Raw genomic sequence first — 71,301 nt, forward strand, 5'->3', positions numbered from 1 at the left:
ATTCTCTGATTATTCCCCAGAAAAATCGAAACACTGTAGGCATCATATATAATAAAATTGCAATATTGAAATGGGTTTACATTGTAAAATGTCTAGTTAAAGGTAATATTTTCTATACTTTGCAATTTTCTTTTTGTCAGAATTACATTTTTAAAATAATTACTTCTTTTTGCTTTTAAAAATTCGAAAAAACTCACGTAAATTTATGTTTCCGAATGGCTCGTTGGTCTAGGGGTATGATTCTCGCTTAGGGTGCGAGAGGTACCGGGTTCAAATCCTGGACGAGCCCATGACTTATAGTCATTTTCATCTTATTGTTTTTAGTTGATTCAGTAAAGCTAGCCATTTGAAGTTAGATTTTGTGAATTTCCCAAAATAGCTCTCATAACATTGTCCAAAACAAAATCCCTATGTATTAATGGGATGATTCTTAGTTAATGTTTCAAAAAGTCTCATGTGCCAAACTGAATGAGACTATTCTTTGCAGGTACTTATGAATCTTGCCTTTATGATTTTCAAGTGAGTAAATTTAGTAAAATGTGACTCCTATGGTTAAATTTTTAATAACTTGTACATTTCTTTTCTATAGAAGACAGAAGTGTTCCAAAATAAATCTATATTAACTTAAGTTGTGAATAAATAAAGTCTTTCTTTTGAGTGTCTTTATTATTTACAGATATGATACTAATAAAGAGTAGGTACTTTGTAGGTACTGTGATTCTTGGCTTTCAAATTTTCAGATGTGAATGCTTAGAAAAATCTCAACATCAACAATATGTTATATTAATAAAAACTTACACTTTCATAAGTGCATACTTCGTAAGAAAATCAACCATATGGAACCATATCAGATAAACAAATCTCTCCAACGTAGATGACCTGGAGTGTATTTAAAGACCAGTCTCATTTTGACACAAAACACAGCTAAATCATGTTCTCTTGTGTTGCTTATTGGTCTAAAAACGTACTTCTCACATAGAGTGTGATAGATTCTCTGATTATTCCCCAGAAAAATCGAAACACTGTAGGCATCATATATAATAAAATTGCAATATTGAAATGGGTTTACATTGTAAAATGTCTAGTTAAAGGTAATATTTTCTATACTTTGCAATTTTCTTTTTGTCAGAATTACATTTTTAAAATAATTACTTCTTTTTGCTTTTAAAAATTCGAAAAAACTCACGTAAATTTATGTTTCCGAATGGCTCGTTTGTCTAGGGGTATGATTCTCGCTTAGGGTGCGAGAGTTCCCGGGTTCAAATCCTGGACGAGCCCATGACTTATAGTCATTTTCATCTTATTGTTTTTAGTTGATTCAGTAAAGCTAGCCATTTGAAGTTAGATTTTGTGAATTTCCCAAAATAGCTCTCATAACATTGTCCAAAACAAAATCCCTATGTATTAATGGGATGATTCTTAGTTAATGTTTCAAAAAGTCTCATGTGCCCAAACTGAATGAGACTATTCTTTGCAGGTACTTATGAATCTTGGCTTTATGATTTTCAAGTGAGTAAATTTAGTAAAATGTGACTCCTATGGTTAAATTTTCAATGACTTGTACATTTCTTTTCTATAGAAGACAGAAGTGTTCCAAAATAAATCTATATTAACTTAAGTTGTAAATAAATAAAGTCTTTCTTTTGAGTGTCTTTATTATTTACAGATATGATACTAATAAAGAGTAGGTACTTTGTAGGTACTGTGATTCTTGGCTTTCAAATTTTCAGATGTGAATGCTTAGAAAAATCTCAACATCAACAATATGTTATATTAATAAAAACTTACACTTTCATAAGTGCATACTTCGTAAGAAAATCAACCATATGGAACCATATCAGATAAACAAATCTCTCCAACGTAGATGACCTGGAGTGTATTTAAAGAACAGTCTCATTTTGACACAAAACACAGCTAAATCATGTTCTCTTGTGTTGCTTATTGGTCTAAAAACGTACTTCTCACATAGAGTGTGATAGATTCTCTGATTATTGCCCAGAAAAATCCAAATACTGTAGGCATCATATATAATAAAATTGCAATATTGAAATGGGTTAACATTGTAAAATGTCTAGTTAAAGGTAATATTTTCTATACTTTGCAATTTTCTTTTTGTCAGAATTAAATTTTTAAAATAATTACTTCTTTTTGCTTTTAAAAATTCGAAAAACTCACTTAAATTTATGCTTCTGAATGGCTCGTTGGTCTAGGGGTATGATTCTCGCTTAGGGTGCGAGAGGTACCGGGTTCAAATCCTGGACTGGCCCATGACTTATAGTCATTTTCATCTTATTGTTTTTAGTTGATTCAGTAAAGCTAGCCATTTGAAGTTAGATTTTGTCAATTTCCCAAAATAGCTCTCATAACATTGTCCAAAACAAAATCCCTATGTATTAATGGGATGATTCTTAGTTAATGTTTCAAAAAGTCTCATGTGCCAAAACTGAATGAGACTATTCTTTGCAGGTACTTATGAATCTTGGCTTTATGATTTTCAAGTGAGTAAATTTAGTAAAATGTGACTCCTATGGTTAAATTTTCAATGACTTGTACATTTCTTTTCTATTGAAGACAGAAGTGTTCCAAAATAAATCTATATTAACTTAAGTTGTGAATAAATAAAGTCTTTCTTTTGAGTGTCTTTATTATTTACAGATATGATACTAATAAAGAGTAGGTACTTTGTAGGTACTGTGATTCTTGGCTTTCAAATTTTCAGATGTGAATGCTTAGAAAAATCTCAACATCAACAATATGTTATATTAATAAAAACTTACACTTTCATAAGTGCATACTTCGTAAGAAAATCAACCATATGGAACCATATCAGATAAACAAATCTCTCCAACGTAGATGACCTGGAGTGTATTTAAAGAACAGTCTCATTTTGACACAAAACAAAGCTAAATCATGTTCTCTTGTGCTGCTTATTGGTCTAAAAACGTACTTCTCACATAGAGTGTGATAGATTCTCTGATTATTCCCCAGAAAAACCTAAGCACTGTAGGCATCATATATAATAAAATTGCAATATTAAAATGGGTTTACATTGTAAAGTGTCTAGTTAAAGGTAATATTTTCTATACTTTGCAATTTTCTTTTTGTCAGAATTAAATTTTTAAAATAATTACTTCTTTTTGCTTTTAAAAATTCGAAAAACTCACTTAAATTTATGCTTCTGAATGGCTCGTTGGTCTAGGGGTATGATTCTTGCTTAGGGTGCAAGAGGTCCCGGGTTCAAATCCCGGACGAGCCCATGACTACTTGTAATTTTCATCTTATTGTTTTTAGTTGATTCAGTAAAGCTAGCCATTTGAAGATAGATTTTGTCAATTTCCCAAAATAGCTCTCATAACATTGTCCAAAACAAAATCCCTATGTATTAATGGGATGATTCTTAGTTAATGTTTCAAAAAGTCTCATGTGCCCAAACTGAATGAGACTATTCTTTGCAGGTACTTATGAATCTTGGCTTTATGATTTTCAAGTGAGTAAATTTAGTAAAATGTGACTCCTATGGTTAAATTTTCAATGACTTGTACATTTCTTTTCTATAGAAGACAGAAGTGTTCCAAAATAAATCTATATTAACTTAAGTTGTGAATAAATAAAGTCTTTCTTTTGAGTGTCTTTATTATTTACAGATATGATACTAATAAAGAGTAGGTACTTTGTAGGTACTGTGATTCTTGGCTTTCAAATTTTCAGATGTGAATGCTTAGAAAAATCTCAACATCAACAATATGTTATATTAATAAAAACTTACACTTTCATAAGTGCATACTTCGTGAGAAAATCAACCCTATTGAACCATATCAGATAAACAAATCTCTCCAACGTAGATGACCTGGAGTGTATTTAAAGACCAGTCTCATTTAGACACAAAACACAGCTAAATCATGTTCTCTTGTGTTGCTTATTGGTCTAAAAACGTACTTCTCACATAGAGTGTGATAGATTCTCTGATTATTCCCCAGAAAAATCCAAACACTGTAGGCATCATATATAATAAAATTGCAATATTGAAATGGGTTTACATTGTAAAATGTCTAGTTAAAGGTAATTTTTTCTATACTTTGCAATTTTCTTTTTGTCAGAATTATATTTTTAAAATAATTACTTCTTTTTGCTTTTAAAAATTCGAAAAACTCACTTAAATTTATGTTTCTGAATGGCTCGTTGGTCTAGGGGTATGATTCTCGCTTAGGGTGCGAGAGGTCCCGGGTTCAAATCCCGGACGAGCCCATGACTTATAGTCATTTTCATCTTATTGTTTTTAGTTGATTCAGTAAAGCTAGCCATTTGAAGATAGATTTTGTGAATTTCCCAAAATAGCTCTCATAACATTGTCCAAAACAAAATCCCTATGTATTAATGGGATGATTCTTAGTTAATGTTTCAAAAAGTCTCATGTGCCCAAACTGAATGAGACTATTCTTTGAAGGTATTTATGAATCTTGGCTTTATGATTTTCAAGTGAGTAAATTTAGTAAAATGTGACTCCTATAGTTACATTTTCAATGACTTGTACATTTCTTTTCTATAGAATACAGTAGTGTTCCTAAATAAATCTATATTAACTTAAGATATGAATAAATAAAGTCTTTCATTTGAGTGTCTTTATTATTTACAGATATGATACTAATAAAGAGTAGGTACTTTGTAGGTACTGTGATTCTTGGCTTTCAAATTTTCAGATGTGAATGCTTAGAAAAATCTCAACATCAACAATATGTTATATTAATAAAAACTTACACTTTCATAAGTGCATACTTCGTGAGAAAATCAACCCTATTGAACCATATCAGATAAACAAATCTCTCCAACGTAGATGACCTGGAGTGTATTTAAAGACCAGTCTCATTTTGACACAAAACACAGCTAAATCATGTTCTCTTGTGTTGCTTATTGGTCTAAAAACATACTTCTCACATAGAGTGTGATAGATTCTCTGATTATTCCCCAGAAAAATCCAAACACTGTAGGCATCATATATAATAAAATTGCAATATTGAAATGGGTTTACATTGTAAAATGTCTAGTTAAAGGTAATATTTTCTATACTTTGCAATTTTCTTTTTGTCAGAATTATATTTTTAAAATAATTACTTCTTTTTGCTTTTAAAAATTCGAAAAACTCACTTAAATTTATGTTTCTGAATGGCTCGTTGGTCTAGGGGTATGATTCTCGCTTAGGGTGCGAGAGGTCCCGGGTTCAAATCCCGGACGAGCCCATGACTTATAGTCATTTTCATCTTATTGTTTTTAGTTGATTCAGTAAAGCTAGCCATTTGAAGATAGATTTTGTGAATTTCCCAAAATAGCTCTCATAACATTGTCCAAAACAAAATCCCTATGTATTAATGGGATGATTCTTAGTTAATGTTTCAAAAAGTCTCATGTGCCCAAACTGAATGAGACTCGTCTTTGCAGATACTTATGAATCTTGGCTTTATGATTTTCAAGTGAGTAAATTTAGTAAAATGTGACTCCTATGGTTACATTTTCAATGACTTGTACATTTCTTTTCTATAGAAGACAGTAGTGTTCCTAAATAAATCTATATTAACTTAAGTTGTGAATAAATAAAGTCTTTCTTTTGAGTGTCTTTATTATTTACAGATATGATACTAATAAAGAGTAGGTACTTTGTAGGTACTGTGATTCTTGGCTTTCAAATTTTCAGATGTGAATGCTTAGAAAAATCTCAACATCAACAACATGTTATATTAATAAAAACTTTCACTTTCATAAGTGCATACTTCGTAAGAAAATCAACCATATGTAACCATATCAGATAAACAAATCTCTCCAACGTAGATGACCTGGAGTGTATTTAAAGAACAGTCTCATTTTGACACAAAACACAGCTACATCATGTTCTCTTGTGCTGCTTATTGGTCTAAAAACGTACTTCTCACATAGAGTGTGATAGATTCTCTGATTATTCCCCAGAAAAACCCAAACACTGTAGGCATCATATATAATAAAATTGCAATATTGAAATGGGTTTACATTGTAAAATGTCTAGTTAAAGGTAATATTTTCTATACTTTACAAGTTTCTTTTTGGCAGAATTACATTTTTAAAATAATTACTTCTTTATGCTTTTAAAAATTCAAAAAACGCACTTAAATCTTTGCTTATGAATGGCTTGTTGGTCTAGGGGTATGATTCTCGCTTAGGGTGCGAGAGGTCCAGGGTTCAAATCCTGGACGAGCCCATGACTCCTTGTCCTTGTCATTTTCATCTTATTGTTTTTAGTTGATTCAGTAAAGCTAGCCATTTCAAGTTAGATTTTGTCAATTTCCGAAAATAGCTCTCATAACATTGTCCAAAACAAAATCCCTATGTATTAATGTGATGATTCTTTGTTAATGTTTCAAAAAGTCTCATGTGCCCAAACTGAATGAGACTATTCTTTGCAGGTACTTATGAATCTTGGCTTTATGATTTTCAAGTGAGTAAATTTAGTAAAATGTGACTACTATGGTTACATTTTCGATGACTTGTACATTTCTTTTCTATAGAAGACAGTAGTGTTCCTAAATAAATCTATATTAACTTAAGATATGAATAAATAAAGTCTTTCGTTTGAGTGTCTTTATTATTTACAGATATGATACTAATAAAGAGTAGGTACTTTGTAGGTACTGTGATTCTTGGCTTTCAAATTTTCAGATGTGAATGCTTAGAAAAATCTCAACATCAACAATATGTTATATTAATAAAAACTTACACTTTCATAAGTGCATACTTCGTAAGAAAATCAACCATATGGAACCATATCAGATAAACAAATCTCTCCAACGTAGATGACCTGGAGTGTATTTAAAGACCAGTCTCATTTTGACACAAAACACAGCTAAATCATGTTCTCTTGTGTTGCTTATTGGTCTAAAAACGTACTTCTCACATAGAGTGTGATAGATTCTCTGATTATTCCCCAGAAAAATCGAAACACTGTAGGCATCATATATAATAAAATTGCAATATTGAAATGGGTTTACATTGTAAAATGTCTAGTTAAAGGTAATATTTTCTATACTTTGCAATTTTCTTTTTGTCAGAATTACATTTTTAAAATAATTACTTCTTTTTGCTTTTAAAAATTCGAAAAAACTCACGTAAATTTATGTTTCCGAATGGCTCGTTGGTCTAGGGGTATGATTCTCGCTTAGGGTGCGAGAGGTACCGGGTTCAAATCCTGGACGAGCCCATGACTTATAGTCATTTTCATCTTATTGTTTTTAGTTGATTCAGTAAAGCTAGCCATTTGAAGTTAGATTTTGTGAATTTCCCAAAATAGCTCTCATAACATTGTCCAAAACAAAATCCCTATGTATTAATGGGATGATTCTTAGTTAATGTTTCAAAAAGTCTCATGTGCCAAACTGAATGAGACTATTCTTTGCAGGTACTTATGAATCTTGCCTTTATGATTTTCAAGTGAGTAAATTTAGTAAAATGTGACTCCTATGGTTAAATTTTTAATAACTTGTACATTTCTTTTCTATAGAAGACAGAAGTGTTCCAAAATAAATCTATATTAACTTAAGTTGTGAATAAATAAAGTCTTTCTTTTGAGTGTCTTTATTATTTACAGATATGATACTAATAAAGAGTAGGTACTTTGTAGGTACTGTGATTCTTGGCTTTCAAATTTTCAGATGTGAATGCTTAGAAAAATCTCAACATCAACAATATGTTATATTAATAAAAACTTACACTTTCATAAGTGCATACTTCGTAAGAAAATCAACCATATGGAACCATATCAGATAAACAAATCTCTCCAACGTAGATGACCTGGAGTGTATTTAAAGACCAGTCTCATTTTGACACAAAACACAGCTAAATCATGTTCTCTTGTGTTGCTTATTGGTCTAAAAACGTACTTCTCACATAGAGTGTGATAGATTCTCTGATTATTCCCCAGAAAAATCGAAACACTGTAGGCATCATATATAATAAAATTGCAATATTGAAATGGGTTTACATTGTAAAATGTCTAGTTAAAGGTAATATTTTCTATACTTTGCAATTTTCTTTTTGTCAGAATTACATTTTTAAAATAATTACTTCTTTTTGCTTTTAAAAATTCGAAAAAACTCACGTAAATTTATGTTTCCGAATGGCTCGTTGGTCTAGGGGTATGATTCTCGCTTAGGGTGCGAGAGTTCCCGGGTTCAAATCCTGGACGAGCCCATGACTTATAGTCATTTTCATCTTATTGTTTTTAGTTGATTCAGTAAAGCTAGCCATTTGAAGTTAGATTTTGTGAATTTCCCAAAATAGCTCTCATAACATTGTCCAAAACAAAATCCCTATGTATTAATGGGATGATTCTTAGTTAATGTTTCAAAAAGTCTCATGTGCCCAAACTGAATGAGACTATTCTTTGCAGGTACTTATGAATCTTGGCTTTATGATTTTCAAGTGAGTAAATTTAGTAAAATGTGACTCCTATGGTTAAATTTTCAATGACTTGTACATTTCTTTTCTATAGAAGACAGAAGTGTTCCAAAATAAATCTATATTAACTTAAGTTGTAAATAAATAAAGTCTTTCTTTTGAGTGTCTTTATTATTTACAGATATGATACTAATAAAGAGTAGGTACTTTGTAGGTACTGTGATTCTTGGCTTTCAAATTTTCAGATGTGAATGCTTAGAAAAATCTCAACATCAACAATATGTTATATTAATAAAAACTTACACTTTCATAAGTGCATACTTCGTAAGAAAATCAACCATATGGAACCATATCAGATAAACAAATCTCTCCAACGTAGATGACCTGGAGTGTATTTAAAGAACAGTCTCATTTTGACACAAAACACAGCTAAATCATGTTCTCTTGTGTTGCTTATTGGTCTAAAAACGTACTTCTCACATAGAGTGTGATAGATTCTCTGATTATTGCCCAGAAAAATCCAAATACTGTAGGCATCATATATAATAAAATTGCAATATTGAAATGGGTTAACATTGTAAAATGTCTAGTTAAAGGTAATATTTTCTATACTTTGCAATTTTCTTTTTGTCAGAATTAAATTTTTAAAATAATTACTTCTTTTTGCTTTTAAAAATTCGAAAAACTCACTTAAATTTATGCTTCTGAATGGCTCGTTGGTCTAGGGGTATGATTCTCGCTTAGGGTGCGAGAGGTACCGGGTTCAAATCCTGGACTGGCCCATGACTTATAATCATTTTCATCTTATTGTTTTTAGTTGATTCAGTAAAGCTAGCCATTTGAAGTTAGATTTTGTCAATTTCCCAAAATAGCTCTCATAACATTGTCCAAAACAAAATCCCTATGTATTAATGGGATGATTCTTAGTTAATGTTTCAAAAAGTCTCATGTGCCAAAACTGAATGAGACTATTCTTTGCAGGTACTTATGAATCTTGGCTTTATGATTTTCAAGTGAGTAAATTTAGTAAAATGTGACTCCTATGGTTAAATTTTCAATGACTTGTACATTTCTTTTCTATTGAAGACAGAAGTGTTCCAAAATAAATCTATATTAACTTAAGTTGTGAATAAATAAAGTCTTTCTTTTGAGTGTCTTTATTATTTACAGATATGATACTAATAAAGAGTAGGTACTTTGTAGGTACTGTGATTCTTGGCTTTCAAATTTTCAGATGTGAATGCTTAGAAAAATCTCAACATCAACAATATGTTATATTAATAAAAACTTACACTTTCATAAGTGCATACTTCGTAAGAAAATCAACCATATGGAACCATATCAGATAAACAAATCTCTCCAACGTAGATGACCTGGAGTGTATTTAAAGAACAGTCTCATTTTGACACAAAACAAAGCTAAATCATGTTCTCTTGTGCTGCTTATTGGTCTAAAAACGTACTTCTCACATAGAGTGTGATAGATTCTCTGATTATTCCCCAGAAAAACCTAAGCACTGTAGGCATCATATATAATAAAATTGCAATATTAAAATGGGTTTACATTGTAAAGTGTCTAGTTAAAGGTAATATTTTCTATACTTTGCAATTTTCTTTTTGTCAGAATTAAATTTTTAAAATAATTACTTCTTTTTGCTTTTAAAAATTCGAAAAACTCACTTAAATTTATGCTTCTGAATGGCTCGTTGGTCTAGGGGTATGATTCTTGCTTAGGGTGCAAGAGGTCCCGGGTTCAAATCCCGGACGAGCCCATGACTACTTGTAATTTTCATCTTATTGTTTTTAGTTGATTCAGTAAAGCTAGCCATTTGAAGATAGATTTTGTCAATTTCCCAAAATAGCTCTCATAACATTGTCCAAAACAAAATCCCTATGTATTAATGGGATGATTCTTAGTTAATGTTTCAAAAAGTCTCATGTGCCCAAACTGAATGAGACTATTCTTTGCAGGTACTTATGAATCTTGGCTTTATGATTTTCAAGTGAGTAAATTTAGTAAAATGTGACTCCTATGGTTAAATTTTCAATGACTTGTACATTTCTTTTCTATAGAAGACAGAAGTGTTCCAAAATAAATCTATATTAACTTAAGTTGTGAATAAATAAAGTCTTTCTTTTGAGTGTCTTTATTATTTACAGATATGATACTAATAAAGAGTAGGTACTTTGTAGGTACTGTGATTCTTGGCTTTCAAATTTTCAGATGTGAATGCTTAGAAAAATCTCAACATCAACAATATGTTATATTAATAAAAACTTACACTTTCATAAGTGCATACTTCGTGAGAAAATCAACCCTATTGAACCATATCAGATAAACAAATCTCTCCAACGTAGATGACCTGGAGTGTATTTAAAGACCAGTCTCATTTAGACACAAAACACAGCTAAATCATGTTCTCTTGTGTTGCTTATTGGTCTAAAAACGTACTTCTCACATAGAGTGTGATAGATTCTCTGATTATTCCCCAGAAAAATCCAAACACTGTAGGCATCATATATAATAAAATTGCAATATTGAAATGGGTTTACATTGTAAAATGTCTAGTTAAAGGTAATTTTTTCTATACTTTGCAATTTTCTTTTTGTCAGAATTATATTTTTAAAATAATTACTTCTTTTTGCTTTTAAAAATTCGAAAAACTCACTTAAATTTATGTTTCTGAATGGCTCGTTGGTCTAGGGGTATGATTCTCGCTTAGGGTGCGAGAGGTCCCGGGTTCAAATCCCGGACGAGCCCATGACTTATAGTCATTTTCATCTTATTGTTTTTAGTTGATTCAGTAAAGCTAGCCATTTGAAGATAGATTTTGTGAATTTCCCAAAATAGCTCTCATAACATTGTCCAAAACAAAATCCCTATGTATTAATGGGATGATTCTTAGTTAATGTTTCAAAAAGTCTCATGTGCCCAAACTGAATGAGACTATTCTTTGAAGGTATTTATGAATCTTGGCTTTATGATTTTCAAGTGAGTAAATTTAGTAAAATGTGACTCCTATAGTTACATTTTCAATGACTTGTACATTTCTTTTCTATAGAATACAGTAGTGTTCCTAAATAAATCTATATTAACTTAAGATATGAATAAATAAAGTCTTTCATTTGAGTGTCTTTATTATTTACAGATATGATACTAATAAAGAGTAGGTACTTTGTAGGTACTGTGATTCTTGGCTTTCAAATTTTCAGATGTGAATGCTTAGAAAAATCTCAACATCAACAATATGTTATATTAATAAAAACTTACACTTTCATAAGTGCATACTTCGTGAGAAAATCAACCCTATTGAACCATATCAGATAAACAAATCTCTCCAACGTAGATGACCTGGAGTGTATTTAAAGACCAGTCTCATTTTGACACAAAACACAGCTAAATCATGTTCTCTTGTGTTGCTTATTGGTCTAAAAACATACTTCTCACATAGAGTGTGATAGATTCTCTGATTATTCCCCAGAAAAATCCAAACACTGTAGGCATCATATATAATAAAATTGCAATATTGAAATGGGTTTACATTGTAAAATGTCTAGTTAAAGGTAATATTTTCTATACTTTGCAATTTTCTTTTTGTCAGAATTATATTTTTAAAATAATTACTTCTTTTTGCTTTTAAAAATTCGAAAAACTCACTTAAATTTATGTTTCTGAATGGCTCGTTGGTCTAGGGGTATGATTCTCGCTTAGGGTGCGAGAGGTCCCGGGTTCAAATCCCGGACGAGCCCATGACTTATAGTCATTTTCATCTTATTGTTTTTAGTTGATTCAGTAAAGCTAGCCATTTGAAGATAGATTTTGTGAATTTCCCAAAATAGCTCTCATAACATTGTCCAAAACAAAATCCCTATGTATTAATGGGATGATTCTTAGTTAATGTTTCAAAAAGTCTCATGTGCCCAAACTGAATGAGACTCGTCTTTGCAGATACTTATGAATCTTGGCTTTATGATTTTCAAGTGAGTAAATTTAGTAAAATGTGACTCCTATGGTTACATTTTCAATGACTTGTACATTTCTTTTCTATAGAAGACAGTAGTGTTCCTAAATAAATCTATATTAACTTAAGTTGTGAATAAATAAAGTCTTTCTTTTGAGTGTCTTTATTATTTACAGATATGATACTAATAAAGAGTAGGTACTTTGTAGGTACTGTGATTCTTGGCTTTCAAATTTTCAGATGTGAATGCTTAGAAAAATCTCAACATCAACAACATGTTATATTAATAAAAACTTTCACTTTCATAAGTGCATACTTCGTAAGAAAATCAACCCTATTGAACCATATCAGATAAACAAATCTCTCCAACGTAGATGACCTGGAGTGTATTTAAAGACCAGTCTCATTTTGACACAAAACACAGCTAAATCATGTTCTCTTGTGTTGCTTATTGGTCTAAAAATGTACTTCTCACATAGAGTGTGATAGATTCTCTGATTATTCCCCAGAAAAATCCAAACACTGTAGGCATCATATATAATAAAATTGCAATATTGAAATGGTTTTACATTGTAAAATGTCTAGTTAAAGGTAATATTTTCTATACTTTGCAATTTTCTTTTTGTCAGAATTAAATTTTTAAAATAATTACTTCTTTTTGCTTTTAAAAATTCGAAAAACTCACTTAAATTTATGTTTCCGAATGGCTCGTTGGTCTAGGGGTATGATTCTCGCTTAGGGTGCGAGAGGTCCCGGGTTCAAATCCCGGACGAGCCCATGACTACTTGTAATTTTCATCTTATTGTTTTTAGTTGATTCAGTAAAGCTAGCCATTTGAAGATAGATTTTGTCAATTTCCCAAAATAGCTCTCATAACATTGTCCAAAACAAAATCCCTATGTATTAATGGGATGATTCTTAGTTAATGTTTCAAAAAGTTTTATGTGCCCAAACTGAATGAGACTATTCTTTGCAGGTACTTATGAATCTTGGCTTTATGATTTTCAAGTGAGTAAATTTAGTATAATGTGACTCCTATGGTTAAATTTTCAATGACTCGTACATTTCTTTTCTATAGAAGACAGAAGTGTTCCAAAATAAATCTATATTAACTTAAGTTGTGAATAAATAAAGTCTTTCTTTTGAGTGTCTTTATTATTTACAGATATGAAACTAATAAAGAGTAGGTACTTTGTAGGTACTGTGATTCTTGGCTTTCAAATTTTCAGATGTGAATGCTTAGAAAAATCTCAACATCAACAATATGTTATATTAATAAAAACTTACACTTTCATAAGTGCATACTTCGTAAGAAAATCAACCATATGGAACCATATCAGATAAACAAATCTCTCCAACATAGATGACCTGGAGTGTATTTAAAGAACAGTCTCATTGTGACACAAAACACAGCTAAATCATGTTCTCTTGTGTTGCTTATTGGTCTAAAGACGTATTTCTCACATAGAGTGTGATAAATTCTCTGATTATTCCCCAGAAAAACCGAAACACTGTAGGCATCATATATAATAAAATTGCAATATTGAAATGGGTTTACATTGTAAAATGTCTAGTTAAAGGTAATATGTTCTATACATTACAATTTTCTTTTTGTCAGAATTACATTTTTAAAATAATTACTTCTTTTTGCTTTTAAAAATTCGAAAAACACACTTAAATTTATGCTTCTGCATGGCTTGTTGGTCTAGAGGTATGATTCTCGCTTAGGGTGCGAGAGGTCCTGGGTTCAAATCCCGGACAAGCCCATGACTTATAGTCATTTTCATCTTATTGTTTTTAGTTGATTCAGTAAAGCTAGCCATTTGAAGATAGATTTTGTCAATTTCCCAAAACAGCTCTCATAACATTGTCCAAAACAAAATCCCTATGTATTAATGGGATGATTCTTAGTTAATGTTTCAAAAAGTCTCATGTGCCCAAACTGAATGAGACTATTCTTTGAAGGTACTTATGAATCTTGGCTTTATGATTTTCAAGTGAGTAAATTTAGTAAAATGTGACTCCTATGGTTAAATTTTCAATGACTTGTACATTTCTTTTCTATAGAAGACAGAAGTGTTCCAAAATAAATCTATATTAACTTAAGTTGTGAATAAATAAAGTCTTTCTTTTGAGTGTCTTTATTATTTACAGATATGATACTAATAAAGATTAGGTACTTTGTAGGTACTGTGATTCTTGGCTTTCAAATTTTCAGATGTGAATGCTTAGAAAAATCTCAACATCAACAATATGTTATATTAATAAAAACTTTCACTTTCATAAGTGCATACTTCGTTAGAAAATCAACCCTATTGAACCATATCAGATAAACAAATCTCTCCAACGTAGATGACCTGGAGTGTATTTAAAGACCAGTCTCATTTTGACACAAAACACAGCTAAATCATGTTCTCTTGTGTTGCTTATTGGTCTAAAAATGTACTTCTCACATAGAGTGTGATAGATTCTCTGATTATTCCCCAGAAAAACCCAAACACTGTAGGCATCATATATAATAAAATTGCAATATTGAAATGGGTTTACATTGTAAAATGTCTAGTTAAAGGTAATATTTTCTATACTTTGCAATTTTCTTTTTGTCAGAATTACATTTTTAAAATAATTACTTCTTTTTGCTTTTAAAAATTCGAAAAACTCACTTAAATTTATGCTTCCGAATGGCTCGTTGGTCTAGGGGTATGATTCTCGCTTAGGGTGCGAGAGGTCCCGGGTTGAAATCCCGGACGAGCCCATGACTTATAGCCATTTTCATCTTATTGTTTTTAGTTGATTCAGTAAAGCTAGCCATTTGAAGATAGATTTTGTGAATTTCCCAAAATAGCTCTCATAACATTGTCCAAAACAAAATCCCTATGTATTAATGGGATGATTCTTTGTTAATGTTTCAAAAAGTCTCATGTGCCCAAACTGAATGAGACTATTCTTTGAAGGTACTTATGAATCTTGGCTTTATGATTTTCAAGTGAGTAAATTTAGTAAAATGTGACTCCTATAGTTACATTTTCAATGACTTGTACATTTCTTTTCTATAGAATACAGTAGTGTTCCTAAATAAATCTATATTAACTTAAGATATGAATAAATAAAGTCTTTCATTTGAGTGTCTTTATTATTTACAGATATGATACTAATAAAGAGTAGGTACTTTGTAGGTACTGTGATTCTTGGCTTTCAAATTTTCAGATGTGAATGCTTAGAAAAATCTCAACATCAACAATATGTTATATTAATAAAAACTTACACTTTCATAAGTGCATACTTCGTAAGAAAATAAACCATATGGAACCATATCAGATAAACAAATCTCTCCAACGTAGATGACCTGGAGTGTATTTAAAGAACAGTCTCATTGTGACACAAAACACAGCTAAATCATGTTCTCTTGTGTTGCTTATTGGTCTAAAGATGTATTTCTCACATAGAGTGTGATAGATTCTCTGATTATTCCCCAGAAAAACCTAAACACTGTAGGCATCATATATAATAAAATTGCAATATTAAAATGGGTTTACATTGTAAAATGTCTAGTTAAAGGTAATATTTTCTATACTTTACAAGTTTCTTTTTGGCAGAATAAAATTTTTTAAATAATTACTTCTTTTGCTTTTAAAAATTCGAAAAACGCACTTAAATTTTTGCTTCTGAATAGCTCGTTGGTCTAGGGGTATGATTCTCGCTTAGGGTGCGAGAGGTCCCGGGTTTAAATCACGGACGAGCCCATGACTCCTTGTAATTTTCATCTTATTGTTTTTAGTTGATTCAGTAAAGCTAGCCATTTGAATATAGATTTTGTCAATTTCCCAAAATAGCTCTCATAACATTGTCCAAAACAAAATCCCTATGTATTAATGGGATGATTCTTAGTTAATGTTTCAAAAAGTCTCATGTGCCCAAACTGAATGAGACTATTCTTTGCAGGTACTTATGAATCTTGGCTTTATGATTTTCAAGTGAGTAAATTTAGTAAAATGTGACTCCTATAGTTACATTTTCAATGACTTGTACATTTCTTTTCTATAGAATACAGTAGTGTTCCTAAATAAATCTATATTAACTTAAGATATGAATAAATAAAGTCTTTCATTTGAGTGTCTTTATTATTTACAGATATGATACTAATAAAGAGTAGGTACTTTGTAGGTACTGTGATTCTTGGCTTTCAAATTATCAGATGTGAATGCTTAGAAAAATCTCAACATCAACAATATGTTATATTAATAAAAACTTACACTTTCATAAGTGCATACTTCGTAAGAAAATCAACCATATGGAACCATATCAGATAAACAAATCTCTCCAACGTAGATGACCTGGAGTGTATTTAAAGAACAGTCTCATTGTGACACAAAACACAGCTAAATCATGTTCTCTTGTGTTGCTTATTGGTCTAAAGACGTATTTCTCACATAGAGTGTGATAAATTCTCTGATTATTACCCAGAAAAACCTAAACACTGTAGGCATCATATATAATAAAATTGCAATATTAAAATGGGTTTACATTGTAAAATGTCTAGTTAAAGGTAATATGTTCTATACATTACAATTTTCTTTTTGTCAGAATTACATTTTTAAAATAATTACTTCTTTTTGCTTTTAAAAATTCGAAAAACACACTTAAATTTATGCTTCTGCATGGCTTGTTGGTCTAGAGGTATGATTCTCGCTTAGGGTGCGAGAGGTCCTGGGTTCAAATCCCGGACAAGCCCATGACTTATAGTCATTTTCATCTTATTGTTTTTAGTTGATTCAGTAAAGCTAGCCATTTGAAGATAGATTTTGTCAATTTCCCAAAACAGCTCTCATAACATTGTCCAAAACAAAATCCCTATGTATTAATGGGATGATTCTTAGTTAATGTTTCAAAAAGTCTCATGTGCCCAAACTGAATGAGACTATTCTTTGAAGGTACTTATGAATCTTGGCTTTATGATTTTCAAGTGAGTAAATTTAGTAAAATGTGACTCCTATGGTTAAATTTTCAATGACTTGTACATTTCTTTTCTATAGAAGACAGAAGTGTTCCAAAATAAATCTATATTAACTTAAGTTGTGAATAAATAAAGTCTTTCTTTTGAGTGTCTTTATTATTTACAGATATGATACTAATAAAGATTAGGTACTTTGTAGGTACTGTGATTCTTGGCTTTCAAATTTTCAGATGTGAATGCTTAGAAAAATCTCAACATCAACAATATGTTATATTAATAAAAACTTTCACTTTCATAAGTGCATACTTCGTTAGAAAATCAACCCTATTGAACCATATCAGATAAACAAATCTCTCCAACGTAGATGACCTGGAGTGTATTTAAAGACCAGTCTCATTTTGACACAAAACACAGCTAAATCATGTTCTCTTGTGTTGCTTATTGGTCTAAAAACGTACTTCTCACATAGAGTGTGATAGATTCTCTGATTATTCCCCAGAAAAACCCAAACACTGTAGGCATCATATATAATAAAATTGCAATATTGAAATGGGTTTACATTGTAAAATGTCTAGTTAAAGGTAATATTTTCTATACTTTGCAATTTTCTTTTTGTCAGAATTACATTTTTAAAATAATTACTTCTTTTTGCTTTTAAAAATTCGAAAAACTCACTTAAATTTATGCTTCCGAATGGCTCGTTGGTCTAGGGGTATGATTCTCGCTTAGGGTGCGAGAGGTCCCGGGTTGAAATCCCGGATGAGCCCATGACTTATAGCCATTTTCATCTTATTGTTTTTAGTTGATTCAGTAAAGCTAGCCATTTGAAGATAGATTTTGTCAATTTCCCAAAATAGCTCTCATAACATTGTCCAAAACAAAATCCCTATGTATTAATGGGATGATTCTTAGTTAATGTTTCAAAAAGTCTCATGTGCCCAAACTGAATGAGACTATTCTTTGCAGGTACTTATGAATCTTGGCTTTATGATTTTCAAGTGAGTAAATTTAGTAAAATGTGACTCCTATGGTTACATTTTCAATGACTTGTACATTTCTTTTCTATAGAAGACAGTAGTGTTCCTAAATAAATCTATATTAACTTAAGATATGAATAAATAAAGTCTTTCTTTTGAGTGTCTTTATTATTTACAGATATGATACTAATAAAGGTTAGGTACTTTGTAGGTACTTTGATTCTTGGCTTTCAAATTTTCAGATGTGAATGCTTAGAAAAATCTCAACATCAACAATATGTTATATTAATAAAAACTTTCACTTTCATAAGTGCATACTTCGTAAGAAAATCAACCATATGGAACCATATCAGATAAACAAATCTCTCCAACGTAGATGACCTGGAGTATATTTAAAGAACAGTCTCATTTTGACACAAAACACAGCTAAATCATGTTCTCTTGTGTTGCTTATTGGTCTAAAAACGTACTTCTCTCATAGAGTGTGATAGATTCTCTGATTATTCCCCAGAAAAATCCAAATACTGTAGGCATCATATATAATAAAATTGCAATATTGAAATGGGTTAACATTGTAAAATGTCTAGTTAAAGTTTAATATTTTCTATACATTACAATTTTCTTTTTGTCAGAATTACATTTTTAAAATAATTACTTCTTTTTGCTTTTAAAAATTCGAAAAACACACTAAAATTTATGCTTCTGCATGGCTTGTTGGTCTAGAGGTATGATTCTCGCTTAGGGTGCGAGAGGTCCTGGGTTCAAATCCCGGACAAGCCCATGACTTATAGTCATTTTCATCTTATTGTTTTTAGTTGATTCAGTAAAGCTAGCCATTTGAAGATAGATTTTGTCAATTTCCCAAAACAGCTCTCATAACATTGTCCAAAACAAAATCCCTATGTATTAATGGGATGATTCTTAGTTAATGTTTCAAAAAGTCTCATGTGCCCAAACTGAATGAGACTATTCTTTGAAGGTACTTATGAATCTTGGCTTTATGATTTTCAAGTGAGTAAATTTAGTAAAATGTGACTCCTATGGTTAAATTTTCAATGACTTGTACATTTCTTTTCTATAGAAGACAGAAGTGTTCCAAAATAAATCTATATTAACTTAAGTTGTGAATAAATAAAGTCTTTCTTTTGAGTGTCTTTATTATTTACAGATATGATACTAATAAAGAGTAGGTACTTTGTAGGTACTGTGATTCTTGGCTTTCAAATTTTCAGATGTGAATGCTTAGAAAAATCTCAACATCAACAATATGTTATATTAATAAAAACTTACACTTTCATAAGTGCATACTTCGTAAGAAAATCAACCCTATTGAACCATATCAGATAAACAAATCTCTCCAACGTAGATGACCTGGAGTGTATTTAAAGAACAGTCTCATTGTGACACAAAACACAGCTAAATCATGTTCTCTTGTGTTGCTTATTGGTCTAAAGATGTATTTCTCACATAGAGTGTGATAAATTCTCTGATTATTCCCCAGAAAAACCCAAACACTGTAGGCATCATATATATTAATATTGAAATGGGTTTACATTGTTAAATGTCTAGTTAAAGGTAATATGTTCTATACATTACAATTTTCTTTTTGTCAAAATTAAATTTTTAAAATAATTACTTCTTTTTGCTTTTAAAAATTCGAAAAACTCACTTAAATTTATGCTTCTGAATGGCTCGTTGGTCTAGGGGTATGATTCTCTCTCAGGGTGCGAGAGGTCCCGGGTTCAAATCCCGGACGAGCCCATGACTTATAGTCATTTTCATCTTATTGTTTTTAGTTGATTCAGTAAAGCTAGCCATTTGAAGATAGATTTTGTGAATTTCCCAAAATAGCTCTCATAACATTGTCCAAAACAAAATCCCTATGTATTAATGGGATGATTCTTAGTTAATGTTTCAAAAAGTCTCATGTGCCCAAACTGAATGAGACTATTCTTTGAAGGTACTTATGAATCTTGGCTTTATGATTTTCAAGTGAGTAAATTTAGTAAAATGTGACTCCTATAGTTACATTTTCAATGACTTGTACATTTCTTTTCTATAGAATACAGTAGTGTTCCTAAATAAATCTATATTAACTTAAGATATGAATAAATAAAGTCTTTCATTTGAGTGTCTTTATTATTTACAGATATGATACTAATAAAGAGTAGGTACTTTGTAGGTACTGTGATTCTTGGCTTTCAAATTTTCAGATGTGAATGCTTAGAAAAATCTCAACATCAACAATATGTTATATTAATAAAAACTTACACTTTCATAAGTGCATACTTCGTAAGAAAATAAACCATATGGAACCATATCAGATAAACAAATCTCTCCAACGTAGATGACCTGGAGTGTATTTAAAGAACAGTCTCATTGTGACACAAAACACAGCTAAATCATGTTCTCTTGTGTTGCTTATTGGTCTAAAGATGTATTTCTCACATAGAGTGTGATAGATTCTCTGATTATTCCCCAGAAAAACCTAAACACTGTAGGCATCATATATAATAAAATTGCAATATTAAAATGGGTTTACATTGTAAAATGTCTAGTTAAAGGTAATATTTTCTATACTTTACAAGTTTCTTTTTGGCAGAATAAAATTTTTTAAATAATTACTTCTTTTGCTTTTAAAAATTCGAAAAACGCACTTAAATTTTTGCTTCTGAATAGCTCGTTGGTCTAGGGGTATGATTCTCGCTTAGGGTGCGAGAGGTCCCGGGTTTAAATCACGGACGAGCCTATGACTCCTTGTAATTTTCATCTTATTGTTTTTAGTTGATTCAGTAAAGCTAGCCATTTGAATATAGATTTTGTCAATTTCCCAAAATAGCTCTCATAACATTGTCCAAAACAAAATCCCTATGTATTAATGGGATGATTCTTAGTTAATGTTTCAAAAAGTCTCATGTGCCCAAACTGAATGAGACTATTCTTTGCAGGTACTTATGAATCTTGGCTTTATGATTTTCAAGTGAGTAAATTTAGTAAAATGTGACTCCTATAGTTACATTTTCAATGACTTGTACATTTCTTTTCTATAGAATACAGTAGTGTTCCTAAATAAATCTATATTAACTTAAGATATGAATAAATAAAGTCTTTCATTTGAGTGTCTTTATTATTTACAGATATGATACTAATAAAGAGTAGGTACTTTGTAGGTACTGTGATTCTTGGCTTTCAAATTATCAGATGTGAATGCTTAGAAAAATCTCAACATCAACAATATGTTATATTAATAAAAACTTACACTTTCATAAGTGCATACTTCGTAAGAAAATCAACCATATGGAACCATATCAGATAAACAAATCTCTCCAACGTAGATGACCTGGAGTGTATTTAAAGAACAGTCTCATTGTGACACAAAACACAGCTAAATCATGTTCTCTTGTGTTGCTTATTGGTCTAAAGATGTATTTCTCACATAGAGTGTGATAGATTCTCTGATTATTCCCCAGAAAAACCTAAACACTGTAGGCATCATATATAATAAAATTGCAATATTAAAATGGGTTTACATTGTAAAATGTCTAGTTAAAGGTAATATTTTCTATACTTTACAAGTTTCTTTTTGGCAGAATAAAATTTTTTAAATAATTACTTCTTTTTGCTTTTAAAAATTCGAAAAACGCACTTAAATTTTTGCTTCTGAATAGCTCGTTGGTCTAGGGGTATGATTCTCGCTTAGGGTGCGAGAGGTCCCGGGTTTAAATCACGGACGAGCCCTTGACTCCTTGTAATTTTCATCTTATTGTTTTTAGTTGATTCAGTAAAGCTAGCCATTTGAATATAGATTTTGTCAATTTCCCAAAATAGCTCTCATAACATTGTCCAAAACAAAATCCCTATGTATTAATGGGATGATTCTTAGTTAATGTTTCAAAAAGTCTCATGTGCCCAAACTGAATGAGACTATTCTTTGCAGGTACTTATGAATCTTGGCTTTATGATTTTCAAGTGAGTAAATTTAGTAAAATGTGACTCCTATGGTTAAATTTTCAATGACTTGTACATTTCTTTTCTATAGAAGACAGAAGTGTTCCAAAATAAATCTATATTAACTTAAGTTGTGAATAAATAAAGTCTTTCTTTTGAGTGTCTTTATTATTTACAGATATGATACTAATAAAGAGTAGGTACTTTGTAGGTACTGTGATTCTTGGCTTTCAAATTTTCAGATGTGAATGCTTAGAAAAATCTCAACATCAACAATATGTTATATTAATAAAAACTTACACTTTCATAAGTGCATACTTCGTAAGAAAATCAACCCTATTGAACCATATCAGATAAACAAATCTCTCCAACGTAGATGACCTGGAGTGTATTTAAAGAACAGTCTCATTGTGACACAAAACACAGCTAAATCATGTTCTCTTGTGTTGCTTATTGGTCTAAAGATGTATTTCTCACATAGAGTGTGATAAATTCTCTGATTATTCCCCAGAAAAACCCAAACACTGTAGGCATCATATATATTAATATTGAAATGGGTTTACATTGTTAAATGTCTAGTTAAAGGTAATATGTTCTATACATTACAATTTTCTTTTTGTCAAAATTAAATTTTTAAAATAATTACTTCTTTTTGCTTTTAAAAATTCGAAAAACACATTTAAATTTATGCTTCTGAATGGCTCGTTGGTCTAGAGGTATGATTCTCGCTTAGGGTGCGAGAGGTCCCAGGTTCAAATCCCGGATGAGCCCATGACTTATAGTCATTTTCATCTTATTGTTTTTAGTTGATTCAGTAAAGCTAGCCATTTGAAGATAGATTTTGTCAATTTCCCAAAAAAGCTCTCATAACATTGTCCAAAACAAAATCCCTATGTATTAATGGGATGATTCTTAGTTAATGTTTCAAAAAGTCTCATGTGCCCAAACTGAATGAGACTATTCTTTGCAGGTACTTATGAATCTTGGCTTTATGATTTTCAAGTGAGTAAATTTAGTAAAATGTGACTCCTTTTGACACAAAACAAAGCTAAATCATGTTCTCTTGTGCTGCTTATTGGTCTGAAAACGTACTTCTCACATAGAGTGTGATAGATTCTCTGATTATTCCCCAGAAAAACCTAAACACTGTAGGCATCATATATATTAATATTGAAATGGGTTTACATTGTAAAATGTCTAGTTAAAGGTAATATGTTCTATACATTACAATTTTCTTTTTGTCAGAATTAAATTTTTAAAATAATTACTTCTTTTTGCTTTTAAAAATTCGAAAAACGCACTTTAATTTTTGCTTCTGAATGGCTCGTTGGTCTAGGGGTATGATTCTCGCGTAGGGTGCGAGAGGTCCCAGGTTCAAATCCTGGACGAGCCCATGACTCCTTGTCATTTTCATCTTATTGTTTTTAGTTGATTCAGTAAAGCTAGCCATTTGAATATAGATTTTGTCAATTTCCAAAAATAGCTCTCATAACATTGTCCAAAACAAAATCCCTATGTATTAATGGGATGATTCTTAGTTAATGTTTCAAAAAGTCTCATGTGCCCAAACTGAATGAGACTATTCTTTGCAGGTACTTATGAATCTTGGCTTTATGATTTTCAAGTGAGTAAATTTAGTAAAATGTGACTCCTATGGTTACATTTTCGATGACTTGTACATTTCTTTTCTTTAGAAGACAGTAGTGTTCCTAAATAAATCTATATTAACTTAAGATATGAATAAATAAAGTCTTTCTTTTGAGTGTCTTTATTATTTACAGATATGATACTAATAAAGAGTAGGTACTTTGTAGGTACTGTGATTCTTGGCTTTCAAATTTTCAGATGTGAATGCTTAGAAAAATCTCAACATCAACAATATGTTATATTAATAAAAACTTACACTTTCATAAGTGCATACTTCGTAAGAAAATCAACCATATGTAACCATATCAGATAAACAAATCTCTCCAACGTAGATGACCTGGAGTGTATTTAAAGAACAGTCTCATTTTGACAAAAAACACTGCTAAATCATGTTCTCTTGTGTTGCTTATTGGTCTAAAAACGTACTTCTCACACAGAGTGTGATAGATTCTCTGATTATTCCCCAGAAAAACCGAAACACTGTAGGCATCATATATAATAAAATTGCAATAGTGAAATGGGTTTACATTGTAAAATGTCTAGTTAAAGGGAATATTTTCTCTACTTTACAAGTTTCTTTTTGTCAGAATAAAATTTTTAAAATAATTACTTCTTTTTGCTTTTAAAAATTCGAAAAACGCACTTAAAAGCTTGTTTCTGAATGGCTCGTTGGTCTAGGGGTATGATTCTCGCTTAGGGTGCAAGAGATCCCGGGTTCAAATCCCAAACAAGCCCATGACTCCTTGTCATTTTCATGTTATTGTTTTTAGTTGATTCAGTAAAGCTAGCCATTTGAAGTTAGATTTTGTCAATTTCCAAAAATTGCTCACATGACATTGTCCAAAACAAAATCCCTATGTATTAATGGGATGATTCTTAGTTAATGTTTCAAAAAGTCTCATGTGCCCAAACTGAATGAGACTATTCTTTGCAGGTACTTATGAACCTTGGCTTTATGATTTTCAAGTGAGAAAATTTAGTAAAATGTGACTCCTATGGTTACATTTTCGATGACTTGTACAATTCTTTTCTTTAGAAGACAGTAGTGTTCCTAAATAAATCTATATTAACTTAAGATATGAATAAATAAAGTCTTTCTTTTGAGTGTCTTTATTATTTACAGATATGATACTAATAAAGAGTAGGTACTTTGTAGGTACTGTGATTCTTGGCTTTTAAATTTTCAGATGTGAATGCTTAGAAAAATCTCAACATCTACAATATGTTATATTAATAAAAACTTTCACTTTCATAAGTGCATACTTTGTAAGAAAATCAACCATATGGAACCATATCAGATAAACAAATCACTCCAACGTAGATGACCTGGAGTGTATTTAAAGAACAGTCTCATTTTGACACAAAACACAGCTACATCATGTTCTCTTGTGCTGCTTATTGGTCTAAAAACGTACATCTCACATAGAGTGTGATAGATTCTCTGATTATTCCCCAGAAAAACCCAAACACTGTAGGCATCATATATAATAAAATTGCAAAATTGAAATGGGTTTACATTGTAAAATGTCTAGTTAAAGGTAATATTTTCTCTACTTTACAAGTTTCTTTTTGTCAGAATAAAATTTTTAAAATAATTACTTCTTTTTGCTTTTAAAAATTCGAAAAACGCACTTAAAATATTGTTTCTGAATGGCTTGTTGGTCTAGGGGTATGATTCTCGCGTAGGGTGCGAGAGGTCCCGGGTTCAAATCCTGGACTAGCCCATGACTCCTTGTCATTTTCATCTTATTGTTTTTAGTTGATTCAGTAAAGCTAGCCATTTCAAGTTAGATTTTGTCAATTTCCAAAAATAGCTCTCATAACATTGTCCAAAACAAAATCCCTATGTATTAATGGGATGATTCTTAGTTAATGTTTCAAAAAGTCTCATGTGCCCAAACTGAATGAGACTATTCTTTGCAGGTACTTATGAATCTTGGCTTTATGATTTTCAAGTGAGTAAATTTAGTAAAATGTGACTTTTATGGTTACATTTTCGATGACTTGTACATTTCTTTTCTATAGAAGACAGTAGTGTTCCTAAATAAATCTATATTAACTTAAGATATGAATAAATAAAGTCTTTCTTTTGAGTGTCTTTATTATTTACAGATATGATACTAATAAAGAGTAGGTACTTTGTAGGTACTGTGATTCTTGGCTTTCAAATTTTCAGATGTGAATGCTTAGAAAAATCTCAACATCAACAATATGTTATATTAATAAAAACTTACACTTTCATAAGTGCATACTTTGTAAGAAAATCAACCATATGGAACCATATCAGATAAACAAATCTCTCCAACGTAGATGACCTGGAGTGTATTTAAAGAACAGTCTCATTTTGACACAAAACACAGCTAAATCATGTTCTCTTGTGTTGCTTATTGGTCTAAAAACTTACTTCTCACATAGAGTGTGATAGATTCTCTGATTATTCCCCAGAAAAACCCAAACACTGTAGGCATCATATATAATAAAATTGCAATATTGAAATGGGTTTACATTGTAAAATGTCTAGTTAAAGGTAATATTTTCTCTACTTTACAAGTTTCTTTTTGTCAGAATAAAATTTTTAAAATAATTACTTCTTTTTGCTTTTAAAAATTCGAAAAACGCACTTAAAATATTGTTTCTGAATGGCTTGTTGGTCTAGGGGTATGATTCTCGCGTAGGGTGCGAGAGGTCCCGGGTTCAAATCCTGGATGAGCCCATGACTCCTTGTCATTTTCATCTTATTGTTTTTAGTTGATTCAGTAAAGCTAGCCATTTGAAGTTAGATTTTGTCAATTTCCAAAAATAGCTCTCATAACATTGTCCAAAACAAAATCCCTATGTATTAATGGGATGATTCTTAGTTAATGTTTCAAAAAGTCTCATGTGCCCAAACTGAATGAGACTATTCTTTGCAGGTACTTATGAATCTTGGCTTTATGATTTTCAAGTGAGTAAATTTAGTAAAATGTGACTTTTATGGTTACATTTTCGATGACTTGTACATTTCTTTTCTATAGAAGACAGTAGTGTTCCTAAATAAATCTATATTAACTTAAGATATGAATAAATAAATCTTTCTTTTGAGTGTCTTTATTATTTACAGATATGATACTAATAAAGAGTAGGTACTTTGTAGGTACTGTCATTCTTGGCTTTCAAATTTTCAGATGTGAATGCTTAGAAAAATCTCAACATCAACAATATGTTATATTAATAAAAACTTACACTTTCATAAGTGCATACTTTGTAAGAAAATCAACCATATGGAACCATATCAGATAAACAAATCACTCCAACGTAGATGACCTGGAGTGTATTTAAAGAACAGTCTCATTTTGACACAAAACACTGCTACATCATGTTCTCTTGTGCTGCTTATTGGTCTAAAAACGTACTTCTCACATAGAGTGTGATAGATTCTCTGATTATTCCCCAGAAAAACCCAAACACTGTAGGCATCATATATAATAAAATTGCAAAATTGAAATGGGTTTACATTGTAAAATGTCTAGTTAAAGGTAATATTTTCTCTACTTTACAAGTTTCTTTTTGTCAGAATAAAATTTTTAAAATAATTACTTCTTTTTGCTTTTAAAAATTCGAAAAACGCACTTAAAAGATTGTTTCTGAATGGCTCGTTGGTCTAGGGGTATGATTCTCGCTTAGGGTGCGAGAGATCCCGGGTTTAAATCCCGGACGAGCCCATGACTCCTTGTCATTTTCATCTTATTGTTTTTAGTTGATTCAGTAAAGCTAGCCATTGGAAGTTAGATTTTTGTCAATTTCCAAAAAAAGCTCTCATAACATTGTCCAAAACAAAATCCCTATGTATTAATGGGATGATTCTTTGTTAATGTTTCAAAAAGTCTCATGTGCCCAAACTGAATGAGACTGTTCTTTGCAGGTACTTATGAATCTTGGCTTTATGATTTTCAAGTGAGTAAATTTAGTAAAATGTGACTCCTATGGTTAAATTTTCGATGACTTGTACATTTCTTTTCTATAGAAGACAGTAGTGTTCCTAAATAAATCTATATTAACTTAAGATATGAATAAATAAAGTCTTTCTTTTGAGTGTCTTTATTATTTACAGATATGATACTAATAAAGAGTAGGTACTTTGTAGGTACTGTGATTCTTGGCTTTCAAATTTTCAGATGTGAATGCTTAGAAAAATCTCAACATCAACAATATGTTATATTAATAAAAACTTACACTTTCATAAGTGCATACTTTGTAAGAAAATCAACCATATGGAACCATATCAGATAAACAAATCTCTCCAACGTAGATGACCTGGAGTGTATTTAAAGAACAGTCTCATTTTGACACAAAACACAGCTAAATCATGTTCTCTTGTGTTGCTTATTGGTCTAAAAACTTACTTCTCACATAGAGTGTGATAGATTCTCTGATTATTCCCCAGAAAAACCCAAACACTGTAGGCATCATATATAATAAAATTGCAAAATTGAAATGGGTTTACATTGTAAAATGTCTAGTTAAAGGTAATATTTTCTCTACTTTACAAGTTTCTTTTTGTCAGAATAAAATTTTTAAAATAATTACTTCTTTTTGCTTTTAAAAATTCGAAAAACGCACTTAAAAGATTGTTTCTGAATGGCTCGTTGGTCTAGGGGTATGATTCTCGCTTAGGGTGCGAGAGATCCCGGGTTTAAATCCCAGACGAGCCCATGATTCCTTGTCATTTTCATCTTATTGTTTTTAGTTGATTCAGTAAAGCTAGCCATTGGAAGTTAGATTTTGTCAATTTCCAAAAATAGCTCTCATGACATTGTCCAAAACAAAATCCCTATGTATTAATGGGATGATTCTTAGTTAATGTTTCAAAAAGTCTCATGTGCCCAAACTGAATGAGACTATTCTTTGCAGGTACTTATGAATCTTGGCTTTATGATTTTCAAGTGAGTAAATTTAGTAAAATGTGACTCCTATGGTTACATTTTCGATGACTTGTACATTTCTTTTCTATAGAAGACAGTAGTGTTCCTAAATAAATCTATATTAACTTAAGATATGAATAAATAAAGTCTTTCTTTTGAGTGTCTTTATTATTTACAGATATGATACTAATAAAGAGTAGGTACTTTGTAGGTACTGTGATTCTTGGCTTTCAAATTTTCAGATGTGAATGCTTAGAAAAATCTCAACATCAACAATATGTTATATTAATAAAAACTTACACTTTCATAAGTGCATACCTCGTAAGAAAATCAACCATATGGAACCATATCAGATAAACAAATCTCTCCAACGTAGATGACCTGGAGTGTATTTAAAGAACAGTATCATTGTGACAAAAAACACAGCTAAATCATGTTCTCTTGTGTTGCTTATTGGTCTAAAAACGGACTTCTCACATAGAGTGTGATAGATTCTCTGAATATTCCCCAAAAAAACCCAAACACTGTAGGCATCATATATAATAAAATTGCAATATTGAAATGGGTTTACATTGTAAAATGTCTAGTTAAAGGTAATATTTTCTATACTTTACAAGTTTCTTTTTGTCAGAATTAAATTTTTAAAATAATTACTTCTTTTTGCTTTTAAAAATTCGAAAAACGCACTTAAATTTTTGCTTTTGAATGGCTCGTTGGTCCAGGGGTATGATTCTCGCTTAGGGTGCGAGAGGTCCCAGGTTCAAATCCCGGACGAGCCCTTGACTTATAGTCATCTTCATCTTATTGTTTTTAGTTGATTCAGTAAAGCTAGCCATTTGAAGTTAGATTTTGTCAATTTCCAAAAAAAGCTCTCATAACATTGTCCAAAACAAAATCCCTATGTATTAATGGGATGATTCTTTGTTAATGTTTCAAAAAGTCTCATGTGCCCAAACTGAATGAGACTGTTCTTTGCAGGTACTTATGAATCTTGGCTTTATGATTTTCAAGTGAGTAAATTTAGTAAAATGTGACTCCTATGGTTACATTTTCGATGACTTGTACATTTCTTTTCTATAGAAGACAGTAGTGTTCCTAAATAAATCTATATTAACTTAAGATATGAATAAATAAAGTCTTTCTTTTGAGTGTCTTTATTATTTACAGATATGATACTAATAAAGAGTAGGTACTTTGTAGGTACTGTCATTCTTGGCTTTCAAATTTTCAGATGTGAATGCTTAGAAAAATCTCAACATCAACAATATGTTATATTAATAAAAACTTACACTTTCATAAGTGCATACTTCGTAAGAAAATCAACCATATGGAACCATATCAGATAAACAAATCTCTCCAACGTAGATGACCTGGAGTGTATTTAAAGAACAGTCTCATTTTGACACAAAACACAGCTGCATCATGTTCTCTTGTGCTGCTTATTGGTCTAAAAACGTACTTCTCACATAGAGTGTGATAGATTCTCTGATTATTCCCCAGAAAAACCCAAACACTGTAGGCATCATATATAATAAAATTGCAAAATTGAAATGGGTTTACATTGTAAAATGTCTAGTTAAAGGTAATATTTTCTCTACTTTACAAGTTTCTTTTTGTCAGAATAAAATTTTTAAAATAATTACTTCTTTTTGCTTTTAAAAATTCGAAAAACGCACTTAAAAGATTGTTTCTGAATGGCTCGTTGGTCTAGGGGTATGATTCTCGCTTAGGGTGCGAGAGATCCCGGGTTTAAATCCCGGACGAGCCCATGACTCCTTGTCATTTTCATCTTATTGTTTTTAGTTGATTCAGTAAAGCTAGCCATTGGAAGTTAGATTTTGTCAATTTCCAAAAATAGCTCTCATGACATTGTCCAAAACAAAATCCCTATGTATTAATGGGATGATTCTTAGTTAATGTTTCAAAAAGTCTCATGTGCCCAAACTGAATGAGACTATTCTTTGCAGGTACTTATGAATCTTGGCTTTATGATTTTCAAGTGAGTAAATTTAGTAAAATGTGACTCCTATGGTTACATTTTCGATGACTTGTACATTTCTTTTCTATAGAAGACAGTAGTGTTCCTAAATAAATCTATATTAACTTAAGATATGAATAAATAAAGTCTTTCTTTTGAGTGTCTTTATTATTTACAGATATGATACTAATAAAGAGTAGATACTTTGTAGGTACTGTGATTCTTGGCTTTCAAATTTTCAGATGTGAATGCTTAGAAAAATCTCAACATCAACAATATGTTATAGTAATAAAAACTTACACTTTCATAAGTGCATACTTTGTAAGAAAATCAACCATATGGAACCATATCAGATAAACAAATCACTCCAACGTAGATGACCTGGAGTGTATTTAAAGAACAGTCTCATTTTGACACAAAACACAGCTACATCATGTTCTCTTGTGCTGCTTATTGGTCTAAAAACGTACTTCTCACATAGAGTGTGATAGATTCTCTGATTATTCCCCAGAAAAACCCAAACACTGTAGGCATCATATATAATAAAATTGCAATATTGAAATGGGTTTACATTGTAAAATGTCTAGTTAAAGGTAATATTTTCTATACTTTACAAGTTTCTTTTTGGCAGAATTACATTTTTAAAATAATTACTTCTTTTTGCTTTTAAAAATTCGAAAAACGCACTTAAAATATTGTTTCTGAATGGCTCGTTGGTCTAGGGGTATGATTCTCACTTAGGGTGCGAGAGGTCCAGGTTCAAATCCCAGACGAGCCCATGACTTATAGTCATCTTCATCTTATTGTTTTTAGTTGATTCAGTAAAGCTAGCCATTTGAAGTTAGATTTTGTCTATTTCGAAAAATAGCTCTCATAACATTGTCCGAAACAAAATCCCTATGTATTAATGGGATGATTCTTAGTTAATGTTTCAAAAAGTCTCATGTGCCCAAACTGAATGAGACTATTCTTTGCAGGTACTTATGAATCTTGGCTTTATGATTTTCAAGTGAGTAAATTTAGTAAAATGTGACTCCTATGGTTACATTTTCGATGACTTGTACATTTCTTTTCTATAGAAGACAGTAGTGTTCCTAAATAAATCTATATTAACTTAAGATATGAATAAATAAAGTCTTTCTTTTGAGTGTCTTTAATATTTACAGATATGAAACTAATTAAGAGTAGATACTTTGTAGGTACTGTGATTCTTTGCTTTCAAACTTTCAGATGTGAATGCTTAGAAAAATCTCAACATCAACAATATGTTATATTAATAAAAACTTACACTTTCATAAGTCCATACTTCGTAAGAAAATCAACCATGTGGAACCATATCAGATAAACAAATCTCTCCAACGTTGTTGACCTGGAGTGTATTTAAAGAACAGTCTCATTTTGACACAAAACACAGCTAAATCATGTTCTCTTGTGTTGCTTATTGGTCTAAAAACGTTCTTCTCACATAGAGTGTGATAGATTCTCTGATTATTCCCCAGAAAAACCCAAACACTGTAGGCATCATATATAATAAAATTGCAATATTGAAATGGGTTTTACATTGTAAAATGTCTAGTTAAAGGTAATATTTTCTATACTTTACAAGTTTCTTTTTGTCAGAATTAAATTTTTAAAATAATTACTTCTTTTTGCTTTTAAAAATTCAAAAAACGCACTTAAATTTTTGCTTCTGAATGGCTCGTTGGTGCAGGGGTATGATTCTCGCTTAGGGTGCGAGAGGTCCCGGGTTCAAATCCCAGACGAGCCCATGACTTATAGTCATCTTCATCTTATTGTTTTTAGTTGATTCAGTAAAGCTAGCCATTTGAAGTTAGATTTTGTCAATTTCCAAAAATAGCTCTCATAACATTGTCCAAAACAAAATCCCTATGTATTAATGGGATGATTCTTAGTTAATATTTCAAAAAGTCTCATGTGCCCAAACTGAATGAGACTATTCTTTGCAGGTACTTATGAATCTTGGCTTTATGATTTTCAAGTGAGTAAATTTAGTAAAATGTGACTCCTATGGTTACATTTTTGATGACTTGTACATTTCCTTTCTATAGAAGACAGTAGTGTTCCTAAATAAATCTATATTATCTTAAGATATGCATAAATAAAGTCTTTCGTTTGAGTGTCTTTATTATTTACAGATATGATACTAATAAAGAGTAGGTACTTTGTAGGTACTGTGATTCTTGGCTTTCAAATTTTCAGATGTGAATGCTTAGAAAAATCTCAACATCAACAATATGTTATATTAATAAAAACTTACACTTTTATAAGTGCATACTTCGTAAGAAAATCAACCATATGGAACCATATCAGATAAACAAATCTCTCCAACGTAGATGACCTGGAGTGTATTTAAAGAACAGTCTCATTTTTACACAAAACACAGCTAAATCATGTTCTCTTGTGTTGCTTATTGGTCTAAAAACGTTCTTCTCACATAGAGTGTGATAGATTCTCTGATTATTCCCCAGAAAAACCCAAACACTGTAGGCATCATATATAATAAAATTGCAATATTGAAATGGGTTTACATTGTAAAATGTCTAGTTAAAGGTAATATTTTCTCTACTTTACAAGTTTCTTTTTGTCAGAATAAAATTTTTAAAATAATTACTTCTTTTTGCTTTTAAAAATTCGAAAAACGCACTTAAAAGATTGTTTCTGAATGGCTCGTTGGTCTAGGGGTATGATTCTCGCTTAGGGTGCGAGAGATCCCGGGTTTAAATCCCGGACGAGCCCATGATTCCTTGTCATTTTCATCTTATTGTTTTTAGTTGATTCAGTAAAGCTAGCCATTGGAAGTTAGATTTTGTCAATTTCCAAAAATAGCTCTCATGACATTGTCCAAAACAAAATCCCTATGTATTAATGGGATGATTCTTAGTTAATGTTTCAAAAAGTCTCATGTGCCCAAACTGAATGAGACTATTCTTTGCAGGTACTTATGAATCTTGGCTTTATGATTTTCAAGTGAGTAAATTTAGTAAAATGTGACTCCTATGGTTACATTTTCGATGACTTGTACATTTCTTTTCTATAGAAGACAGTAGTGTTCCTAAATAAATCTATATTAACTTAAGATATGAATAAATAAAGTCTTTCTTTTGAGTGTCTTTATTATTTACAGATATGATACTAATAAAGAGTAGGTACTTTGTAGGTACTGTGATTCTTGGCTTTCAAATTTTCAGATGTGAATGCTTAGAAAAATCTCAACATCAACAATATGTTATATTAATAAAAACTTACACTTTCATAAGTGCATACCTCGTAAGAAAATCAACCATATGGAACCATATCAGATAAACAAATCTCTCCAACGTAGATGACCTGGAGTGTATTTAAAGAACAGTATCATTGTGACAAAAAACACAGCTAAATCATGTTCTCTTGTGTTGCTTATTGGTCTAAAAACGGACTTCTCACATAGAGTGTGATAGATTCTCTGAATATTCCCCAAAAAAACCCAAACACTGTAGGCATCATATATAATAAAATTGCAATATTGAAATGGGTTTACATTGTAAAATGTCTAGTTAAAGGTAATATTTTCTATACTTTACAAGTTTCTTTTTGTCAGAATTAAATTTTTAAAATAATTACTTCTTTTTGCTTTTAAAAATTCGAAAAACGCACTTAAATTTTTGCTTTTGAATGGCTCGTTGGTCCAGGGGTATGATTCTCGCTTAGGGTGCGAGAGGTCCCAGGTTCAAATCCCGGACGAGCCCTTGACTTATAGTCATCTTCATCTTATTGTTTTTAGTTGATTCAGTAAAGCTAGCCATTTGAAGTTAGATTTTGTCAATTTCCAAAAAAAGCTCTCATAACATTGTCCAAAACAAAATCCCTATGTATTAATGGGATGATTCTTTGTTAATGTTTCAAAAAGTCTCATGTGCCCAAACTGAATGAGACTGTTCTTTGCAGGTACTTATGAATCTTGGCTTTATGATTTTCAAGTGAGTAAATTTAGTAAAATGTGACTCCTATGGTTACATTTTCGATGACTTGTACATTTCTTTTCTATAGAAGACAGTAGTGTTCCTAAATAAATCTATATTAACTTAAGATATGAATAAATAAAGTCTTTCTTTTGAGTGTCTTTATTATTTACAGATATGATACTAATAAAGAGTAGGTACTTTGTAGGTACTGTCATTCTTGGCTTTCAAATTTTCAGATGTGAATGCTTAGAAAAATCTCAACATCAACAATATGTTATATTAATAAAAACTTACACTTTCATAAGTGCATACTTCGTAAGAAAATCAACCATATGGAACCATATCAGATAAACAAATCTCTCCAACGTAGATGACCTGGAGTGTATTTAAAGAACAGTCTCATTTTGACACAAAACACAGCTGCATCATGTTCTCTTGTGCTGCTTATTGGTCTAAAAACGTACTTCTCACATAGAGTGTGATAGATTCTCTGATTATTCCCCAGAAAAACCCAAACACTGTAGGCATCATATATAATAAAATTGCAAAATTGAAATGGGTTTACATTGTAAAATGTCTAGTTAAAGGTAATATTTTCTCTACTTTACAAGTTTCTTTTTGTCAGAATAAAATTTTTAAAATAATTACTTCTTTTTGCTTTTAAAAATTCGAAAAACGCACTTAAAAGATTGTTTCTGAATGGCTCGTTGGTCTAGGGGTATGATTCTCGCTTAGGGTGCGAGAGATCCCGGGTTTAAATCCCGGACGAGCCCATGACTCCTTGTCATTTTCATCTTATTGTTTTTAGTTGATTCAGTAAAGCTAGCCATTGGAAGTTAGATTTTGTCAATTTCCAAAAATAGCTCTCATGACATTGTCCAAAACAAAATCCCTATGTATTAATGGGATGATTCTTAGTTAATGTTTCAAAAAGTCTCATGTGCCCAAACTGAATGAGACTATTCTTTGCAGGTACTTATGAATCTTGGCTTTATGATTTTCAAGTGAGTAAATTTAGTAAAATGTGACTCCTATGGTTACATTTTCGATGACTTGTACATTTCTTTTCTATAGAAGACAGTAGTGTTCCTAAATAAATCTATATTAACTTAAGATATGAATAAATAAAGTCTTTCTTTTGAGTGTCTTTAATATTTACAGATATGAAACTAATTAAGAGTAGATACTTTGTAGGTACTGTGATTCTTTGCTTTCAAACTTTCAGATGTGAATGCTTAGAAAAATCTCAACATCAACAATATGTTATATTAATAAAAACTTACACTTTCATAAGTCCATACTTCGTAAGAAAATCAACCATGTGGAACCATATCAGATAAACAAATCTCTCCAACGTTGTTGACCTGGAGTGTATTTAAAGAACAGTCTCATTTTGACACAAAACACAGCTAAATCATGTTCTCTTGTGTTGCTTATTGGTCTAAAAACGTTCTTCTCACATAGAGTGTGATAGATTCTCTGATTATTCCCCAGAAAAACCCAAACACTGTAGGCATCATATATAATAAAATTGCAATATTGAAATGGGTTTTACATTGTAAAATGTCTAGTTAAAGGTAATATTTTCTATACTTTACAAGTTTCTTTTTGTCAGAATTAAATTTTTAAAATAATTACTTCTTTTTGCTTTTAAAAATTCAAAAAACGCACTTAAATTTTTGCTTCTGAATGGCTTGTTGGTGCAGGGGTATGATTCTCGCTTAGGGTGCGAGAGGTCCCGGGTTCAAATCCCAGACGAGCCCATGACTTATAGTCATCTTCATCTTATTGTTTTTAGTTGATTCAGTAAAGCTAGCCATTTGAAGTTAGATTTTGTCAATTTCCAAAAATAGCTCTCATAACATTGTCCAAAACAAAATCCCTATGTATTAATGGGATGATTCTTAGTTAATATTTCAAAAAGTCTCATGTGCCCAAACTGAATGAGACTATTCTTTGCAGGTACTTATGAATCTTGGCTTTATGATTTTCAAGTGAGTAAATTTAGTAAAATGTGACTCCTATGGTTACATTTTCGATGACTTGTACATTTCCTTTCTATAGAAGACAGTAGTGTTCCAAAATAAATCTATATTAACTTAAGATATGAATAAATAAAGTCTTTCTTTTGAGTGTCTTTATTATTTACAGATATGATACTAATAAAGAGTAGGTACTTTGTAGGTACTGTGATTCTTGGCTTTCAAATTTTCAGATGTGAATGCTTAGAAAAATCTCAACATCAACAATATGTTATATTAATAAAAACTTACACTTTCATAAGTGCATACTTTGCAAGAAAATCAACCATATGGAACCATATCAGATAAACAAATCTCTCCAACGTAGATGACCTGGAGTGTATTTAAAGAACAGTCTCATTTTGACACAAAACACAGCTGCATCATGTTCTCTTGTGCTGCTTATTGGTCTAAAAACGTACTTCTCACATAGAGTGTGATAGATTCTCTGATTATTCCCCAGAAAAACCCAAACACTGTAGGCATCATATATAATAAAATTGCAAAATTGAAATGGGTTTACATTGTAAAATGTCTAGTTAAAGGTAATATTTTCTCTACTTTACAAGTTTCTTTTTGTCAGAATAAAATTTTTAAAATAATTACTTCTTTTTGCTTTTAAAAATTCGAAAAACGCACTTAAAAGATTGTTTCTGAATGGCTCGTTGGTCTAGGGGTATGATTCTCGCTTAGGGTGCGAGAGATCCCGGGTTTAAATCCCGGACGAGCCCATGACTCCTTGTCATTTTCATCTTATTGTTTTTAGTTGATTCAGTAAAGCTAGCCATTGGAAGTTAGATTTTGTCAATTTCCAAAAATAGCTCTCATGACATTGTCCAAAACAAAATCCCTATGTATTAATGGGATGATTCTTAGTTAATGTTTCAAAAAGTCTCATGTGCCCAAACTGAATGAGACTATTCTTTGCAGGTACTTATGAATCTTGGCTTTATGATTTTCAAGTGAGTAAATTTAGTAAAATGTGACTCCTATGGTTACATTTTCGATGACTTGTACATTTCTTTTCTATAGAAGACAGTAGTGTTCCTAAATAAATCTATATTAACTTAAGATATGAATAAATAAAGTCTTTCTTTTGAGTGTCTTTATTATTTACAGATATGATACTAATAAAGAGTAGATACTTTGTAGGTACTGTGATTCTTGGCTTTCAAATTTTCAGATGTGAATGCTTAGAAAAATCTCAACATCAACAATATGTTATAGTAATAAAAACTTACACTTTCATAAGTGCATACTTTGTAAGAAAATCAACCATATGGAACCATATCAGATAAACAAATCACTCCAACGTAGATGACCTGGAGTGTATTTAAAGAACAGTCTCATTTTGACACAAAACACAGCTACATCATGTTCTCTTGTGCTGCTTATTGGTCTAAAAACGTACTTCTCACATAGAGTGTGATAGATTCTCTGATTATTCCCCAGAAAAACCCAAACACTGTAGGCATCATATATAATAAAATTGCAATATTGAAATGGGTTTACATTGTAAAATGTCTAGTTAAAGGTAATATTTTCTATACTTTACAAGTTTCTTTTTGGCAGAATTACATTTTTAAAATAATTACTTCTTTTTGCTTTTAAAAATTCGAAAAACGCACTTAAAATATTGTTTCTGAATGGCTCGTTGGTCTAGGGGTATGATTCTCACTTAGGGTGCGAGAGGTCCAGGTTCAAATCCCAGACGAGCCCATGACTTATAGTCATCTTCATCTTATTGTTTTTAGTTGATTCAGTAAAGCTAGCCATTTGAAGTTAGATTTTGTCTATTTCGAAAAATAGCTCTCATAACATTGTCCGAAACAAAATCCCTATGTATTAATGGGATGATTCTTAGTTAATGTTTCAAAAAGTCTCATGTGCCCAAACTGAATGAGACTATTCTTTGCAGGTACTTATGAATCTTGGCTTTATGATTTTCAAGTGAGTAAATTTAGTAAAATGTGACTCCTATGGTTACATTTTCGATGACTTGTACATTTCTTTTCTATAGAAGACAGTAGTGTTCCTAAATAAATCTATATTAACTTAAGATATGAATAAATAAAGTCTTTCTTTTGAGTGTCTTTAATATTTACAGATATGAAACTAATTAAGAGTAGATACTTTGTAGGTACTGTGATTCTTTGCTTTCAAACTTTCAGATGTGAATGCTTAGAAAAATCTCAACATCAACAATATGTTATATTAATAAAAACTTACACTTTCATAAGTCCATACTTCGTAAGAAAATCAACCATGTGGAACCATATCAGATAAACAAATCTCTCCAACGTTGTTGACCTGGAGTGTATTTAAAGAACAGTCTCATTTTGACACAAAACACAGCTAAATCATGTTCTCTTGTGTTGCTTATTGGTCTAAAAACGTTCTTCTCACATAGAGTGTGATAGATTCTCTGATTATTCCCCAGAAAAACCCAAACACTGTAGGCATCATATATAATAAAATTGCAATATTGAAATGGGTTTTACATTGTAAAATGTCTAGTTAAAGGTAATATTTTCTATACTTTACAAGTTTCTTTTTGTCAGAATTAAATTTTTAAAATAATTACTTCTTTTTGCTTTTAAAAATTCAAAAAACGCACTTAAATTTTTGCTTCTGAATGGCTCGTTGGTGCAGGGGTATGATTCTCGCTTAGGGTGCGAGAGGTCCCGGGTTCAAATCCCAGACGAGCCCATGACTTATAGTCATCTTCATCTTATTGTTTTTAGTTGATTCAGTAAAGCTAGCCATTTGAAGTTAGATTTTGTCAATTTCCAAAAATAGCTCTCATAACATTGTCCAAAACAAAATCCCTATGTATTAATGGGATGATTCTTAGTTAATATTTCAAAAAGTCTCATGTGCCCAAACTGAATGAGACTATTCTTTGCAGGTACTTATGAATCTTGGCTTTATGATTTTCAAGTGAGTAAATTTAGTAAAATGTGACTCCTATGGTTACATTTTTGATGACTTGTACATTTCCTTTCTATAGAAGACAGTAGTGTTCCTAAATAAATCTATATTATCTTAAGATATGCATAAATAAAGTCTTTCGTTTGAGTGTCTTTATTATTTACAGATATGATACTAATAAAGAGTAGGTACTTTGTAGGTACTGTGATTCTTGGCTTTCAAATTTTCAGATGTGAATGCTTAGAAAAATCTCAACATCAACAATATGTTATATTAATAAAAACTTACACTTTTATAAGTGCATACTTCGTAAGAAAATCAACCATATGGAACCATATCAGATAAACAAATCTCTCCAACGTAGATGACCTGGAGTGTATTTAAAGAACAGTCTCATTTTTACACAAAACACAGCTAAATCATGTTCTCTTGTGTTGCTTATTGGTCTAAAAACGTTCTTCTCACATAGAGTGTGATAGATTCTCTGATTATTCCCCAGAAAAACCCAAACACTGTAGGCATCATATATAATAAAATTGCAATATTGAAATGGGTTTACATTGTAAAATGTCTAGTTAAAGGTAATATTTTCTCTACTTTACAAGTTTCTTTTTGTCAGAATAAAATTTTTAAAATAATTACTTCTTTTTGCTTTTAAAAATTCGAAAAACGCACTTAAAAGATTGTTTCTGAATGGCTCGTTGGTCTAGGGGTATGATTCTCGCTTAGGGTGCGAGAGATCCCGGGTTTAAATCCCGGACGAGCCCATGATTCCTTGTCATTTTCATCTTATTGTTTTTAGTTGATTCAGTAAAGCTAGCCATTGGAAGTTAGATTTTGTCAATTTCCAAAAATAGCTCTCATGACATTGTCCAAAACAAAATCCCTATGTATTAATGGGATGATTCTTAGTTAATGTTTCAAAAAGTCTCATGTGCCCAAACTGAATGAGACTATTCTTTGCAGGTACTTATGAATCTTGGCTTTATGATTTTCAAGTGAGTAAATTTAGTAAAATGTGACTCCTATGGTTACATTTTCGATGACTTGTACATTTCTTTTCTATAGAAGACAGTAGTGTTCCTAAATAAATCTATATTAACTTAAGATATGAATAAATAAAGTCTTTCTTTTGAGTGTCTTTATTATTTACAGATATGATACTAATAAAGAGTAGGTACTTTGTAGGTACTGTGATTCTTGGCTTTCAAATTTTCAGATGTGAATGCTTAGAAAAATCTCAACATCAACAATATGTTATATTAATAAAAACTTACACTTTCATAAGTGCATACCTCGTAAGAAAATCAACCATATGGAACCATATCAGATAAACAAATCTCTCCAACGTAGATGACCTGGAGTGTATTTAAAGAACAGTATCATTGTGACAAAAAACACAGCTAAATCATGTTCTCTTGTGTTGCTTATTGGTCTAAAAACGGACTTCTCACATAGAGTGTGATAGATTCTCTGAATATTCCCCAAAAAAACCCAAACACTGTAGGCATCATATATAATAAAATTGCAATATTGAAATGGGTTTACATTGTAAAATGTCTAGTTAAAGGTAATATTTTCTATACTTTACAAGTTTCTTTTTGTCAGAATTAAATTTTTAAAATAATTACTTCTTTTTGCTTTTAAAAATTCGAAAAACGCACTTAAATTTTTGCTTTTGAATGGCTCGTTGGTCCAGGGGTATGATTCTCGCTTAGGGTGCGAGAGGTCCCAGGTTCAAATCCCGGACGAGCCCTTGACTTATAGTCATCTTCATCTTATTGTTTTTAGTTGATTCAGTAAAGCTAGCCATTTGAAGTTAGATTTTGTCAATTTCCAAAAAAAGCTCTCATAACATTGTCCAAAACAAAATCCCTATGTATTAATGGGATGATTCTTTGTTAATGTTTCAAAAAGTCTCATGTGCCCAAACTGAATGAGACTGTTCTTTGCAGGTACTTATGAATCTTGGCTTTATGATTTTCAAGTGAGTAAATTTAGTAAAATGTGACTCCTATGGTTACATTTTCGATGACTTGTACATTTCTTTTCTATAGAAGACAGTAGTGTTCCTAAATAAATCTATATTAACTTAAGATATGAATAAATAAAGTCTTTCTTTTGAGTGTCTTTATTATTTACAGATATGATACTAATAAAGAGTAGGTACTTTGTAGGTACTGTCATTCTTGGCTTTCAAATTTTCAGATGTGAATGCTTAGAAAAATCTCAACATCAACAATATGTTATATTAATAAAAACTTACACTTTCATAAGTGCATACTTCGTAAGAAAATCAACCATATGGAACCATATCAGATAAACAAATCTCTCCAACGTAGATGACCTGGAGTGTATTTAAAGAACAGTCTCATTTTGACACAAAACACAGCTGCATCATGTTCTCTTGTGCTGCTTATTGGTCTAAAAACGTACTTCTCACATAGAGTGTGATAGATTCTCTGATTATTCCCCAGAAAAACCCAAACACTGTAGGCATCATATATAATAAAATTGCAAAATTGAAATGGGTTTACATTGTAAAATGTCTAGTTAAAGGTAATATTTTCTCTACTTTACAAGTTTCTTTTTGTCAGAATAAAATTTTTAAAATAATTACTTCTTTTTGCTTTTAAAAATTCGAAAAACGCACTTAAAAGATTGTTTCTGAATGGCTCGTTGGTCTAGGGGTATGATTCTCGCTTAGGGTGCGAGAGATCCCGGGTTTAAATCCCGGACGAGCCCATGACTCCTTGTCATTTTCATCTTATTGTTTTTAGTTGATTCAGTAAAGCTAGCCATTGGAAGTTAGATTTTGTCAATTTCCAAAAATAGCTCTCATGACATTGTCCAAAACAAAATCCCTATGTATTAATGGGATGATTCTTAGTTAATGTTTCAAAAAGTCTCATGTGCCCAAACTGAATGAGACTATTCTTTGCAGGTACTTATGAATCTTGGCTTTATGATTTTCAAGTGAGTAAATTTAGTAAAATGTGACTCCTATGGTTACATTTTCGATGACTTGTACATTTCTTTTCTATAGAAGACAGTAGTGTTCCTAAATAAATCTATATTAACTTAAGATATGAATAAATAAAGTCTTTCTTTTGAGTGTCTTTAATATTTACAGATATGAAACTAATTAAGAGTAGATACTTTGTAGGTACTGTGATTCTTTGCTTTCAAACTTTCAGATGTGAATGCTTAGAAAAATCTCAACATCAACAATATGTTATATTAATAAAAACTTACACTTTCATAAGTCCATACTTCGTAAGAAAATCAACCATGTGGAACCATATCAGATAAACAAATCTCTCCAACGTTGTTGACCTGGAGTGTATTTAAAGAACAGTCTCATTTTGACACAAAACACAGCTAAATCATGTTCTCTTGTGTTGCTTATTGGTCTAAAAACGTTCTTCTCACATAGAGTGTGATAGATTCTCTGATTATTCCCCAGAAAAACCCAAACACTGTAGGCATCATATATAATAAAATTGCAATATTGAAATGGGTTTTACATTGTAAAATGTCTAGTTAAAGGTAATATTTTCTATACTTTACAAGTTTCTTTTTGTCAGAATTAAATTTTTAAAATAATTACTTCTTTTTGCTTTTAAAAATTCAAAAAACGCACTTAAATTTTTGCTTCTGAATGGCTTGTTGGTGCAGGGGTATGATTCTCGCTTAGGGTGCGAGAGGTCCCGGGTTCAAATCCCAGACGAGCCCATGACTTATAGTCATCTTCATCTTATTGTTTTTAGTTGATTCAGTAAAGCTAGCCATTTGAAGTTAGATTTTGTCAATTTCCAAAAATAGCTCTCATAACATTGTCCAAAACAAAATCCCTATGTATTAATGGGATGATTCTTAGTTAATATTTCAAAAAGTCTCATGTGCCCAAACTGAATGAGACTATTCTTTGCAGGTACTTATGAATCTTGGCTTTATGATTTTCAAGTGAGTAAATTTAGTAAAATGTGACTCCTATGGTTACATTTTCGATGACTTGTACATTTCCTTTCTATAGAAGACAGTAGTGTTCCAAAATAAATCTATATTAACTTAAGATATGAATAAATAAAGTCTTTCTTTTGAGTGTCTTTATTATTTACAGATATGATACTAATAAAGAGTAGGTACTTTGTAGGTACTGTGATTCTTGGCTTTCAAATTTTCAGATGTGAATGCTTAGAAAAATCTCAACATCAACAATATGTTATATTAATAAAAACTTACACTTTCATAAGTGCATACTTTGCAAGAAAATCAACCATATGGAACCATATCAGATAAACAAATCTCTCCAACGTAGATGACCTGGAGTATATTTAAAGAACAGTCTCATTTTGACACAAAACACAGCTAAATCATGTTCTCTTGTGTTGCTTATTGGTCTAAAAACGTACTTCTCACAAAGAGTGTGATAGATTCTCTGATTATTCCCCAGAAAAATCAAAACACTGTAGGCATTATATATAATAAAATTGCAATATTGAAATGGGTTTACATTGTAAAATGTCTAGTTAAAGGTAATATTTTCTCTACTTTACAAGTTTCTTTTTGTCAGAATAAAATTTTTAAAATAATTACTTCTTTTTGCTTTTAAAAATTCGAAAACCGCACTTAAATCTTCGCTTCTGAATGGCTCGTTGGTCTAGGAGTATGATTCTCGCTTAGGGTGCGACAGGTCCAGGTTCAAATCCCAGACGAGCCCATGACTTATAGTCATCTTCATCTTATTGTTTTTAGTTGATTCAGTAAAGCTAGCCATTTGAAGTTAAATTTTGTCAATTTCCAAAAAAAGCTCTCATAACATTGTCCAAAACAAAATCCCTATGTATTAATGGGATGATTCTTAGTTAATGTTTCAAAAAGTCTTATGTGCCCAAACTGAATGAGACTATTCTTTGCAGGTACTTATGAATCTTGGCTTTATGACATTCAAGTGGGTAAATTTAGTAAATTGTGACTCCTATGGTTACATTTTCGATGACTTGTACATTTCCTTTCTATAGAAGACAGTAGTGTTCCTAAATAAATCTATATTATCTTAAGATATGCATAAATAAAGTCTTTCGTTTGAGTGTCTTTATTATTTACAGATATGATACTAATAAAGAGTAGGTACTTTGTAGGTACTGTGATTCTTGGCTTTCAAATTTTCAGATGTGAATGCTTAGAAAAATCTCAACATCAACAATATGTTATATTAATAAAAACTTACACTTTTATAAGTGCATACTTCGTAAGAAAATCAACCATATGGAACCATATCAGATAAACAAATCTCTCCAACGTAGATGACCTGGAGTGTATTTAAAGAACAGTCTCATTTTTACACAAAACACAGCTAAATCATGTTCTCTTGTGTTGCTTATTGGTCTAAAAACGTTCTTCTCACATAGAGTGTGATAGATTCTCTGATTATTCCCCAGAAAAACCCAAACACTGTAGGCATCATATATAATAAAATTGCAATATTGAAATGGGTTTACATTGTAAAATGTCTAGTTAAAGGTAATATTTTCTATACTTTACAAGTTTCTTTTTGGCAGAATTACATTTTTAAAATAATTACTTCTTTTTGCTTTTAAAAATTCGAAAAACGCACTTAAAATATTGTTTCTGAATGGCTCGTTGGTCTAGGGGTATGATTCTCACTTAGGGTGCGAGAGGTCCAGGTTCAAATCCCAGACGAGCCCATGACTTATAGTCATCTTCATCTTATTGTTTTTAGTTGATTCAGTAAAGCTAGCCATTTGAAGTTAGATTTTGTCTATTTCGAAAAATAGCTCTCATAACATTGTCCGAAACAAAATCCCTATGTATTAATGGGATGATTCTTAGTTAATGTTTCAAAAAGTCTCATGTGCCCAAACTGAATGAGACTATTCTTTGCAGGTACTTATGAATCTTGGCTTTATGATTTTCAAGTGAGTAAATTTAGTAAAATGTGACTCCTATGGTTACATTTTCGATGACTTGTACATTTCTTTTCTATAGAAGACAGTAGTGTTCCTAAATAAATCTATATTAACTTAAGATATGAATAAATAAAGTCTTTCTTTTGAGTGTCTTTAATATTTACAGATATGAAACTAATTAAGAGTAGATACTTTGTAGGTACTGTGATTCTTTGCTTTCAAACTTTCAGATGTGAATGCTTAGAAAAATCTCAACATCAACAATATGTTATATTAATAAAAACTTACACTTTCATAAGTCCATACTTCGTAAGAAAATCAACCATGTGGAACCATATCAGATAAACAAATCTCTCCAACGTTGTTGACCTGGAGTGTATTTAAAGAACAGTCTCATTTTGACACAAAACACAGCTAAATCATGTTCTCTTGTGTTGCTTATTGGTCTAAAAACGTTCTTCTCACATAGAGTGTGATAGATTCTCTGATTATTCCCCAGAAAAACCCAAACACTGTAGGCATCATATATAATAAAATTGCAATATTGAAATGGGTTTTACATTGTAAAATGTCTAGTTAAAGGTAATATTTTCTATACTTTACAAGTTTCTTTTTGTCAGAATTAAATTTTTAAAATAATTACTTCTTTTTGCTTTTAAAAATTCAAAAAACGCACTTAAATTTTTGCTTCTGAATGGCTCGTTGGTGCAGGGGTATGATTCTCGCTTAGGGTGCGAGAGGTCCCGGGTTCAAATCCCAGACGAGCCCATGACTTATAGTCATCTTCATCTTATTGTTTTTAGTTGATTCAGTAAAGCTAGCCATTTGAAGTTAGATTTTGTCAATTTCCAAAAATAGCTCTCATAACATTGTCCAAAACAAAATCCCTATGTATTAATGGGATGATTCTTAGTTAATATTTCAAAAAGTCTCATGTGCCCAAACTGAATGAGACTATTCTTTGCAGGTACTTATGAATCTTGGCTTTATGATTTTCAAGTGAGTAAATTTAGTAAAATGTGACTCCTATGGTTACATTTTCGATGACTTGTACATTTCCTTTCTATAGAAGACAGTAGTGTTCCTAAATAAATCTATATTAACTTAAGATATGAATAAATAAAGTCTTTCTTTTGAGTGTCTTTATTATTTACAGATATGATACTAATAAAGAGTAGGTACTTTGTAGGTACTGTGATTCTTGGCTTTCAAATTTTCAGATGTGAATGCTTAGAAAAATCTCAACATCAACAATATGTTATATTAATAAAAACTTACACTTTCATAAGTGCATACTTTGCAAGAAAATCAACCATATGGAACCATATCAGATAAACAAATCTCTCCAACGTAGATGACCTGTTGTATATTTAAAGAACAGTCTCATTTTGACACAAAACACAGCTAAATCATGTTCTCTTGTGTTGCTTATTGGTCTAAAAACGTACTTCTCACAAAGAGTGTGATAGATTCTCTGATTATTCCCCAGAAAAATCAAAACACTGTAGGCATTATATATAATAAAATTGCAATATTGAAATGGGTTTACATTGTAAAATGTCTAGTTAAAGGTAATATTTTCTCTACTTTACAAGTTTCTTTTTGTCAGAATAAAATTTTTAAAATAATTACTTCTTTTTGCTTTTAAAAATTCGAAAACCGCACTTAAATCTTCGCTTCTGAATGGCTCGTTGGTCTAGGAGTATGATTCTCGCTTAGGGTGCGACAGGTCCAGGTTCAAATCCCAGACGAGCCCATGACTTATAGTCATCTTCATCTTATTGTTTTTAGTTGATTCAGTAAAGCTAGCCATTTGAAGTTAAATTTTGTCAATTTCCAAAAAAAGCTCTCATAACATTGTCCAAAACAAAATCCCTATGTATTAATGGGATGATTCTTAGTTAATGTTTCAAAAAGTCTTATGTGCCCAAACTGAATGAGACTATTCTTTGCAGGTACTTATGAATCTTGGCTTTATGACATTCAAGTGGGTAAATTTAGTAAATTGTGACTCCTATGGTTACATTTTCGATGACTTGTACATTTCCTTTCTATAGAAGACAGTAGTGTTCCTAAATAAATCTATATTATCTTAAGATATGCATAAATAAAGTCTTTCGTTTGAGTGTCTTTATTATTTACAGATATGATACTAATAAAGAGTAGGTACTTTGTAGGTACTGTGATTCTTGGCTTTCAAATTTTCAGATGTGAATGCTTAGAAAAATCTCAACATCAACAATATGTTATATTAATAAAAACTTACACTTTTATAAGTGCATACTTCGTAAGAAAATCAACCATATGGAACCATATCAGATAAACAAATCTCTCCAACGTAGATGACCTGGAGTGTATTTAAAGAACAGTCTCATTTTTACACAAAACACAGCTAAATCATGTTCTCTTGTGTTGCTTATTGGTCTAAAAACGTTCTTCTCACATAGAGTGTGATAGATTCTCTGATTATTCCCCAGAAAAACCCAAACACTGTAGGCATCATATATAATAAAATTGCAATATTGAAATGGGTTTACATTGTAAAATGTCTAGTTAAAGGGAATATTTTCTATACTTTACAAGTTTCTTTTTGTCAGAATTAAATTTTTTAAAATAATTACTTCTTTATGCTTTTAAAAATTCGAAAAACGCACTTAAATCTTTGCATCTGAATGGCTCGTTGGTCTAGGGGTATGATTCTCGCTTAGGGTGCGAGAGGGCCCGGGTTCAAATCCCGGACGAGCCCATGACTCCTTGTCATTTTCATCTTATTGTTTTTAGTTGATTCAGTAAAGCTAGCCATTTCAAGTTAGATTTTGTCAATTTCCGAAAATAGCTCTCATAACATTGTCCAAAACAAAATCCCTATGTATTAATGGGATGATTCTTAGTTAATGTTTCAAAAAGTCTCATGTGCCCAAACTGAATGAGACTATTCTTTGCAGGTACTTATGAATCTTGGCTTTATGATTTTCAAGTGAGTAAATTTAGTAAAATGTGACTCCTATGGTTACATTTTCGATGACTTGTACATTTCTTTTCTATAGAAGACAGTAGTGTTCCTAAATAAATCTATATTAACTTAAGATATGAATAAATAAATTCTTTCGTTTGAGTGTCTTTATTATTTACAGATATGATACTAATAAAGAGTAGATACTTTGTAGGTACTGTCATTCTTGGCTTTCAAATTTTCAGATGTGAATGCTTAGAAAAATCTCAACATCAACAATATGTTATATTAATAAAAACTTACACTTTCATAAGTGCATACTTCGTAAGAAAATCAACCATATGGAACCATATCAGATAAACAAATCTCTCCAACGTAGATGACCTGGAGTGTATTTAAAGAACAGTCTCATTTTGACACAAAACACAGCTACATCATGTTCTCTTGTGCTGCTTATTGGTCTAAAAACGTACTTCTCACATAGAGTGTGATAGATTCTCTGATTATTCCCCAGAAAAACCCAAACACTGTAGGCATCATATATAATAAAATTGCAATATTCAAATGGGTTTACATTGTAAAATGTCTAGTTAAAGGTAATATTTTCTATACTTTACAAGTTTCTTTTTGGCAGAATTACATTTTTAAAATAATTAATTCTTTTTGCTTTTAAAAATTCGAAAAACGCACTTAAAATATTGTTTCTGAATGGCTCGTTGGTCTAGGTATATCATTCTCGCTTAGGGTGCAAGAGGTCCTGGGTTCAAATCCTGGACGAGCCCTTGACTCCTTGTCTTTTTCATCTTATTGTTTTTAGATGATTCAGTAAAGCTAGCCATTTCAAGTTAGATTTTGTCAATTTCCAAAAATAGCTCTCATAACATTGTCCAAAACAAAATCCCTATGTATTAATGGGATGATTCTTAGTTAATGTTTAAAAAAGTCTCATGTGCCCAAACTGAATGAGACTATTCTTTGCAGGTACTTATGAATCTTGCCTTTATGATTTTCAATTGAGTAAATTTAGTAAAATGTGACTCCTATGGTTACATTTTCGATGACTTGTACATTTCTTTTCTATAGAAGACAGTAGTGTTCCTAAATAAATCTATATTAACTTAAGATATGAATAAATAAAGTCTTTCTTTTGAGTGTCTTTAATATTTACAGATATGATACTAATTAAGAGTAGATACTTTGTAGGTACTGTGATTCTTTGCTTTCAAACTTTCAGATGTGAATGCTTAGAAAAATCTCAACATCAACAATATGTTATATTAATAAAAACTTACACTTTCATAAGTGCATACTTCGTGAGAAAATCAACCATATGGAACCATATCAGATAAACAAATCTCTCCAACGTTGTTGACCTGGAGTGTATTTAAAGAACAGTCTCATTTTTAAACAAAACACAGCTAAATCATGTTCTCTTGTGTTGCTTATTGGTCTAAAAACGTTCTTCTCACATAGAGTGTGATAGATTCTCTGATTATTCCCCAGAAAAACCCAAACACTGTAGGCATCATATATAATAAAATTGCAATATTGAAATGGGTTTACATTGTAAAATGTCTAGTTAAAGGTAATATTTTCTATACTTTACAAGTTTCTTTTTGGCAGAATTACATTTTTAAAATAATTACTTCTTTTTGCTTTTAAAAATTCGAAAAACGCACTTAAAATATTGTTTCTGAATGGCTCGTTGGTCTAGGGGTATGATTCTCGCTTAGGGTGCAAGAGGTCCCGGGTTCAAATCCTGGACGAGCCCATGACTCCTTGTCATTTTCATCTTATTGTTTTTAGATGATTCAGTAAAGCTAGCCATTTCAAGTTAGATTTTGTCAATTTCCAAAAATAGCTCTCATAACATTGTCCAAAACAAAATCCCTATGTATTAATGGGATGATTCTTAGTTAATGTTTAAAAAAGTCTCATGTGCCCAAACTGAATGAGACTATTCTTTGCAGGTACTTATGAATCTTGGCTTTATGATTTTCAAGTGAGTAAATTTAGTAAAATGTGACTCCTATGGTTACATTTTCGATGACTTGTACATTTCCTTTCTATAGAAGACAGTAGTGTTCCTAAATAAATCTATATTAACTTAAGATATGAATAAATAAAGTCTTTCTTTTGAGTGTCTTTATTATTTACAGATATGATACTAATAAAGAGTAGGTACTTTGTAGGTACTGTGATTCTTGGCTTTCAAATTTTCAGATGTGAATGCTTAGAAAAATCTCAACATCAACAATATGTTATATTAATAAAAACTTACACTTTCATAAGTGCATACTTTGCAAGAAAATCAACCATATGGAACCATATCAGATAAACAAATCTCTCCAACGTAGATGACCTGGAGTATATTTAAAGAACAGTCTCATTTTGACACAAAACACAGCTAAATCATGTTCTCTTGTGTTGCTTATTGGTCTAAAAACGTACTTCTCACAAAGAGTGTGATAGATTCTCTGATTATTCCCCAGAAAAATCAAAACACTGTAGGCATTATATATAATAAAATTGCAATATTGAAATGGGTTTACATTGTAAAATGTCTAGTTAAAGGTAATATTTTCTCTACTTTACAAGTTTCTTTTTGTCAGAATAAAATTTTTTAAATAATTACTTCTTTTTGCTTTTAAAAATTCGAAAACCGCACTTAAAACTTCGCTTCTGAATGTCTCGTTGGTCTAGGAGTATGATTCTCGATTAGGGTGTGACAGGTCCCAGGTTCAAATCCCGGACGAGCCCATGACTTAAAGTCATCTTCATCTTATTGTTTTTAGTTGATTCAGTAAAGCTAGCCATTTGAAGTTAGATTTTGTTAATTTCCAAAAAAAGCTCTCATAACATTGTCCAAAACAAAATCCCTATGTATTAATGGGATGATTCTTAGTTAATGTTTCAAAAAGTCTTATGTGCCCAAACTGAATGAGACTATTCTTTGCAGGTACTTATGAATCTTGGCTTTATGACATTCAAGTGAGTAAATTTAGTAAAATGTGACTCCTATGGTTACATTTTCAATGACTTGCACATTTCTTTTCTATAGAAGACAGTAGTGTTCCTAAATAAATCTATATTATCTTAAGATATGAATAAATAAAGTCTTTCGTTTGAGTGTCTTTATTATTTACAGATATGATACTAATAAAGAGTAGGTACTTTGTAGGTACTGTGATTCTTGGCTTTCAAATTTTCAGATGTGAATGCTTAGAAAAATCTCAACATCAACAATATGTTATATTAATAAAAACTTACACTTTTATAAGTGCATACTTCGTAAGAAAATCAACCATATGGAACCATATCAGATAAACAAATCTCTCCAACGTAGATGACCTGGAGTGTATTTAAAGAACAGTCTCATTTCGACACAAAACACAGTTAAATCATGTTCTCTTGTGTTGCTTATTGGTCTAAAAACGTTCTTCTCACATAGAGTGTGATAGATTCTCTGATTATTCCCCAGAAAAACCCAAACACTGTAGGCATCATATATAATAAAATTGCAATATTGAAATGGGTTTACATTGTAAAATGTCTAGTTAAAGGGAATATTTTCTATACTTTACAAGTTTCTTTTTGTCAGAATTAAATTTTTTAAAATAATTACTTCTTTATGCTTTTAAAAATGCGAAAAACGCACTTAAATCTTTGCATCCGAATGGCTTGTTGGTCTAGGGGTATGATTCTCACTTAGGGTGCGAAAGGGCCCGGGTTCAAATCCCAGACGAGCCCATGACTCCTTGTTATTTTCATCTTATTGTTTTTAGTTGATTCAGTAAAGCTAGCCATTTCAAGTTAGATTTTGTCAATTTCCGAAAATAGCTCTCATAACATTGTCCAAAACAAAATCCCTATGTATTAATGGGATGATTCTTAGTTAATGTTTCAAAAAGTCTCATGTGCCCAAACTGAATGAGACTATTCTTTGCAGGTACTTATGAATCTTGGCTTTATGATTTTCAAGTGAGTAAATTTAGTAAAATGTGACTCCTATGGTTACATTTTCGATGACTTGTACATTTCTTTTCTATAGAAGACAGTAGTGTTCCTAAATAAATCTATATTAACTTAAGATATGAATAAATAAATTCTTTCGTTTGAGTGTCTTTATTATTTACAGATATGATACTAATAAAGAGTAGGTACTTTGTAGGTACTGTGATTCTTGGCTTTCAAATTTTCAGATGTGAATGCTTAGAAAAATCTCAACATCAACAATATGTTATATTAATAAAAACTTACACTTTCATAAGTGCATACTTCGTAAGAAAATCAACCATATGGAACCATATCAGATAAACAAATCTCTCCAACGTAGATGACCTGGAGTGTATTTAAAGAACAGTCTCATTTTGACACAAAACACAGCTACATCATGTTCTCTTGTGCTGCTTATTGGTCTAAAAACGTACTTCTCACATAGAGTGTGATAGATTCTCTGATTATTCCCCAGAAAAACCCAAACACTGTAGGCATCATATATAATAAAATTGCAATATTGAAATGGGTTTACATTGTAAAATGTCTAGTTAAAGGTAATATTTTCTATACTTTACAAGTTTCTTTTTGGCAGAATTACATTTTTAAAATAATTAATTCTTTTTGCTTTTAAAAATTCGAAAAACGCACTTAAAATATTGTTTCTGAATGGCTCGTTGGTCTAGGTATATCATTCTCGCTTAGGGTGCAAGAGGTCCCGGGTTCAAATCCTGGACGAGCCCTTGACTCCTTGTCATTTTCATCTTATTGTTTTTAGATGATTCAGTAAAGCTAGCCATTTCAAGTTAGATTTTGTCAATTTCCAAAAATAGCTCTCATAACATTGTCCAAAACAAAATCCCTATGTATTAATGGAATGATTCTTAGTTAATGTTTAAAAAAGTCTCATGTGCCCAAACTGAATGAAACTATTCTTTGCAGGTACTTATGAATCTTGCCTTTATGATTTTCAATTGAGTAAATTTAGTAAAATGTGACTCCTATGGTTACATTTTCGATGACTTGTACATTTCTTTTCTATAGAAGACAGTAGTGTTCCTAAATAAATCTATATTAACTTAAGATATGAATAAATAAAGTCTTTCTTTTGAGTGTCTTTAATATTTACAGATATGATACTAATTAAGAGTAGATACTTTGTAGGTACTGTGATTCTTTGCTTTCAAACTTTCAGATGTGAATGCTTAGAAAAATCTCAACATCAACAATATGTTATATTAATAAAAACTTACACTTTCATAAGTGCATACTTCGTAAGAAAATCAACCATATGGAACCATATCAGATAAACAAATCTCTCCAACGTTGTTGACCTGGAGTGTATTTAAAGAACAGTCTCATTTTTAAACAAAACACAGCTAAATCATGTTCTCTTGTGTTGCTTATTGGTCTAAAAACGTTCTTCTCACATAGAGTGTGATAGATTCTCTGATTATTCCCCAGAAAAACCCAAACACTGTAGGCATCATATATAATAAAATTGCAATATTGAAATGGGTTTACATTGTAAAATGTCTAGTTAAAGGTAATATTTTCTATACTTTACAAGTTTCTTTTTGGCAGAATTACATTTTTAAAATAATTACTTCTTTTTGCTTTTAAAAATTCGAAAAACGCACTTAAAATATTGTTTCTGAATGGCTCGTTGGTCTAGGGGTATGATTCTTGCTTAGGGTGCAAGAGGTCCCGGGTTCAAATCCTGGACGAGCCCATGACTCCTTGTCATTTTCATCTTATTGTTTTTAGATGATTCAGTAAAGCTAGCCATTTCAAGTTAGATTTTGTCAATTTCCAAAAATAGCTCTCATAACATTGTCCAAAACAAAATCCCTATGTATTAATGGGATGATTCTTAGTTAATGTTTCAAAAAGTCTCATGTGCCCAAACTGAATGAGACTATTCTTTGCAGGTACTTATGAATCTTGGCTTTATGATTTTCAAGTGAGTAAATTTAGTAAAATGTGACTCCTATGGTTACATTTTCGATGACTTGTACATTTCTTTTCTATAGAAGACAGTAGTGTTCCTAAATAAATCTATATTAACTTAAGATATGAATAAATAAATTCTTTCGTTTGAGTGTCTTTATTATTTACAGATATGATACTAATAAAGAGTAGATACTTTGTAGGTACTGTCATTCTTGGCTTTCAAATTTTCAGATGTGAATGCTTAGAAAAATCTCAACATCAACAATATGTTATATTAATAAAAACTTACACTTTCATAAGTGCATACTTCGTAAGAAAATCAACCATATGGAACCATATCAGATAAACAAATCTCTCCAACGTAGATGACCTGGAGTGTATTTAAAGAACAGTCTCATTTTGACACAAAACACAGCTACATCATGTTCTCTTGTGCTGCTTATTGGTCTAAAAACGTACTTCTCACATAGAGTGTGATAGATTCTCTGATTATTCCCCAGAAAAACCCAAACACTGTAGGCATCATATATAATAAAATTGCAATATTCAAATGGGTTTACATTGTAAAATGTCTAGTTAAAGGTAATATTTTCTATACTTTACAAGTTTCTTTTTGGCAGAATTACATTTTTAAAATAATTAATTCTTTTTGCTTTTAAAAATTCGAAAAACGCACTTAAAATATTGTTTCTGAATGGCTCGTTGGTCTAGGTATATCATTCTCGCTTAGGGTGCAAGAGGTCCTGGGTTCAAATCCTGGACGAGCCCTTGACTCCTTGTCTTTTTCATCTTATTGTTTTTAGATGATTCAGTAAAGCTAGCCATTTCAAGTTAGATTTTGTCAATTTCCAAAAATAGCTCTCATAACATTGTCCAAAACAAAATCCCTATGTATTAATGGGATGATTCTTAGTTAATGTTTAAAAAAGTCTCATGTGCCCAAACTGAATGAGACTATTCTTTGCAGGTACTTATGAATCTTGCCTTTATGATTTTCAATTGAGTAAATTTAGTAAAATGTGACTCCTATGGTTACATTTTCGATGACTTGTACATTTCTTTTCTATAGAAGACAGTAGTGTTCCTAAATAAATCTATATTAACTTAAGATATGAATAAATAAAGTCTTTCTTTTGAGTGTCTTTAATATTTACAGATATGATACTAATTAAGAGTAGATACTTTGTAGGTACTGTGATTCTTTGCTTTCAAACTTTCAGATGTGAATGCTTAGAAAAATCTCAACATCAACAATATGTTAAATTAATAAAAACTTACACTTTCATAAGTGCATACTTCGTAAGAAAATCAACCATATGGAACCATATCAGATAAACAAATCTCTCCAACGTTGTTGACCTGGAGTGTATTTAAAGAACAGTCTCATTTTTAAACAAAACACAGCTAAATCATGTTCTCTTGTGTTGCTTATTGGTCTAAAAACGTTCTTCTCACATAGAGTGTGATAGATTCTCTGATTATTCCCCAGAAAAACCCAAACACTGTAGGCATCATATATAATAAAATTGCAATATTGAAATGGGTTTACATTGTAAAATGTCTAGTTAAAGGTAATATTTTCTATACTTTACAAGTTTCTTTTTGGCAGAATTACATTTTTAAAATAATTACTTCTTTTTGCTTTTAAAAATTCGAAAAACGCACTTAAAATATTGTTTCTGAATGGCTCGTTGGTCTAGGGGTATGATTCTCGCTTAGGGTGCAAGAGGTCCCGGGTTCAAATCCTGGACGAGCCCATGACTCCTTGTCATTTTCATCTTATTGTTTTTAGATGATTCAGTAAAGCTAGCCATTTCAAGTTAGATTTTGTCAATTTCCAAAAATAGCTCTCATAACATTGTCCAAAACAAAATCCCTATGTATTAATGGGATGATTCTTAGTTAATGTTTAAAAAAGTCTCATGTGCCCAAACTGAATGAGACTATTCTTTGCAGGTACTTATGAATCTTGGCTTTATGATTTTCAAGTGAGTAAATTTAGTAAAATGTGACTCCTATGGTTACATTTTCGATGACTTGTACATTTCCTTTCTATAGAAGACAGTAGTGTTCCTAAATAAATCTATATTAACTTAAGATATGAATAAATAAAGTCTTTCTTTTGAGTGTCTTTATTATTTACAGATATGATACTAATAAAGAGTAGGTACTTTGTAGGTACTGTGATTCTTGGCTTTCAAATTTTCAGATGTGAATGCTTAGAAAAATCTCAACATCAACAATATGTTATATTAATAAAAACTTACACTTTCATAAGTGCATACTTTGCAAGAAAATCAACCATATGGAACCATATCAGATAAACAAATCTCTCCAACGTAGATGACCTGGAGTATATTTAAAGAACAGTCTCATTTTGACACAAAACACAGCTAAATCATGTTCTCTTGTGTTGCTTATTGGTCTAAAAACGTACTTCTCACAAAGAGTGTGATAGATTCTCTGATTATTCCCCAGAAAAATCAAAACACTGTAGGCATTATATATAATAAAATTGCAATATTGAAATGGGTTTACATTGTAAAATGTCTAGTTAAAGGTAATATTTTCTCTACTTTACAAGTTTCTTTTTGTCAGAATAAATTTTTTTAAATAATTACTTCTTTTTGCTTTTAAAAATTCGAAAACCGCACTTAAAACTTCGCTTCTGAATGTCTCGTTGGTCTAGGAGTATGATTCTCGATTAGGGTGTGACAGGTCCCAGGTTCAAATCCCGGACGAGCCCATGACTTAAAGTCATCTTCATCTTATTGTTTTTAGTTGATTCAGTAAAGCTAGCCATTTGAAGTTAGATTTTGTTAATTTCCAAAAAAAGCTCTCATAACATTGTCCAAAACAAAATCCCTATGTATTAATGGGATGATTCTTAGTTAATGTTTCAAAAAGTCTTATGTGCCCAAACTGAATGAGACTATTCTTTGCAGGTACTTATGAATCTTGGCTTTATGACATTCAAGTGAGTAAATTTAGTAAAATGTGACTCCTATGGTTACATTTTCAATGACTTGCACATTTCTTTTCTATAGAAGACAGTAGTGTTCCTAAATAAATCTATATTATCTTAAGATATGAATAAATAAAGTCTTTCGTTTGAGTGTCTTTATTATTTACAGATATGATACTAATAAAGAGTAGGTACTTTGTAGGTACTGTGATTCTTGGCTTTCAAATTTTCAGATGTGAATGCTTAGAAAAATCTCAACATCAACAATATGTTATATTAATAAAAACTTACACTTTTATAAGTGCATACTTCGTAAGAAAATCAACCATATGGAACCATATCAGATAAACAAATCTCTCCAACGTAGATGACCTGGAGTGTATTTAAAGAACAGTCTCATTTCGACACAAAACACAGTTAAATCATGTTCTCTTGTGTTGCTTATTGGTCTAAAAACGTTCTTCTCACATAGAGTGTGATAGATTCTCTGATTATTCCCCAGAAAAACCCAAACACTGTAGGCATCATATATAATAAAATTGCAATATTGAAATGGGTTTACATTGTAAAATGTCTAGTTAAAGGGAATATTTTCTATACTTTACAAGTTTCTTTTTGTCAGAATTAAATTTTTTAAAATAATTACTTCTTTATGCTTTTAAAAATTCGAAAAACGCACTTAAATCTTTGCATCCGAATGGCTTGTTGGTCTAGGGGTATGATTCTCACTTAGGGTGCGAAAGGGCCCGGGTTCAAATCCCAGACGAGCCCATGACTCCTTGTTATTTTCATCTTATTGTTTTTAGTTGATTCAGTAAAGCTAGCCATTTCAAGTTAGATTTTGTCAATTTCCGAAAATAGCTCTCATAACATTGTCCAAAACAAAATCCCTATGTATTAATGGGATGATTCTTAGTTAATGTTTCAAAAAGTCTCATGTGCCCAAACTGAATGAGACTATTCTTTGCAGGTACTTATGAATCTTGGCTTTATGATTTTCAAGTGAGTAATTTTAGTAAAATGTGACTCCTATGGTTACATTTTCGATGACTTGTACATTTCTTTTCTATAGAAGACAGTAGTGTTCCTAAATAAATCTATATTAACTTAAGATATGAATAAATAAATTCTTTCGTTTGAGTGTCTTTATTATTTACAGATATGATACTAATAAAGAGTAGGTACTTTGTAGGTACTGTGATTCTTGGCTTTCAAATTTTCAGATGTGAATGCTTAGAAAAATCTCAACATCAACAATATGTTATATTAATAAAAACTTACACTTTCATAAGTGCATACTTCGTAAGAAAATCAACCATATGGAACCATATCAGATAAACAAATCTCTCCAACGTAGATGACCTGGAGTGTATTTAAAGAACAGTCTCATTTTGACACAAAACACAGCTACATCATGTTCTCTTGTGCTGCTTATTGGTCTAAAAACGTACTTCTCACATAGAGTGTGATAGATTCTCTGATTATTCCCCAGAAAAACCCAAACACTGTAGGCATCATATATAATAAAATTGCAATATTGAAATGGGTTTACATTGTAAAATGTCTAGTTAAAGGTAATATTTTCTATACTTTACAAGTTTCTTTTTGGCAGAATTACATTTTTAAAATAATTAATTCTTTTTGCTTTTAAAAATTCGAAAAACGCACTTAAAATATTGTTTCTGAATGGCTCGTTGGTCTAGGTATATCATTCTCGCTTAGGGTGCAAGAGGTCCCGGGTTCAAATCCTGGACGAGCCCTTGACTCCTTGTCATTTTCATCTTATTGTTTTTAGATGATTCAGTAAAGCTAGCCATTTCAAGTTAGATTTTGTCAATTTCCAAAAATAGCTCTCATAACATTGTCCAAAACAAAATCCCTATGTATTAATGGGATGATTCTTAGTTAATGTTTAAAAAAGTCTCATGTGCCCAAACTGAATGAGACTATTCTTTGCAGGTACTTATGAATCTTGCCTTTATGATTTTCAATTGAGTAAATTTAGTAAAATGTGACTCCTATGGTTACATTTTCGATGACTTGTACATTTCTTTTCTATAGAAGACAGTAGTGTTCCTAAATAAATCTATATTAACTTAAGATATGAATAAATAAAGTCTTTCTTTTGAGTGTCTTTAATATTTACAGATATGATACTAATTAAGAGTAGATACTTTGTAGGTACTGTGATTCTTTGCTTTCAAACTTTCAGATGTGAATGCTTAGAAAAATCTCAACATCAACAATATGTTATATTAATAAAAACTTACACTTTCATAAGTGCATACTTCGTAAGAAAATCAACCATATGGAACCATATCAGATAAACAAATCTCTCCAACGTTGTTGACCTGGAGTGTATTTAAAGAACAGTCTCATTTTTAAACAAAACACAGCTAAATCATGTTCTCTTGTGTTGCTTATTGGTCTAAAAACGTTCTTCTCACATAGAGTGTGATAGATTCTCTGATTATTCCCCAGAAAAACCCAAACACTGTAGGCATCATATATAATAAAATTGCAATATTGAAATGGGTTTACATTGTAAAATGTCTAGTTAAAGGTAATATTTTCTATACTTTACAAGTTTCTTTTTGGCAGAATTACATTTTTAAAATAATTACTTCTTTTTGCTTTTAAAAATTCGAAAAACGCACTTAAAATATTGTTTCTGAATGGCTCGTTGGTCTAGGGGTATGATTCTTGCTTAGGGTGCAAGAGGTCCCGGGTTCAAATCCTGGACGAGCCCATGACTCCTTGTCATTTTCATCTTATTGTTTTTAGATGATTCAGTAAAGCTAGCCATTTCAAGTTAGATTTTGTCAATTTCCAAAAATAGCTCTCATAACATTGTCCAAAACAAAATCCCTATGTATTAATGGGATGATTCTTAGTTAATGTTTAAAAAAGTCTCATGTGCCCAAACTGAATGAGACTATTCTTTGCAGGTACTTATGAATCTTGGCTTTATGATTTTCAAGTGAGTAAATTTAGTAAAATGTGACTCCTATGGTTACATTTTCGATGACTTGTACATTTCTTTTCTATAGAAGACAGTAGTGTTCCTAAATAAATCTATATTAACTTAAGATATGAATAAATAAAGTCTTTCTTTTGAGTGTCTTTAATATTTACAGATATGATACTAATTAAGAGTAGATACTTTGTAGGTACTGTGATTCTTTGCTTTCAAACTTTCAGATGTGAATGCTTAGAAAAATCTCAACATCAACAATATGTTATATTAATAAAAACTTACACTTTCATAAGTGCATACTTCGTAAGAAAATCAACCATATGGAACCATATCAGATAAACAAATCTCTCCAACGTTGTTGACCTGGAGTGTATTTAAAGAACAGTCTCATTTTGACACAAAACACAGCTAAATCATGTTCTCTTGTGTTGCTTATTGGTCTAAAAACATTCTTCTCACATAGAGTGTGATAGATTCTCTGATTATTCCCCAGAAAAACCCAAACACTGTAGGCATCATATATAATAAAATTGCAATATTGAAATGGGTTTACATTGTAAAATGTCTAGTTAAAGGTAATATTTTCTATACTTTACAAGTTTCTTTTTGGCAGAATTACATTTTTAAAATAATTACTTCTTTTTGCTTTTAAAAATTCGAAAAACGCACTTAAAATATTGTTTCTGAATGGCTCGTTGGTCTAGGGGTATGATTCTCGCTTAGGGTGCAAGAGGTCCCGGGTTCAAATCCTGGACGAGCCCATGACTCCTTGTCATTTTCATCTTATTGTTTTTAGATGATTCAGTAAAGCTAGCCATTTCAAGTTAGATTTTGTCAATTTCCAAAAATAGCTCTCATAACATTGTCCAAAACAAAATCCCTATGTATTAATGGGATGATTCTTAGTTAATGTTTAAAAAAGTCTCATGTGCCCAAACTGAATGAGACTATTCTTTGCAGGTACTTATGAATCTTGGCTTTATGATTTTCAAGTGAGTAAATTTAGTAAAATGTGACTCCTATGGTTACATTTTCGATGACTTGTACATTTCTTTTCTATAGAAGACAGTAGTGTTCCTAAATAAATCTATATTAACTTAAGATATGAATAAATAAAGTCTTTCTTTTGAGTGTCTTTAATATTTACAGATATGATACTAATTAAGAGTAAATACTTTGTAGGTACTGTGATTCTTTGCTTTCAAACTTTCAGATGTGAATGCTTAGAAAAATCTCAACATCAACAATATGTTATATTAATAAAAACTTACACTTTCATAAGTGCATACTTCGTAAGAAAATCAACCATATGGAACCATATCAGATAAACAAATCTCTCCAACGTTGTTGACCTGGAGTGTATTTAAAGAACAGTTTCATTTTGACACAAAACACAGCTAAATCATGTTCTCTTGTGTTGCTTATTGGTCTAAAAACATTCTTCTCACATAGAGTGTGATAGATTCTCTGATTATTCCCCAGAAAAACCCAAACACTGTAGGCATCATATATAATAAAATTGCAATATTGAAATGGGTTTACATTGTAAAATATCTAGTTAAAGGTAATATTTTCTATACTTTACAAGTTTCTTTTTGGCAGAATTACATTTTTAAAATAATTACTTCTTTTTGCTTTTAAAAATTCGAAAAATGCACTTAAATTTTTGCTTCTAAATGGCTCGTTGGTCTAGGGGTATGATTCTCGCTTAGGGTGCGAGAGGTCCCGGGTTCAAATCCCGGACGAGCCAATGACTCTTTGTCATTTTCATCTTATTGTTTTTAGTTGATTCAGTAAAGCTAGCCATTTCAAATTAGATTTTGTCAATTTCCGAAAATAGCTCTCATAACATTGTCCAAAACAAAATCCCTATGTATTAATGGGAGGATTCTTTGTTAATGTTTCAAAAAGTCTCATGTGCCCAAACTGAATGAGACTATTCTTAGCAGGTACTTATGAATCTTGGCTTTATGATTTTCAAGTGAGTAAATTTAGTAAAATGTGACTCCTATGGTTACATTTTCGATGACTTGTACATTTCTTTTCTATAGAAGACAGTAGTGTTCCTAAATAAATCTATATTAACTTAAGATATGAATAAATAAAGTCTTTCGTTTGGGTGTCTTTATTATTTACAGATATGATACTAATAAAGAGTAGGTACTTTGTAGGTACTGTGATTCTTTGCTTTCAAACTTTCAGATGTGAATGCTTAGAAAAATCTCAACATCAACAATATGTTATATTAATAAAAACTTACACTTTCATAAGTGCATACTTCGTAAGAAAATCAACCATATGGAACCATATCAGATAAACAAATCTCTCCAACGTTGTTGACCTGGAGTGTATTTAAAGAACAGTCTCATTTTGACACAAAACACAGCTAAATCATGTTCTCTTGTGTTGCTTATTGGTCTAAAAACGTACTTCTCACATAGAGTGTGATAGATTCTCTGATTATTCCCCAGAAAAACCCAAACATTGTAGGCATCATATATAATAAAATTGCAATATTGAAATGGGTTTTACATTGTAAAATATCTAGTTAAAGGTAATATTTTCTATACTTTACAAGTTTCTTTTTGGCAGAATTACATTTTTAAAATAATTACTTCTTTTTGCTTTTAAAAATTCGAAAAACGCATTTAAAATATTGTTTCTGAATGGCTCGTTGGTCTAGGGGTATGATTCTTGCTTAGGGTGCAAGAGGTCCTGGGTTCAAATCCTGGACGAGCCCTTGACTCCTTGTCATTTTCATCTTATTGTTTTTAGTTGATTCAGTAAAGCTAGCCATTTCAAGTTAGATTTTGTCAATTTCCAAAAATAGCTCTCATAACATTGTCCAAAACAAAATCCCTATGTATTAATGGGATGATTCTTAGTTAATGTTTCAAAAAGTCTCATGTGCCCAAACTGAATGAGACTATTCTTTGCAGGTACTTATGAATCTTGGCTTTATGATTTTCAAGTGAGTAAATTTAGTAAAATGTGACTCCTATGGTTACATTTTCGATGACTTGTACATTTCTTTTCTATAGAAGACAGTAGTGTTCCTAAATAAATCTATATTAACTTAAGATATGAATAAATAAAGTCTTTCTTTTGAGTGTCTTTAATATTTACAGATATGATACTAATTAAGAGTAGATACTTTGTAGGTACTGTGATTCTTTTCTTTCAAACTTTCAGATGTGAATGCTTAGAAAAATCTCAACATCAACAATATGTTATATTAATAAAAACTTACACTTTCATAAGTGCATACTTCGTAAGAAAATCAACCATATGGAACCATATCAGATAAACAAATCTCTCCAACGTAGATGACCTGGAGTGTATTTAAAGAACAGTCTCATTTTGACACAAAACACAGCTACATCATGTTGTCTTGTGCTGCTTATTGGTCTAAAAACGTATTTCTCACATAGAGTGTGATAGATTCTCTGATTATTCCCCAGAAAAACCCAAACACTGTAGGCATCATATATAATAAAATTGCAATATTGAAATGGGTTTACATTGTAAAATGTCTAGTTAAAGGTAATATTTTCTATACTTTACAAGTTTCTTTTTGGCAGAATTACATTTTTAAAATAATTACTTCTTTTTGCTTTTAAAAATTCGAAAAACGCACTTAAAATATTGTTTCTGAATGGCTCGTTGGTCTAGGGGTATGATTCTCGCTTAGGGTGCAAGAGGTCCCGCGTTCAAATCCTGGACGAGCCCATGACTCCTTGTCATTTTCATCTTATTGTTTTTAGATGATTCAGTAAAGCTAGCCATTTCAAGTTAGATTTTGTCAATTTCCAAAAATAGCTCTCATAACATTGTCCAAAACAAAATCCCTATGTATTAATGGGATGATTCTTAGTTAATGTTTAAAAAAGTCTCATGTGCCCAAACTGAATGAGACTATTCTTTGCAGGTACTTATGAATCTTGGCTTTATGATTTTCAAGTGAGTAAATTTAGTAAAATGTGACTCCTATGGTTACATTTTCGATGACTTGTACATTTCTTTTCTATAGAAGACAGTAGTGTTCCTAAATAAATCTATATTAACTTAAGATATGAATAAATAAAGTCTTTTTTTTGAGTGTCTTTAATATTTACAGATATGATACTAATTAAGAGTAGATACTTTGTAGGTACTGTGATTCTTTGCTTTCAAACTTTCAGATGTGAATGCTTAGAAAAATCTCAACATCAACAATATGTTATATTAATAAAAACTTACACTTTCATAAGTGCATACTTCGTAAGAAAATCAACCATATGGAACCATATCAGATAAACAAATCTCTCCAACGTTGTTGACCTGGAGTGTATTTAAAGAACAGTCTCATTTTGACACAAAACACAGCTAAATCATGTTCTCTTGTGTTGCTTATTGGTCTAAAAACGTTCTTCTCACATAGAGTGTGATAGATTCTCTGATTATTCCCCAGAAAAACCCAAACACTGTATTCATCATATATAATAAAATTGCAATATTGAAATGGGTTTACATTGTAAAATATCTAGTTAAAGGTAATATTTTCTATACTTTACAAGTTTCTTTTTGGCAGAATTACATTTTTAAAATAATTACTTTTTTTTGCTTTTAAAAATTCGAAAAATGCACTTAAATTTTTGCTTCTAAATGGCTTGTTGGTCTAGGGGTATGATTCTCGCTTAGGGTGCAAGAGGTCCCGGGTTCAAATCCTGGACAAGCCCTTGACTCCTTGTCATTTTCATCTTATTGTTTTTAGTTGATTCAGTAAAGCTAGCCATTTCAAGTTAGATTTTGTCAATTTCCAAAAATAGCTCTCATAACATTGTTCAAAACAAAATCCCTATGTATTAATGGGATGATTCTTTGTTAATGTTTCAAAAAGTCTCATGTGCCCAAACTGAATGAGACTAATCTTTGCAGGTACTTATGAATCTTGGCTTTATGATTTTCAAGTGAGTAAATTTAGTAAAATGTGACTCCTATGGTTACATTTTCGATGACTTGTACATTTCTTTTCTATAGAAGACAGTAGTGTTCCTAAATAAATCTATATTAACTTAAGATATGAATAAATAAAGTCTTTCGTTTGAGTGTCTTTATTATTTACAGATATGATACTAATAAAGAGTAGGTACTTTGTAGGTACTGTGTTTCTTGGCTTTCAAATTTTCAGATGTGAATGCTTAGAAAAATCTCAACATACACAATATGTTATATTAATAAAAACTTACACTTTCATAAGTGCATACTTCGTAAGAAAATCAACCATATGGAACCATATCAGATAAACAAATCTCTCCAACGTAGATCACCTGGAGTGTATTTAAAGAACAGTCTCATTTTGTCACAAAACACAGCTACATCATGTTCTCTTGTGCTGCTTATTGGTCTAAAAACGTACTTCTCACATAGAGTTTGATAGATTCTCTGATTATTCCCCAGAAAAACCCAAACACTGTAGGCATCATATATAATAAAATTGCAATATTGAAATGGGTTTACATTGTAAAATGTCTAGTTAAAGGTAATTTTTTCTATACTTTACAAGTTTCTTTTTGGCAGAATTACATTTTTAAAATAATTACTTCTTTTTGCTTTTAAAAATTCGAAAAACGCACTTAAAATATTATTTCTGAATGGCTCGTTGGTCTAGGGGTATGATTCTCGCTTAGGGCGCAAGAGGTCCAGGGTTCAAATCCTGGACGAGCCCTTGACTCCTTGTCATTTTCATCTTATTGTTTTTAGTTGATTCAGTAAAGCTAGCCATTTCAAGTTAGATTTTGTCAATTTCCAAAAATAGCTCTCATAACATTGTCCAAAACAAAATCCCTATGTATTAATGGGATGATTCTTTGTTAATGTTTCAAAAAGTCTCATGTGCCCAAACTGAATGAGACTATTCTTTGCAGGTACTTATGAATCTTGGCTTTATGATTTTCAAGTGAGTAAATTTAGTAAAATGTGACTCCTATGGTTACATTTTCGATGACTTGTACATTTCTTTTCTATAGAAGACAGTAGTGTTCCTAAATAAATCTATATTAACTTAAGATATGAATAAATAAAGTCTTTCTTTTGAGTGTCTTTAATATTTACAGATATGATAATAATTAAGAGTAGATACTTTGTAGGTACTGTGATTCTTTGCTTTCAAACTTTCAGATGTGAATGCTTAGAAAAATCTCAACATCAACAATATGTTATATTAATAAAAACTTACACTTTCATAAGTGCATACTTCGTAAGAAAATCAACCATATGGAACCATATCAGATAAACAAATCTCTCCAACGTTGTTGACCTGGAGTGTATTTAAAGAACAGTCTCATTTTGACACAAAACACAGCTAAATCATGTTCTCTTGTGTTGCTTATTGATCTAAAAACGTTCTTCTCACATAGAGTGTGATAGATTCTCTGATTATTCCCCAGAAAAACCCAAACACTGTAGGCATCATATATAATAAAATTGCAATATTGAAATGGGTTTACATTGTAAAATATCTAGTTAAAGGTAATATTTTCTATACTTTACAAGTTTCTTTTTGGCAGAATTACATTTTTAAAATAATTACTTCTTTTTGCTTTTAAAAATTCGAAAAATGCACTTAAATTTTTGCTTCTAAATGGCTCGTTGGTCTAGGGGTATGATTCTCGCTTAGGGTGCGAGAGGTCCCGGGTTCAAATCCCGGACGAGCCCATGACTCTTTGTCATTTTCATCTTATTGTTTTTAGTTGATTCAGTAAAGCTAGCCATTTCAAATTAGATTTTGTCAATTTCCGAAAATAGCTCTCATAACATTGTCCAAAACAAAATCCCTATGTATTAATGGGATGATTCTTTGTTAATGTTTCAAAAAGTCTCATGTGCCCAAACTGAATGAGACTATTCTTAGCAGGTACTTATGAATCTTGGCTTTATGATTTTCAAGTGAGTAAATTTAGTAAAATGTGACTCCTATGGTTACATTTTCGATGACTTGTACATTTCTTTTCTATAGAAGACAGTAGTGTTCCTAAATAAATCTATATTAACTTAAGATATGAATAAATAAAGTCTTTCGTTTGGGTGTCTTTATTATTTACAGATATGATACTAATAAAGAGTAGGTACTTTGTAGGTACTGTGATTCTTTGCTTTCAAACTTTCAGATGTGAATGCTTAGAAAAATCTCAACATCAACAATATGTTATATTAATAAAAACTTACACTTTCATAAGTGCATACTTCGTAAGAAAATCAACCATATGGAACCATATCAGATAAACAAATCTCTCCAACGTTGTTGACCTGGAGTGTATTTAAAGAACAGTCTCATTTTGACACAAAACACAGCTAAATCATGTTCTCTTGTGTTGCTTATTGGTCTAAAAACGTACTTCTCACATAGAGTGTGATAGATTCTCTGATTATTCCCCAGAAAAACCCAAACATTGTAGGCATCATATATAATAAAATTGCAATATTGAAATGGGTTTTACATTGTAAAATATCTAGTTAAAGGTAATATTTTCTATACTTTACAAGTTTCTTTTTGGCAGAATTACATTTTTAAAATAATTACTTCTTTTTGCTTTTAAAAATTCGAAAAACGCATTTAAAATATTGTTTCTGAATGGCTCGTTGGTCTAGGGGTATGATTCTTGCTTAGGGTGCAAGAGGTCCTGGGTTCAAATCCTGGACGAGCCCTTGACTCCTTGTCATTTTCATCTTATTGTTTTTAGTTGATTCAGTAAAGCTAGCCATTTCAAGTTAGATTTTGTCAATTTCCAAAAATAGCTCTCATAACATTGTCCAAAACAAAATCCCTATGTATTAATGGGATGATTCTTAGTTAATGTTTCAAAAAGTCTCATGTGCCCAAACTGAATGAGACTATTCTTTGCAGGTACTTATGAATCTTGGCTTTATGATTTTCAAGTGAGTAAATTTAGTAAAATGTGACTCCTATGGTTACATTTTCGATGACTTGTACATTTCTTTTCTATAGAAGACAGTAGTGTTCCTAAATAAATCTATATTAACTTAAGATATGAATAAATAAAGTCTTTCTTTTGAGTGTCTTTAATATTTACAGATATGATACTAATTAAGAGTAGATACTTTGTAGGTACTGTGATTCTTTTCTTTCAAACTTTCAGATGTGAATGCTTAGAAAAATCTCAACATCAACAATATGTTATATTAATAAAAACTTACACTTTCATAAGTGCATACTTCGTAAGAAAATCAACCATATGGAACCATATCAGATAAACAAATCTCTCCAACGTTGTTGACCTGGAGTGTATTTAAAGAACAGTCTCATTTTGACACAAAACACAGCTAAATCATGTTCTCTTGTGTTGCTTATTGGTCTAAAAACGTACTTCTCACATAGAGTGTGATAGATTCTCTGATTATTCCCCAGAAAAACCCAAACATTGTAGGCATCATATATAATAAAATTGCAATATTGAAATGGGTTTTACATTGTAAAATATCTAGTTAAAGGTAATATTTTCTATACTTTACAAGTTTCTTTTTGGCAGAATTACATTTTTAAAATAATTACTTCTTTTTGCTTTTAAAAATTCGAAAAACGCACTTAAAATATTGTTTCTGAATGGCTCGTTGGTCTAGGGGTATGATTCTCGCTTAGGGTGCAAGAGGTCCCGGGTTCAAATGATGGACGAGCCCATGACTCCTTGTCATTTTCATCTTATTGTTTTTAGATGATTCAGTAAAGCTAGCCATTTCAAGTTAGATTTTGTCAATTTCCAAAAATAGCTCTCATAACATTGTCCAAAACAAAATCCCTATGTATTAATGGGATGATTCTTAGTTAATGTTTCAAAAAGTCTCATGTGCCCAAACTGAATGAGACTATTCTTTGCAGGTACTTATGAATCTTGGCTTTATGATTTTCAAGTGAGTAAATTTAGTAAAATGTGACTCCTATGGTTACATTTTCGATGACTTGTACATTTCTTTTCTATAGAAGACAGTAGTGTTCCTAAATAAATCTATATTAACTTAAGATATGAATAAATAAAGTCTTTCTTTTGAGTATCTTTAATATTTACAGATATGATACTAATTAAGAGTAGATACTTTGTAGGTACTGTGATTCTTTGCTTTCAAACTTTCAGATGTGAATGCTTAGAAAAATCTCAACATCAACAATATGTTATATTAATAAAAACTTACACTTTCATAAGTGCATACTTCGTAAGAAAATCAACCATATGGAACCATATCAGATAAACAAATCTCTCCAACGTTGTTGACCTGGAGTGTATTTAAAGAACAGTCTCATTTTGACACAAAACACAGCTAAATCATGTTCTCTTGTGTTGCTTATTGGTCTAAAAACGTTCTTCTCACATAGACTGTGATAGATTCTCTGATTATTCCCCAGAAAACCCAAACATTGTAGGCATCATATATAATAAAATTGCAATATTGAAATGGGTTTACATTGTAAAATATCTAGTTAAAGGTAATATTTTCTATACTTTACAAGTTTCTTTTTGGCAGAATTACATTTTTAAAATAATTACTTCTTTTTGCTTTTAAAAATTCGAAAAATGCACTTAAATTTTTGCTTCTAAATGGCTCGTTGGTCTAGGGGTATGATTCTCACTTAGGGTGCGAGAGGTCCCAGGTTCAAATCCCAGACGAGCCCATGACTCCTTGTCATTTTCATCTTATTGTTTTTATTTGATTCAGTAAAGCTAGCCATTTCAAATTAGATTTTGTCAATTTCCGAAAATAGCTCTCATAACATTGTCCAAAACAAAATCACTATGTATTAATGGGATGATTCTTTGTTAATGTTTCAAAAAGTCTCATGTGCCCAAACTGAATGAGACTATTCTTTGCAGGTACTTATGAATCTTGGCTTTATGATTTTCAAGTGAGTAAATTTAGTAAAATGTGACTCCTATGGTTACATTTTCGATGACTTGTACATTTCTTTTCTATAGAAGACAGTAGTGTTCCTAAATAAATCTATATTAACTTAAGATATGAATAAATAAAGTCTTTCTTTTGAGTGTCTTTAATATTTACAGATATGATACTAATTAAGAGTAGATACTTTGTAGGTACTGTGATTCTTTGCTTTCAAACTTTCAGATGTGAATGCTTAGAAAAATCTCAACATCAACAATATGTTATATTAATAAAAACTTACACTTTCATAAGTGCATACTTCGTAAGAAAATCAACCATATGGAACCATATCAGATAAACAAATCTCTCCAACGTTGTTGACCTGGAGTGTATTTAAAGAACAGTCTCATTTTGACACAAAACACAGCTAAATCATGTTCTCTTGTGTTGCTTATTGGTCTAAAAACGTTCTTCTCACATAGAGTGTGATAGATTCTCTGATTATTCCCCAGAAAAACCCAAACACTGTAGGCATCATATATAATAAAATTGCAATATTGAAATGGGTTTACATTGTAAAATATCTAGTTAAAGGTAATATTTTCTATACTTTACAAGTTTCTTTTTGGCAGAATTACATTTTTAAAATAATTACTTCTTTTTGCTTTTAAAAATTCGAAAAATGCACTTAAATTTTTGCTTCTAAATGGCTCGTTGGTCTAGGGGTATGATTCTCGCTTAGGGTGCGAGAGGTCCCGGGTTCAAATCCCGGACGAGCCCATGACTCCTTGTCATTTTCATCTTATTGTTTTTAGTTGATTTAGTAAAGCTAGCCATTTCAAATTAGATTTTGTCAATTTCCGAAAATAGCTCTCATAACATTGTCCAAAACAAAATCCCTATGTATTAATGGGATGATTCTTTGTTAATGTTTCAAAAAGTCTCATGTGCCCAAA

The 71,301-nt window shown here is 31.0% G+C and overlaps 29 non-coding genes across 29 annotated transcripts; all 29 read left to right on the forward strand.

Moving 5' to 3' along the window:
• The first annotated feature begins 3,184 nt into the window (after nt 1-3,184).
• On the forward strand, nt 3,185-3,256 carry TRNAP-AGG (transfer RNA proline (anticodon AGG)). Its single transcript has one exon. It is a non-coding gene; the product is annotated as a tRNA-Pro (tRNA).
• Nucleotides 3,257-4,173: 917 nt separating this feature from the next.
• On the forward strand, nt 4,174-4,245 carry TRNAP-AGG (transfer RNA proline (anticodon AGG)). The gene has a single exon. It is a non-coding gene; the product is annotated as a tRNA-Pro (tRNA).
• Nucleotides 4,246-5,162: 917 nt separating this feature from the next.
• TRNAP-AGG (transfer RNA proline (anticodon AGG)) lies at nt 5,163-5,234 on the forward strand. The gene has a single exon. It is a non-coding gene; the product is annotated as a tRNA-Pro (tRNA).
• A 4,880-nt stretch (nt 5,235-10,114) lies between these two features.
• Nucleotides 10,115-10,186, forward strand: TRNAP-AGG (transfer RNA proline (anticodon AGG)). Its single transcript has one exon. It is a non-coding gene; the product is annotated as a tRNA-Pro (tRNA).
• Nucleotides 10,187-11,103: 917 nt separating this feature from the next.
• TRNAP-AGG (transfer RNA proline (anticodon AGG)) lies at nt 11,104-11,175 on the forward strand. Its single transcript has one exon. It is a non-coding gene; the product is annotated as a tRNA-Pro (tRNA).
• Nucleotides 11,176-12,092: 917 nt separating this feature from the next.
• On the forward strand, nt 12,093-12,164 carry TRNAP-AGG (transfer RNA proline (anticodon AGG)). Its single transcript has one exon. It is a non-coding gene; the product is annotated as a tRNA-Pro (tRNA).
• A 917-nt stretch (nt 12,165-13,081) lies between these two features.
• Nucleotides 13,082-13,153, forward strand: TRNAP-AGG (transfer RNA proline (anticodon AGG)). The gene has a single exon. It is a non-coding gene; the product is annotated as a tRNA-Pro (tRNA).
• A 917-nt stretch (nt 13,154-14,070) lies between these two features.
• TRNAP-AGG (transfer RNA proline (anticodon AGG)) lies at nt 14,071-14,142 on the forward strand. Its single transcript has one exon. It is a non-coding gene; the product is annotated as a tRNA-Pro (tRNA).
• A 917-nt stretch (nt 14,143-15,059) lies between these two features.
• TRNAP-AGG (transfer RNA proline (anticodon AGG)) lies at nt 15,060-15,131 on the forward strand. Its single transcript has one exon. It is a non-coding gene; the product is annotated as a tRNA-Pro (tRNA).
• Nucleotides 15,132-17,036: 1,905 nt separating this feature from the next.
• TRNAP-AGG (transfer RNA proline (anticodon AGG)) lies at nt 17,037-17,108 on the forward strand. The gene has a single exon. It is a non-coding gene; the product is annotated as a tRNA-Pro (tRNA).
• Nucleotides 17,109-18,025: 917 nt separating this feature from the next.
• Nucleotides 18,026-18,097, forward strand: TRNAP-AGG (transfer RNA proline (anticodon AGG)). Its single transcript has one exon. It is a non-coding gene; the product is annotated as a tRNA-Pro (tRNA).
• Nucleotides 18,098-19,015: 918 nt separating this feature from the next.
• Nucleotides 19,016-19,087, forward strand: TRNAP-AGG (transfer RNA proline (anticodon AGG)). Its single transcript has one exon. It is a non-coding gene; the product is annotated as a tRNA-Pro (tRNA).
• A 3,867-nt stretch (nt 19,088-22,954) lies between these two features.
• TRNAP-AGG (transfer RNA proline (anticodon AGG)) lies at nt 22,955-23,026 on the forward strand. Its single transcript has one exon. It is a non-coding gene; the product is annotated as a tRNA-Pro (tRNA).
• Nucleotides 23,027-23,576: 550 nt separating this feature from the next.
• Nucleotides 23,577-23,648, forward strand: TRNAP-AGG (transfer RNA proline (anticodon AGG)). Its single transcript has one exon. It is a non-coding gene; the product is annotated as a tRNA-Pro (tRNA).
• A 3,883-nt stretch (nt 23,649-27,531) lies between these two features.
• Nucleotides 27,532-27,603, forward strand: TRNAP-AGG (transfer RNA proline (anticodon AGG)). The gene has a single exon. It is a non-coding gene; the product is annotated as a tRNA-Pro (tRNA).
• A 2,896-nt stretch (nt 27,604-30,499) lies between these two features.
• Nucleotides 30,500-30,571, forward strand: TRNAP-AGG (transfer RNA proline (anticodon AGG)). Its single transcript has one exon. It is a non-coding gene; the product is annotated as a tRNA-Pro (tRNA).
• Nucleotides 30,572-33,466: 2,895 nt separating this feature from the next.
• Nucleotides 33,467-33,538, forward strand: TRNAP-AGG (transfer RNA proline (anticodon AGG)). The gene has a single exon. It is a non-coding gene; the product is annotated as a tRNA-Pro (tRNA).
• Nucleotides 33,539-35,444: 1,906 nt separating this feature from the next.
• TRNAP-AGG (transfer RNA proline (anticodon AGG)) lies at nt 35,445-35,516 on the forward strand. The gene has a single exon. It is a non-coding gene; the product is annotated as a tRNA-Pro (tRNA).
• Nucleotides 35,517-37,423: 1,907 nt separating this feature from the next.
• On the forward strand, nt 37,424-37,495 carry TRNAP-AGG (transfer RNA proline (anticodon AGG)). The gene has a single exon. It is a non-coding gene; the product is annotated as a tRNA-Pro (tRNA).
• Nucleotides 37,496-40,390: 2,895 nt separating this feature from the next.
• On the forward strand, nt 40,391-40,462 carry TRNAP-AGG (transfer RNA proline (anticodon AGG)). The gene has a single exon. It is a non-coding gene; the product is annotated as a tRNA-Pro (tRNA).
• A 1,906-nt stretch (nt 40,463-42,368) lies between these two features.
• TRNAP-AGG (transfer RNA proline (anticodon AGG)) lies at nt 42,369-42,440 on the forward strand. Its single transcript has one exon. It is a non-coding gene; the product is annotated as a tRNA-Pro (tRNA).
• A 5,862-nt stretch (nt 42,441-48,302) lies between these two features.
• Nucleotides 48,303-48,374, forward strand: TRNAP-AGG (transfer RNA proline (anticodon AGG)). The gene has a single exon. It is a non-coding gene; the product is annotated as a tRNA-Pro (tRNA).
• A 5,863-nt stretch (nt 48,375-54,237) lies between these two features.
• On the forward strand, nt 54,238-54,309 carry TRNAP-AGG (transfer RNA proline (anticodon AGG)). Its single transcript has one exon. It is a non-coding gene; the product is annotated as a tRNA-Pro (tRNA).
• Nucleotides 54,310-60,172: 5,863 nt separating this feature from the next.
• On the forward strand, nt 60,173-60,244 carry TRNAP-AGG (transfer RNA proline (anticodon AGG)). The gene has a single exon. It is a non-coding gene; the product is annotated as a tRNA-Pro (tRNA).
• A 1,906-nt stretch (nt 60,245-62,150) lies between these two features.
• TRNAP-AGG (transfer RNA proline (anticodon AGG)) lies at nt 62,151-62,222 on the forward strand. The gene has a single exon. It is a non-coding gene; the product is annotated as a tRNA-Pro (tRNA).
• A 918-nt stretch (nt 62,223-63,140) lies between these two features.
• On the forward strand, nt 63,141-63,212 carry TRNAP-AGG (transfer RNA proline (anticodon AGG)). The gene has a single exon. It is a non-coding gene; the product is annotated as a tRNA-Pro (tRNA).
• Nucleotides 63,213-67,096: 3,884 nt separating this feature from the next.
• On the forward strand, nt 67,097-67,168 carry TRNAP-AGG (transfer RNA proline (anticodon AGG)). Its single transcript has one exon. It is a non-coding gene; the product is annotated as a tRNA-Pro (tRNA).
• A 918-nt stretch (nt 67,169-68,086) lies between these two features.
• On the forward strand, nt 68,087-68,158 carry TRNAP-AGG (transfer RNA proline (anticodon AGG)). The gene has a single exon. It is a non-coding gene; the product is annotated as a tRNA-Pro (tRNA).
• A 2,895-nt stretch (nt 68,159-71,053) lies between these two features.
• On the forward strand, nt 71,054-71,125 carry TRNAP-AGG (transfer RNA proline (anticodon AGG)). Its single transcript has one exon. It is a non-coding gene; the product is annotated as a tRNA-Pro (tRNA).
• The last annotated feature ends 176 nt before the right edge of the window (nt 71,126-71,301 follow it).

Source organism: Mixophyes fleayi, chromosome 1 (assembly GCF_038048845.1).
Source record: "Mixophyes fleayi isolate aMixFle1 chromosome 1, aMixFle1.hap1, whole genome shotgun sequence".
Taxonomy (NCBI): Eukaryota; Metazoa; Chordata; class Amphibia; order Anura; family Limnodynastidae; genus Mixophyes; species Mixophyes fleayi.